A 72,089-nucleotide genomic window follows, 5' to 3' on the forward strand; every position below is an offset into this window, starting at 1 on the left:
AAGTGCAAGTAGATAAATAGGTAACGCTCTGACGGGAAGGTAAACGGCGTTTCCGTGTGCTGCTCTGGTTCGCCAGAAGCGGCTTTGTCATGCTGGCCACATGACCTGGAAGCTGTACACCGGCTCCCTCGGCCAATAACGCGAGATGAGCGCCGCAACCCCAGAGTCAATCACGACTGGACCTAATGGTCAGGGGTCCCTTTACCTTTACCTGTAAGAGAGAGAGAGAGAGAGAGAGAGAGAGAGAGAGAGAGAGAGAGAGAGAGAGAGACCCATAAGAATACTAGAAGTGATTCTCCATTCATTTAATGATTGTAATGCAGAGCAATTAAAGTCATGCTGATTAATATAATGGAAAGTGCTACAATCCACTGGTAAGATACACATTCTATGAAGGGAGAAGAGTGTGATATCATTTGACCAGCATTACTATTTTTCCTTCATTAAGTGCTACTCCCTTACCTGCTCTTTGAAAGCATCATTTCTTCACACACAAACACCTTGGATGGTTGAGCTATATACATCATGGAAATGTTTGCCATGTTATTATCCAGAATAGCAGTGCTTCATTCACCTGCCCTGCTTCCAATGTAATATATGTCATCAGGTGCCGGTCATACCCTTCTGAATTCTACATTGGACAAACAGCCCAGTCTCTGCACAGAATAATAAATGGGCTTCAAAGGCTGAATATAACATGAAAACTCTGTACTACATTCCAGCAGGAGTTTTGGTGACTGAATTGAAACAGTGGATTTTTAACATCCTGCATGTCTTAAACAGATTATCATTTCAGGAGGTTTGTTTATTAGCAACTGTTCTGTGAATTGCCACCATTATAATATAAATTTCATTATCTGCACTTATTGCATTTCATATTCTATTAACCTCACTGTTTGCAATCCTTCCCCCCACAAAAAGATATGCCACAACAAATTTGTTAGTCTTTCAGGTGCCACAAGAATGGTGATTTTGCTTGAAAATGTGAAGATAAAATGTGCCTATTGAGTCTCTTATATACTATATGTTTGATTGTGCACTAACCACAAATATAAGCCACTACCATATTTAGATATGGCTATAAGCAAATGCTAGGAGGGGAAATAGGATAATAGGAATAAGAATGAGAAGAAAGGGGGATGAGAAAACATTTACTTACTCTTCCTCAAAAGTATCATCTACAGAAGATGCATTTTCTCTCCCAGCTGCTTTTTCATCAAAGAAATGTTTGCCTTTGTCTGCTCACTGTTCATTGTTTATTTGAAATGGCGTCTTATGTGTGTCTGTCAATGTGTCTCTAATGGGGTCTTCATTTTGGTTGTGGGATGGGATTTATGTTTTTGTTTGCGTTGCTTTCTTGGAGACATGTTCCCAGGAGTCTTGTACAGCTGATCTGAAAAGTATGCTGAGACTTTTTTCTTGACCTGATTTTGTTATTTGTTTCCCTAACAGATTTAGATAGATAATTAGCAGGAGTAACCTCATAAGACCACTCACTGGAGCAAGATCAATGTCAATCATTATTTTTAATTTATTTATTGGTGTCCAGGTTTAGGCTTGGAGTTCTGGCATGTGAACAGCTGCTATATCAGCTTGGAACTTTTCTGTATTAAGGAGGACATATTAAAGTTAAGTTATCCCAACAAAAAGAGGGATTTCTCAGAGGCCCATTGTGTGGAGAACCAAAGGGTGCAAATGTCCTGGAAGGCCTCTAAACACCATATTAGGAGTAAAGATAACCATAGGACTAACTAATTGAAGTTGTAAATTAGATCATATATGCTTATCTGGTTGCTTTGAATTCTTAGTTTTGGATGAGTTGGTTGGGAGAGTTTAGACTTTTCATGCTGGTTGCCTGGCAGTGACACCCTTATATAAGAGACTAGCTGACCCGGCCACGTGTTGCTGTGGTTCTTTCCTGTGATCCCCCCCCCTGTCCCGATCCATGACGTATCCTGCCCCTCCTCCCTCCACCCCGGCTCATCCCTGTGTTTCGGTAGGATACCCTTCCCTCTGTTGTCCCTGGGGAGTGTTGGCCCCTACCCCCGGTATCTTCCTACATTGGCCCCCAGCCTTGGAGAAGGAGCTGTCAGTTTCTGGGTTCCATTTCCCAGTATTTACTTTTGTCTGAGCCCTCTGTTGTCCCCTCCCCCCTGTATCTCCATACATTGGCCCCTGCGCATGCATCATGAACATTCCTATATATTTAGATTAAGGATCGGGGGGTGATGATGTGCCCTGGGACCCAGAGAACTACTTAAAGAATCCCAACCTGGGGGGGGGTCAAATAGTGAAGCCCCATAGCCCCGTAGCAACAGACAGGCCTAGACAGAAGGAGGGGGGTCATATGGGCCACTTGGGGGCCTCTGAATCTAAAGGGGGCCTCGGTCAGCATATTCACAATCATTAAAATGAAAAAAGTAACAAAAGGGTTAAAAACAGGGCCACATTATCTACCTGGCCCGGGCCCTGTAACGGGCCCTGTAACAGAAGGCGCGTTCTGAAGCACCCGAGTTGTTCAGTTCCATAAAAAACCCAGGAAGTGGCAAGGGGAAGGTAGGGAATTGTAAATGGGGTAGGGGGTGGCCACTGCAAATATCTGGGGAGAGAAAGTGCATGGTTTTTGTTTTGCTTTTTAAAGACACAGAGGCTTACAATCAGTTGTTTCTCCTAAAATAAGACATACCCATAAAATAAGCCATAGCAGGATTTCTAAGCATTTGCGCAACATAAGCCATACCCCGAAAACAAGACATAGTGATAGGCGCAGTTCTGGAGGGTCCCAAGGAAGAGGCAAGGCTGGACACGTAATAAAAAAATAAGACATCCTTTGAAAATAAGCCAATGTGGGGTTATTTTAGGACTAATAAATATAAGACGGTGTCTTATTTTTGGAGAAGCACGGTAAAGCCTAGGTTAAAAGGGGCACGACTGCCCTTACTTAAAATGGCCGCCGCAGCCTCGCATGTGACACAATGCCCACTAAATTATAAAGCGAAAACCCCTCACTGTACCCCCAAGTGCGTGTTAGGAGAAATGATGAATGACTGCCTAATGCTGCCAGGCGTTTATTAATGCAGCCGCCGGGAGAGGCTTTGGGCTTGGGGTGGAATAGCTGTTTTGGTGGTTGCAAGGCCTCCCGTTTTACAGGATCTCGTGGCGGAAGCGGGGTTTGTGGGTGTGGTGCGTTGTTGTGGCTAATCCCTGTGTCTGCCCCCACGTGTCCCGGTCCATGATCTATTCAGTTTGTGTGCCCCCCCCTCCATGACCAGCATATCTCATGAGGTTTTGAAGGATGGTATTTATTTTTGTCTTGTGGATTTTTTTTGGGGGGGGGGAGTGGTGCTAAATTGTAAAGTAAAAACCCCTTGCCGTGCAGGGGCCTACATAAATCAAAGGCCGTGCTGCGCACTGTGCCACCCCCACCCCCCAGGCAGGCCCCAACCTCCACTTGGCAATGTTGGTTTTTTGGTGGGGTTTTTTGGGGGGGTAGTGGTGCTAAATGGTAAAGTAAAAACCCCTTGCCATGCCCCCAAGTGCGTTGCTGTTGGTTATCCCCCCCCCCGGGGGGCTGTCAGGGGCCTACATAAAACAGAGGCCATGCTGGGGCCTGTGATAATGGCCGACTTGGTGGTTTCTGTTGCTTGGTTGATGATGTCATTTGTTTTGTGGGTGTGGCTTAGATTTCACAGGAATGGAGGGGGTGGAGGAGGGTATAATGCCACTTGAGGGCGCTGTTTAACTTGGTGGAAATCCAGGTCTGTACCTGCCCAGGTGTGTGATTTGAGGGATTTTTGCCCCCAACAACGCTCGGGGAGTGGCCTGGATCATTGTGTCAAAATTTCAGGACGATCGGTCAAGCGGTTACAGAGAAAAGTGTAGAATGCAGTTTCACGATTTTTACATTTATATATATATATATATATATATATATATATATATATATATATATGAATGGGAATGTGGAACAGTCCTTTAAGTGAAGGGTGGTTGATTGGACTCTTGTCGCCAGCTTCCATTGCTGTCTTTTCGTATACACTAGTGGCCAAAATTTTGACCACTAGTGTAAGTAGTTGTAGAGGAAATGTGGAAGAATCACAATTGAAGAGGCATAGGTGGCCTTGTGCTTTCCGGTTTTGACACAACAACATTTATTTTATAAAGTAAAGAAACAACAATTGATTGAAAATAAATAAAAATGTAAAAGGATTTGAGCCCAGTTTTGACGGGAGGGTGGGGTATAAATAAAAATTTATTATTATTATTATTATTATTATTATTATTATTATTATTATTATTACACCAAAGTTTGCTTATGTGATTGCTTCTCAGCAGAAGGCCAAAAATGTCCTGGGCTGTTTTTGCATCAGAGCATTGGTTTGATGTTGCAGGTATGAAAATGTTATTGCCCCAGCTCTGCCATCACCAACCTGGTATCTTCCAGATGTTTTGAGCTATAACTCCTCTACATACGGAAAAACATATGATACAGTACCTTTCCATTTGGTTTACCCAATAACAACAAAGGGGGGAAATAAATGCTGTTCCTTTAATGCCATGCATTGCTTTTAGATGACAACAGAAAACCAAGCAATTTAAGTAGCGATCCAGTACTCTTGTGAGTGGGGAACCAATGCCATTTGCTATTTTGTTGGACTCCATCTCCCTTCAACCCAAAACAGGATGATGAGTGGTCCTAGCTGATAGTAGTTGGATGCCAACAAGATATGAAAATGTCCAGGGTAGGGTTTGCTGCAATAGCAAAATTACCATGTCCACAGTGTATCTGGGTGACATAATTATGAACTGTAATAATGGTTTAATTTTTCAAAACTCAACAAAATAATATCTATGGGGTACAGAGCAACAACACATGTGTCTACCAAATGATTCTGCTGCATACTTTTCATGCCTGTTTCTTGAATATTGGATTGCCCCCTAAGAAGGGCAACCTCAGCAGATCTCAGCTCCTAGGAAGGGCTATAAAAGGAAATCCCAAACATTTCAGAATAAATCTGGGAATAGTGTCAGGAAACTGCTTAAGATTCAATTGTTTCCTCAATGCAGTCTGGATCTCTTTGTTTCTCATGCTATAGATGAATGGGTTCAGCATAGGTGGAAGAATAATATACATCACAGCAAAGACAAGATCAAGGCCAGATGAGCTGTTACTAGGTGGTCTGATGTGGGCAAAGAGTCCAGTGGACACAAGTACAGAGACAACCAGGAGGTGGGGAAGGCAAGTGGAAAGGGCCTTATTCCGTCCCTGTTCAGAAGGCATTTTGAGGACTGTTCTCAAGATCCATGCATAAGTTACAATGATGAAGACAAAGCATCCAAAAACAGAAATACAGCTAAATACAAGAAGTCCAACTTCAACTAGGTATAAGTCAGAGCAAGACAATTTTAGTAGTTTTGGGATTTCACAGAAGAATTGATCGACATGATTGGAGCAGAAGGTAATTGAAAATGTGCCTGCAGTGTGTAGCACACCATAGAGAATGCTGGTGATCCATCCAATGGTTATTATCTGAATGCAGGCCCCTTTGTTCATAATTACTTCATATTGCAGTGGATTACAGATGGCCACATACCTGTCATGTGCCATTATTGTTAACAGAGTAATATCAGAGCATCCAAAAAGGGAATAGAAGAAAACCTGAGTGACACATGTAGCATAAGAAATATGGCTGTTGTTCATGATTGAATTAACCATGGATGTGGGTTGAATGATAGAAATTGAGCCAATATCAGAAACGGCCAAGTTCATGAGGAAGAAGTACATTGGTGTATGCAGGTGATGGCCAAGGGCTATTACAAAGATGATCAAAAGATTCCCGATTACCGTTATCAAGTATAGTCCTAGGAACACAAAGAAGTGTAGTATCTGTAGTTCTCGGATCTGAGAAAATTCTAGAAGTAGAAATCCAGATGTGAGAGTCAGATTATGCATTTTGTATGTCACATAAGATTGTGTGCTACCTGCGAGAGAGAGAAAATCCCAGCAAATATCAGAACTGATTCCCCATTTCATTCAATGCTTGTATAGTGCAGTGTTTCTCAACCTTTTTTGGGCAAAGGCACACTTGTTTCATGAAAAAAAATCACGAGGCACACCACCATTAGAAAATGTTAAAAAAATTAACTCTGTTCCTATATTGACTATATATAAAGTAATTCTCCCATGGCACACCAGGCAACATCTCGCGGCACACTAGTGTGCCACGGAACAGTGGTTGAGAAACACTGGTATAGTGGTACCTCTGGTTACAGATGCTTCAGGTTACAGACTCCACTAACCTGGAGGTAAGAACTTTGCTTCAGCATGAGAACAGAAATCATGCAGTGGTGCAGCGGTAGCGGGAGGCCCCATTAACTAAAGTGGTACCTCAGGTTAAGAACAGTTTCAGGTTAAGAACGGACCTCCACAACGAATTAAGTTTTTAACCTGAGGTACCACTGTAGGCAGATAATTAAAATTCATATTTATTAATGTTATGGGCAGTGCTGCAATCCACCATGAAATGTGTGCTTCGTGTAGGAAGAACTGTGATAACCCTGTTGCCCCTTCAATATTTTCCTCATAGTACAACAAAGTGGATTTTATAAATACATCTTGAATGGATGGGAAGCTTTGGGGTACAGGAAGAAATTTGCACAATTACTTTTAGAAATTCCAGCTGCTTCAAAATGCAAGAGTCTTCTTAATGACCTGGGTTCAATTTTGAACTCACAAAACACCTGCAATGGTTTACAAATTAGTTTCCATTCACAATTAAACTACTCATATTACTATTTAGAATGCTAAGTGAATTGCTCTCCTAATATCTGAGATTGCCTACTTCCCTACAGATTGGCAAAGGTCATTACAGCATGCTCAACAAAGTTCAAGGACCGGACTCAGAGAGAGTATTTTTGGTCCTTAATATGGTTGCACTTGAAAATAGAAACTGCAAAAGGTGATTGCACCATGAAACTTCTAAAGTGCAATTTATCAAGAGGTATATTGTTATCACTCCTGGATTGAATTGTTACAATTGATTGTTTAAGAACAAAAGATGTTTATTTTAGTAATATATGTTGCAAAACTGTGAACACTTGGCTGGGAGTAAGTCCCACTAAATTTAATGAGACATACTCTGAGCATAGAATTTTACTATTAAATGGTTGAAAATGGATGTACTCACTTACATTATTGAAATAACCATCACTGCTTCCAGTCAGAAATATCCTATCAGCTCAAATGCAGTAGTTTTCATAGGAGAGACTCCAGTCGTTTAGAAAGAAGACTTTGAAGTATTATGTTGCATGTCTGTGTAGACTGAACTTTATCTTGTCGGCTTCAATAGGCAGACAAAGGATGTAGTTCACCCAGTTCTTTGATTTTTCTTAATTCTTTCTTTGAAGCTTAGCACTCTGTATGTATCTACCAACACTGAGGTTTTTTCTGCTGTGGGAAGGAATTAGTAGTTCTGTTTTCCTTAGCTTCTTTGAGACATGCTCCCAGGACCCCAGTGCACCTGATCAGAAAAGTGTGTTGCTTCCCGCCCCCCTCACCTTCTCTTTGTTTGTTTGTTTCCCAACTAACCTAAATAGATGATTACCACAAATAAGGCAATAGGAATGCTCATGTGTATAATTAATTCTATTTTTCCCCAGGTTAAATAATAAGAAGAATTTATGGACAGAAGTATTGAATATTGCACAAAAAGTATGGGCTATGATATTCCAAGAAACCCTAAAATAACTCTCCTTATTCGTACTTAAGACGTGTAAAAAGGATACTTAGCAAGCGGGCTAGGGCCATTACCTTAACAAAGAGATTGGTCTGACCATTTCAGCAGTTCCATCTCCTACAAACTCCAATCTTAGAGATACAAAATCAGGTGTGTTATCACTGTGGTGGTAATCATTAATCTGAAGCCATTCTTATACATGTTGCCTCTCAAAAAGGAAATTTGGCATTGTGTTTTCTAGTGCTTTGTGGGAGAACAGCATGAATCTTCAGCCTAACCTTCCAATTCAAAATTTTAAAGAAACACAAAATAGAAAAGGGTTGCTAATCCTCCTCTTCATCATCATCATCATCATCATTACGGTATTATTCAAGCACTTGAAAGACTTCACTAACACAAGGTGACACTTTTGATGGCAGTTCCTTGAGTGTTGACTGATGTTATTCCTTTTTTAGGAGCATAACAAAAATATCTACAAGGTGGCTTCTGTGACAGAGCACTGGTTTTCTCTTGCAGAGAAAATCATTGTACCACCTTAGCCCTTTGCATTTGGTTTACTAATTAATATACTGCAACATAATATGAGAAAAACATATAGCATTGCTGTATTCAGGTTTGTTTGTTTGTTTTAAATAAAAATAGGAGCCGGTATGCTCTATGCTTCCACAACCCCTCCCCTCAACAGCTGCCGCTTGTCACCCTCCTGGTCCCTCCCTCTCCCCTTGTACCTTTGCAACTTCACCACTGCTTCCCATGGCTGCAGGCACAGCCACCTGGAGGTGATTTAGCACAATCCTTATGATCGCCAAAGCACCTTTCAGGAACTGAAAGGACTGAAATAAATAAAAGAGGAGAGAGTGGAAACCCTTGCCTGGTTCCTTTTTCTATTCTTATTTCCTCTGATACCACGTTATTTACAATAAGCTTAGCTTTTTGTTCCAAATAAATTGCATTAATACCATTAAAATAATTCTGACCAACTTCAATATTTTGCAAATTCAACTTCATAAAACTCCAAGAAACATTATCGAAGGCTTTCTCTGCATCAGTAAACATCATAATAGCTTTGCTAGCCCTTTTTTATTCTACCAAGGGTATTCTGTTAAAGGAATCCAGGACCTGGATCCTGTCTGAAGTCCGCTTGTGGGGCTAGGGCCATGCCAGGCCTCTGGGAACACTGAGGAGAGCTACAGGCGGGTTCCCCCAATGTGGCTTCCTCTTTGGGTGGTTTACCCTTACTGACTTCCTGCAAAGGGGGCAGGAGTCCGGTAAAGTCCTTTGCCTAAGCCAATATTGCTCACATTTCTGTAATCAATAAAGTTGTGGACTAAAACTTTATTAGGGGGGGGGGGCGGAGGAGATGCTGCTGGTTGTTCCCCACTAACCCCGTGCATGAAAGCAGGCAGGTTTTTGCAAATGGGGTTGGCGGTGTTATAAGAATTTTGAGGTCATATCTATATATATATAATAATGGTTCATAAAACATGTACATGAATGTACAGAAACATGTCTGAAGCAGCACAGGAAGACAGGCCTTTCTGACACCATTTTGACTCTCTCTGACCAGGTGTTCCTCTGCAAGGAAGAAGGGGGGTGGGGGGAACCTTCTCATTGTCTCAGGAATTAAAGTGATAATCCCTGGCATCCTGATACCTGACTGCCAGACAAAAGGGTGTGATTAACTTGGCTGGGAAACAGGGAAATGTAAATATCTCTCAATTTTGTTGATTAGGTTTTGGGGGCAGGGGGCAGGGTCCAGGATGCTCAGATTACTGCCACCAGACCTCCCCTTTCATGATGTACCTATGATGAATCTAGGGAGAGGGGTCTTGGGCTACACCCCTTCTGTGACATATGGATGATGCTTCTGGGGGGTGGGCTGAAACGAATTTCAAATTTCTTTTTAAGGGCAAGACATCTTTGTTTGGGGTTCCTTCCTTGTTCTCCTGTGTGAGAGGAAGGACCCTGTTGCAACAGCAAAAATAAAAGTGCCTTGCTTCGTACGTCCTGGTTTGGTCTCTGTCATTTGGTGGGCAGGAGACGCTTAAATTCGTCTGCTTGCCTGGATCCTTGAGCTCTCCCTGGGTCAAGATCCATTTCTCTGGGTTCATAGGAACCAGCTTAAATTTTACAACAATTTGGCGACCACTTCGGGGACCCAGTTTTGCCTTGAGCTCCGGGTTCACTGAGGAAGGGGAGCCCAGCGCGCCCTTGCCTCTTTTGCAGGGGGGTAAACCAACCTCAGGACCCGAGGCACTTGGTAGTAATTGAGAGTCCAAGCGGGACCCCCAGGACGAAGCAACGTTTAAAGGGACAAGGCTGTTTTTCTTCAGGAACCAGTTGGAAGCTGGAGACAACGGGATTCGACTGAAAGGATCGGTCGTGAGTATTAAAAGGGGACACTTTGGGTGAGCTAAGAACCACAGCAACTAAAAATCTATTTCTCCGCTTGAACTATCCTTTTCTACTCTCCTCTTTGGACCTCAGTTGCAGCAAGGCTGCCAAGGCACGGGTATAAAGTAGAACTGAGGTGCAGGGCAACAGTCTTTACGTTAAACGCAGTGCTTAGAAAGACTGTCCCAGCTCCCTTCTGCCAAACTGAGCAGAAGTCTGAGCAAACTGTCGCCTTTTCTACCAATCTGGGAATCTGGCTATCCCAGCTCTGTTTCCTATTCCTCTGCTCTTAATCTTCGGGTGAAGACGCCCCCCTGCCATGGCGACCCATTGTTGGGTATGACCCATGACCAGGGAACGCAAGTGCACCCGTTCTTTTCCAACCTTTTATTCCTCAGTTCCGACCTGGCATTGCATAGGCAAGCGTTCAGTAGGATCTGAGTTTAGTGTGTAAGAGGCAGGGAAGTTGCTGTGGAACCCTCAGGCAATTGATGACCAGTGGGAGGGTTCCAATAGGGTTTTAGCTGCACCAGGCCGCCTAGTAGTTAGTGCACGCGAACGGCAGGCAGGAACACCACTAGAACGTGGGGGTGAGTCATGGACTCGGGAAGTTAAGAGTGTCCAAGGAATAGGGTCGGGGACCCGAACTGCAGTATAAAAAGGCTTAAGTAAAATGGGTGCAACCCACTCTAAGGAATTCCTTTCCCAGACTCCCAACCGAGGCAAAGCACAGCTGAGGCTTGGCTCCGGTAAGGACTTTGAGGATGAAAGTCCACTCCAATTCGCTCTCTTAAATTGGCATAAAATCCCCGGGGCGGACAAGCTTGAAGGGAACCAATTGCAAAAACTTTGTAAGAAAAAAACATTGGGTCCGATTTACTATGGACCACCCAGATGAGGGGAAATGGCTACCAGGAGGTTCCTTTAACATACAGTGAATCTCCGCTTTAAAATTAACCCTGGTGAACTCTGAATGAGAAAAGTTTTGTGAGGAATCCTACAAAGTATGTTATGGTATAAAATTATATATGTTTGCATGTTACATGTTTGTGTTGTCTGTTAAGTGTATGTGCGTCTGTTCCTTGTGTCTGCTATAGTTCATTGTTCCCCTTAAAGTAAATGAGAGATGTAATCCAGGTTTAGGAAATTAGGGGTTTGTGTTTAGAATTTGGCCATGACACCCACAGACTGCCTTTTTTAAGCATGCATAGTTTAAAATAATATAATAATAATGCAAGCTTGCTTAAATAATCTTATGTAAGGGCTTGATCAACCCAAAACCATGGCAAATCTTTAAAAGAGTGGAGGTAGTGTGTAAAGGTTTGTTTTAAAGAGGCTGTAGAAGGCCATTTTTTCCTCTCCAAAAGTAAAAAAGAGGGAGCAGGATGAAGGAAAATAAAGAGTTGTAAGTTTGAAAATGCTTGCTCAATGCTTTGAAAATATTTTGAAACTTGAAAATGTTCACTTCATGAGGTGTGCAAATGTTTGTTATTGAGAGAGGCTCTAAAAGGGAGTCTTCCTCCAAGTGACTAGAGGAATATTGACTAAAGGAAAATTGAACAGCTATTCCTATAAAGGTGAATTGTTTGTCAAAAGTAGAGCTTCCATAGCCAGGAATTGTCTATCTGAGTCTAGTTTTAACTTCAATTGTGTTGGACAGAAGGGTTATTGTTGGGCTCCTAATATCAGTCTCTTAAGGAAAAAACTCATCTGCTAAAGGGTTCTGTATAAAGTTGGTATTTTCATTCAAATCTTGTGAATCCTGTATCTTAGAGGGTTAGACTAAATGACCTCAGGGTCCCTTCTAACCCCCATTTTAGAGCTATGTGAAAGGCAATGTGTCTGATGTGGTGATGGGTTGAAATTCAGCCCAGCTCTGCTTTCTGGCAAGGAAAGATTATTGGTTTTCAGAGTTGGAACAAGAGTGTAATTGTTGTTTTTATGGAGTGATTATATAAGTTTTTATCACTTTCTCTATTAAGGTTTAAAGTCTAAGCACATATGAAAGTCTTGAACATTTCCCAATCTTTCTCTAGAGAGTAAAAGAGGGGTGTATGTGCATACCTACCCCTTTCTGTACAGAAAGGGGGAGCGGGAAGGGAAAAGGGAGATTGTAACCTTGAAAATGTTTGTTTGTGAACTCACAATATTTAAGGTCTGTGTCACAAGGGAGCCATGTGCTCTGTATGTAATGTTTCACCATGTGACTATGGAATATAGTGTTCCTTCTAGGGAAATGTTATTAAAAGTAGAGGCTCCATAGCCAGCAAATGTCTATCTGAGTCACTTTAACCTTGATTCAAATGGACAGAATGGTTTTAGTAAGGAAGTAAATTCCCTCTTAAACTGTTTATCCAATCTTAAGGTTTGCTAAAGGCTTCTATATAACGTTGGTACTTTTAATCTTCCCCTTCCTTATTTTTCCCTTAGTACACACATGTGCTTCCGTGATAGGGCATAGCCTGTGTTTCCTTCCCAGTCAGGCGTCTGTACTCAAATGTATGTGTATCCTAAGGGCAGTGATAGTGTTGAGATCCCCATATTTCAGAAGGGGTGGACTAGATTACTCAAGATCCCTTCCAACCCTTTCCAAACTTGCAAAAAGGAGGGAGAGAAAATGTGTTTGTAAGCACTGAAAAGTGAGTTTAAACCCTGGTGGTATAGTGAAATGGCCTGAATTCAGTCAAGCATTACTCTTTGGTGGAGAAGGATGGAAAGATAGATTTTTAAAGTTTGGCATGAAGAGTTTGAGGTGCCATTCAGAAAGAGGTAGAGATGGTATATCATGCATTGAAAATGAATGTCTGGTGTTATTTTTTCCACCATATTGTCAGCTATTTTTTTTAACTGCAAAACTCCAGCCAACAGTTCAAGCACATACAAATTCATAATCAAGCAGAATGAGCCTTGACCATCCCTGTAAATAAAGGGCCAGAAAATTTTGTCTGGAATTGGTAAGGCTGAAAATCAATGAGAATGCAAAGGATTTTATGAATTCTGGCTCTATGACCATATTACCCATAGATAAGGGGGCAGAGAATTTAGTCTGCCATGGCTGTAATAAATTAATTAAAAACAAACAAACGAAAACATTTGCAATTACGAATTCACCCCGAACCCTGTAGATAAAGGGGGCAAATCAAGATTTATTTTGCCTGGGGTATGAGATGTTTATTTGGTGACTTCATTAGGACTTTAATCTGACCCAACTTTTATTGCAGCTTCCAAGTTAGTTTAATATTTTTAAGCCTGCTTCTTAAGCAGCAAGAAACAAGAAACAATGTATCAAATTGTATTCAGACTCCAAACTAGGAAAACGAATTTAAACTGGCTCTGGAAAAAAAAAAAAAAAACAAAAAACACTGCTATGTTTCTATCTTTTGTTTGAAATCTAACCCTACTTTAAAATCTACTCTTTCCCCTTCCCCTCCTTTATTCAGATGGTAATTTTGTCAAGAGGTGCAGCACTTTAAAAAATGGTACAATAGATTTCTGAATCATGAACTTTGTACATGCACAGAGGCTATGCCAGCTTGAAGAGAAAAATAGAGAGAAAAAGGAGGTTAAAAACAAAACAAAACAAAAACAGCAACCAAATGCTGAAGGGCCTGTGCCATGCAGGGGAAAATTTGTTTAAATTTCCTTATGTGTCTTTGACTCCAGGGGGTCACTTGAGAAAACAAAAGGGTCAAGTGTTGGACCATCATTCCAAATCTAATATGCAAAATTCTTTCCAGAGGTAAATATCTCAGCGCTCCCACTTTGAGTTCATCGCTTGAGTACTTTCATCGCTTGAGTACTTTTTGTTGTTGTTTGTTTCCCCTTTCAACAGGATACTGATTGTGATTTTAGTCAAGGGCTTAGAAAAAACTCCAGACTATGCAAACCAAGGGTCTGCTCCCCCTTTCCAATGGGTATTCAGGAAGCACCTTCAGATACTTATCTCGCATTTGCATTTCACCCCAAGCATTAACTCCTGCATAACCTCCCCCCTTGCAAAGTTCCAACCTAACATGCAAAAATTATTCTCACAGCTTTCCCAGGAAGAACATTTCTAAAGGATATGTGAACCTTTAAGAAGACTAAACCCCAGTAACAAGTGTTATTTTTTCCTTTCTCCCACAGCAAAAAAAAAAAAAAAAAGGGGGGGGGGTAGTGAAGAGATACAAACAGTAATTTCTTTCCTTACAGTCTGCAAAACGAGCTTAAATCCCTGCTGTATTAGTTTACTTCCCGCTATAGTTTTATATATTTCCTTTACTTTGATGCTTCTCTTTAGGTTGCAAATAATCTGCTTTCATTTATTAAATCAGTTTTTCCATTATGTCTATGAAATTAATCTAACCATACTTGTACAACTTTAGATTGCTACTCTTTATTTTCATTTGAGATGCTCATTATTAGAAATTGTGTGTTTTAGCATTTATTTATTTATTTTGGTTCCTCATATGTCAGTGTTTTGTTTTGTTATATTTTGGGGCATGTCCATCACGTGGAATGAGGTCTTTCATTCACTGCGTCTCCAAAACTTATTACTGATGTTTATTCAGGTACCATCTGTGTTTTTCCCCATAGAGTTCTCTTTTATCAGATAGCACATGATGACTTTTAAGGTTTTTCCCATTATTTTACCATTCACCTTCAAATCTTTAGGTTACAGTCCAATATTAACCTGTATGGTCTTTATAATGTCTTCATATTATTTGATAATAATTCTTTTTTTTAATCTGAGATTTTTGTGTCAAGTCCTTCTAAAAATTTTTTTTGTTGTTTGAGTGGTAATCTAAATATCATTTTGTTTTTATTTATGCATTTTTTTCTATTTCTACTTTTTCTTCCTGTACATACGAATGTAGCATCTAAGTCATTCTTTCCTGTAAATAATAATGGTAATAATAATCCCTTTCAAACAGGATACGCGAACCTCAAAGAGAATTCGGAACCACACATGGAAAATGTTAATAACTTATCAATTGTGTCCTAATTAACAAAATTGTTGTCCTCCACAGCCAAACTTGGTGAAGTAAATTAAACAGACTGAGTAGACAATAACAGCAGTAATTAAATATGAATGATAATAATAATATTTAAATGAATAAAATGCCTAACTATGATCTTATATTATTTGCAGCTTCCCAAGAAGAAATTTCTAGAATATTCTCCCCTTTCTTGACTATTTATTATTATTATTTTTTAACTAATTATATCTTCAGGCCCCAACCCCCTGCAGGCCTATTTTCAAAAGGATGTTTTACAGGAAACCAAATTGACATTTTATCTCTTTGATCACAACCTAAGAAGGAGGACCTGGAAAGCTATAACGTTTCAGCAAGGTTTAGAAGTGCTGTTATAGAAGTACTGTTAACTTCCTCCCAGTGACTCGAAGGCAGACAAGAAAACCCCCTTGTTGGAGATACATGCAAAAGCAGCAAGAATTATCTCAAGTTCACCTGATTGCCTCAAGATATACAAATGGCGTATAATTAATAATTTGAAGGTTTTGTGCATTGTGTGTTATATAGGAATACTGAAATGTGTCAAATGACTTTGGGACAAAGGGGGAAAGTGAATTGCAAGGACATTCTCTCTCCTTGACCTCAAGACTCTGTGCCCTAGGATTTAAAAGCAGCCGGAATTGTCTCAAGATCATGATGGCCTCAAGACATACAACTGAAATATGATTATGTTCTATGTTGTGTGATATTCGACAGAAACATTGAACTATGTCTGACAGTATGTTATTTCCACAAGGAGGGGGGGGTGTCAACCAATTTTGTGTTTAATTGTTTTTTATGTTTAATGTATAGTGTCCCAATGTTTGTTTGTTTATTGGATTATTGCCATGCATTGTATGCCTTTTAGGATCAGGATATTGCATAGTCCAGTATTTAGATTAAGATCAATTTATGACCACATTTTCTTGTCCCACCTGGCACTCTGCAGTGTGCCAGCCTTCTTACACAATTTTAGATTGTTTTAAATCATTTTACCAAGAATAAGCCCCAAGATCCATGAAACACCAGATAAATGAAGGTATTTATGTCTTGATTTAACAGGAATGATCCCTTTTAGAGTTAAAATTGACTAATTTGGACATGTTTTGGGGGCTGTATAAATTTTAATTTGGCTTCAGTTCTAATTGGGCAAGTGTATCCAAGGTGCAAGTAGCTTTCTTCCTTTAAGAGCAACTGGGCAACTCCCTACAGTGCAAGGCCAGAGCCTATAATAAAGGCCCATAGAAAGCCCAAGGCAAAGGCATCTCTCTCATGACATGTCCAAACCTGTGGCAGCTATGGTGAGTGCCAGGCGACATGGTCAATATGAAAGCCCTAAGGGGATTCACCAGGGATTGTTGCTGTTGTGCCACGATGGAGGTGTGCAACCAGAGGAGAGCTAGCTTTTTGACACCTGAGAACACACAAAAGGGTAAACAAGCAAACTGCACTTTCCAGGCAATATTGGTGGACCATCCTGTTAAGTGTAATACATAGACCATTTTTGAGAAATGCTTCTCCCAAAGTACTAAAACAACACATCTGGTTATTCTTTTGTGGGGCAACAATTTTTAAGAAAAATTATAGCCCCAAATGGGGGATTGTTATAAGAATTTTGAGGTCATATCTATATATATATAATAATGGTTCATAAAACATGTACATGAATGTACAGAAACATGTCTGAAGCAGCACAGGAAGACAGGCCTTTCTGACACCATTTTGACTCTCTCTGACCAGGTGTTCCTCTGCAAGGAAGAAGGGGGGTGGGGGGAACCTTCTCATTGTCTCAGGAATTAAAGTGATAATCCCTGGCATCCTGATACCTGACTGCCAGACAAAAGGGTGTGATTAACTTGGCTGGGAAACAGGGAAATGTAAATATCTCTCAATTTTGTTGATTAGGTTTTGGGGGCAGGGGGCAGGGTCCAGGATGCTCAGATTACTGCCACCAGACCTCCCCTTTCATGATGTACCTATGATGAATCTAGGGAGAGGGGTCTTGGGCTACACCCCTTCTGTGACATATGGATGATGCTTCTGGGGGGTGGGCTGAAACGAATTTCAAATTTCTTTTTAAGGGCAAGACATCTTTGTTTGGGGTTCCTTCCTTGTTCTCCTGTGTGAGAGGAAGGACCCTGTTGCAACAGCAAAAATAAAAGTGCCTTGCTTCGTACGTCCTGGTTTGGTCTCTGTCATTTGGTGGGCAGGAGACGCTTAAATTCGTCTGCTTGCCTGGATCCTTGAGCTCTCCCTGGGTCAAGATCCATTTCTCTGGGTTCATAGGAACCAGCTTAAATTTTACAACAGCGGGGAAGAACAAGCAGCATCCCTCTGCAGCTCCCCGCTTCTCGCTGAATGCGGCGGAGGCAGGGGAGGTGGAGGAGATGCTGCTGGTTGCTCCCCCCCAACCCCGTTTGCAAAAACAAGCCTGCTTTCACGAATGGGGTTGGCAGGGAAGAACGAGCAGCATCCCTCCACTGCCCACCGCTTCTCACTGAACGTGGCGGAAGCTGCCACCCGCCCCTCCTCCCCTGCTCCCTGTCTAACATCTCCCCCGGGCTGTCTTCCTCTTCCCCTCCCACTACCGCCGAAGCCGCCTCCAGCGTGCTCCGCTTTTGTGAGCGGAGCACACTGACAGTGGGGGAGGGGGGGTAAGAGGAAGAGCAGCCTGGGCTGCTCTCCCCCCCGCCGCCGCCAAAGCCGCTGCCAGTGCGCTGCCCAAGGCCTGAAACCGCCAAAGGTGTGACGTATTGCTACGGGAAAGACAAAATCTGCCAATGCAAGAAAATTCCTTTCTGGCCTTTCAACAGCAACCCTGACGTAGCAGCGCTTGCGTATCTGTGGGAAAGAGAGTTTAACCTGCAAAATAAGACTTAAATGAGGGTGTGGAGGGTGGGAGAAGCTCTGGAGCCGACTGGAGCGCGCTGGCCACGGGGGCGGGGGAGGGGGAGAGGAAGAGGAAGAGCAGCCCAGGCTGCACTTCCTCTCCCCCCTACCCCGCCGCCGCCGAAGTTGCCACCAGCGGGCTCCGCTTTTGCGAGCAGAGCGGGGGGGGGAGCCTTCGCTCCATAGTACGCACAGACGTTCCCCCTTCCTTTTTGGGAGGGAACAGTGCGTCCTATGGAGCGAAAAATATGGTAAATGTTTTGAATCTGTTTGCAGGCAGAGTCAGTGGAGCCATGAGACTCTGTGGAGTCTCTCTGTGTGTGGAGCCTGACTCAGGAATGGAGCCCGTGCCCAGTGAAGCCTGCACTCTGTTTCATGCTCTGAAGGTAGTTTAATTTTCTGTTACACTATGCTGTTATTTGCAAACAAGTTTATTTTAACTCAGTAAAGCTTTTATTCTTTTACTGAAGAAGACTCTATCTTATTAATTTATGCTGCGCGTCATAAACCCCTTTGCTGAAGCTTGGCCTTTGTACTGGCTCAGCTCCACAACAGTTGTGTCAAACAGGTTAACATTTGGGAACTAAAACTTACAACAACCACCAACTGCATCTGCAAAATGCTTTGTTGAGCCAGCAACTCAACAATGTTCTATTTTCTCTGGAGGCAACAGCTGTAAAAGGCAATATAGAACAACTCTTTGCAGGTACAGTATAATACTTGCACATTAAGCCATAACCAGAACATCAAGGGAAGAAAATATAATTAATTATAGACATTAACATTCCTATTGCCTTATTGGTGCCAATTATCTATTTAGGTTAGTGTGGAAACACAAAGAGAAGGCAAAGGGGGGGGGGGATTCAACACATTTTTTTGATCAGGTGCATTGGGCTCCCTGGAGCATATCTCCAAGATGTCAAAGAAAATAGAACTACAAATTCCTCCCCACAGCTGCTGATAAACCTCAGTGTTGGTAGATACAAACAGAGGGCTAGGTTTCAAAGAAAAATTGAGAAAGATCAAAGAACTGGGTGAACTACATGCCTTGTCTGCCCATTGCAGACATTGTTGAGACAAGATAAAGTTCAACTTACACATATAGGAAACATAATACTTCAAAGTCTTCCTGCTAAACAACTGGATTCTCTCTTTTGAAAACTGCTGCATTTGAACTGATAAGAGATTTCTACCTGAAACCAGTGAGGCTTATTTCAGTAATGCAAGTGAGTATATCCATTATCAACCATTTAATAGTAAAATTCTATGCACCAAGTATGTCTCAAATTTAGTGGGACTTAATCCCAGCTAGGTGTTCACAGGATTGCAACCTCCATTCCTAAAATATACATGTTTTGTTATTAAAATATCAATTGTAACAGTTCAATCCAGAAGTGATAACACTATCATCTTCTTGGGAGATCACTCACAGCCAGGTAAGATTGTCTTCCATAAAAACAGTTTTTACAATGAGGTAAGTTTAGTATTTTCGTGGTGCAATCTCCTTTTGCAGTTTCTTTTTTCAAGTGCAACCATATTAAGCTCAAAAAAAACTCTCTTTGAGTTCAGAGGGATGCTTTTCCAATCTGAACACAAGAGAGAGCCTGCAGGGAAAGAGGCAATCTCGGATATTAGGAGAAAAATTCACTTAGCATTCTAATATGTAATATGAGTAGTTTAATTGTGCCCAGAAACTAATTTGTAAACCATTGCGGGTGTTTTGTGAGTTCAAAATTGAACCCTGGTCAGTAATAAGACTGCTGCATTGTGAAGCAGCTGGAATTTCTGAGATATCTACATATTCTTCTTGAGACTAAAGTAGTTATACAGAATTTTCTCATGTACAGCAAAGCTTCTCATCCATTCAAGAGGAATTTATGACATCCACCTTGTTGTACAATGAGGAAAATATTGAAGGGGCAACAGTGTTATCACAGTCCTCCCTAAATGAAGCACACATTTCATGGTGAATTGTAGCACTGTCCATAACATTAATAAATATGAATTAAAATTATCTGCATATAAGCATTAAATGAAATGGAGAATCAGTTCTGATATTTGACGGGATTTTCTATCCCTCACAGATAGCAGGCGAACTTGTGTGACATACAAAATGCACAATCTGACATCCACATCTGGATTTCTACTTCTAGAATTTTCTCAGATCCGACAACTACAGATACTACACTTCTTTGTGTTCCTGGGACTATACTTGATAACGGTAATTGGGAATCTTTTGATCATCTTTGTAATATCCCTTGACCATCACCTGCATACACCAATGTACTTCTTCCTCATGAACTTGGCCGTTTCTGATATTGGCTCAGTTTCTGTCATTCAACCCAAATCCATGGTTAATTCAATCATGAACAACAGTCACATTTCTTATGCTGCATGTGTCACTCAAGTTTTCTTCATTTTCCTCTTTGGATGCTCTAATTTTACTGTGTTAACCATAATGGCACATGACAGGTATGTTGCCATCTGCAATCCACTGCAATATGAAGTAATTATGAACAAAGGGGCCTGCATTCAGATAATAACCATTGGATGGATCACCAGTATTCTCTATGGTGTGCTACACACTGCAGGCACATTTTCAATTTCCTTCTGTTCCAATCATGTTGATCAATTCTTCTGTGAAATCCCAAAACTACTAAAATTGTCTTGCTCTGACTTATACCTAGTTGAAGTTGGACTTCTTGTATTTAGCTGTATTTCTGTTTTTGGATGCTTTGTCTTCATCATTGTAACTTACGTGTGGATCTTGACTACAGTCCTCAAAATGCCTTCTGAACAGGGACGGCATAAGGCCCTCTCCACCTGCCTTCCCCACCTCCTTGTTGTCTCTGTGTTCATTTTCACTGCAGTCTTTGCCTATATCAGACCACCTAGGAATAGCTCATCTGGCCTGGATCTAGTCTTTTCTGTGATATATACTAGTCTTCCCCCTATGCTCAACCCATTCATCTATAGCATGAGAAACAAAGAGATCCAGACTGCATTGTGGAAACAATTAAACCGTAAGCAATTTCCTGACACTCTTCCCAGATATATCCAGAAATGCTTGGGATTTCCTTGAATAGTCCTGCCCAGGTGCTGAAAGTGTTGAGATCTGCTAAAGAATTCCCATCATGAATAGGATGGTTTTATAGACAGATAAAAGGTGGGGACACAAGGGTGGTCTTCCATGTCTGCTAGTAGTTATCATGGCTGCTACATATTTTTAATTTATATTTAAAAATATATCTTATCTATTTGCTCTGTTTAACTCTGTTTTTATGCTAGGGTGGGTTTGTTCATTATTGATGATGTATGCTTGTTTTTACTGATGCTGATGGTGTTCTTCAGCTTCATGCCATTGCCACATCATACTAGTTGTAGGAAAACCATAGGCCAGAATAGGCTCTGGCCCAACCTTTTTATGATTGGCAGGCACCTTCCTGAAATGTGCTTTGGTGATCGTATGGGTGACACCAAATCACCTCCAGGAGGCTGCCTGCAGCCATTGGAAGCAGTGGTGGAGGAAATTGCAAAGGTGCAAGGAGGGGGGAGGGAGGGAGCAAGAGGATGACAAGGGGCACTGGTGGTTGTGGTGGCATGGTGCATACCGGTTCCTATTTTTGTTTAAACAAAAACAAAAAAAACCACTGAATACAGCAATGGCATATGTTTTATCTCATGTTATGTTGCAGTATATTAATAAGGAAACAAAATGCAATGGGCTAAGGTGGTGCAATAACTTTCCACTGCAAGAGATTATCAATGGTCTGTCACAAAAGCCGCCCTGTTGACATAACTTTCCGGAACTAAAATTTCCTGTGATGGTGCCCTGGCTTTGGACCTCCCTCCCCTTTGAAATTCCGTAGGATAGGAGCAGAAGTGAGGGTGCTGCTGCTACCTAGAAATACATGATTGTTGACTTGGTGGGTAGGGTTTAATATCTCTTTTGTGTTTGTGGATTTGGGGTCTGCTAGTAGTTATCATGGCCACTACATGTTATCTCTTTTAGTTTATATTGATGTTTTAAGAATATCTTTTCTGTATTTGCTCTATTTAGCTTTGTATACTGAGGTAGTTTCTTTATTATTGATGATGCATGCTGATGGTGTTCTATTTTAGGCTTATTGGTGTACAGCCTGAGATCTGCATCAAGCACAGGATATAAACATTTGTACTGGACTATTTATTTTAAATGTTTGTAAATGATGCCAATAAAGGTTTTGATTGATTGATTGATTGATTGGATATAAACATTTTACAGAAGAATAAATAGCAAAGTTCTTCAGCTGCATCAGAATGCACCTCCCACCTTTAACCATATTTGCTTGCACCATTTCAGCTTTTAGACATATCCCCTCATCATCAGCACATGCATGTGTAATCTCCCTGCATTTCATCCACGTTTTTCTGGAGTTTTTAAGAAAGATGGATTGCAGGATTGTCCTCTCGTTTTTCTGCTAACATGTGATGTTAATGCCTGGTGTTGATGGTGTATTTTTCTCAAGAGTCCCAGTTAGAACAGGTGAGCTAATGCCATTACTTTTCAAAACTACAACAGCAAGTCAATCAACCCTACCAGCTATATTGAACCAATTCCTCTGTGAAATCCAAAACTACTAAATTTGTCTTGCTCTGCCTTGCACATATCTGAAGTTGAATTTGTTGTATTTAGCACTATTATAACATTAGGGTGTTTTATCCTCAGAGTTATAACTTCTGTGTGGATCTTTACTGCTGTCCTCAAAATCCATTCTGAATAGTGGCATACTATTACTACTACTACTACTACTACTACTACTACTAATGGCATAAGGCCCTCTTCACTTTCCTGTAAGATTCAACACTTAAACAGGAGCTTCACAAATATAACATCAAAAGAGAGAGAGAGAGAAAGAATTTTTATAGATATTGTGAGGAATGAGGATGTTGCTTTTTCACATAAACCACAAATGCAACAAGTTACACACACACACACAAACAAAAACAAAAACAAAACTGGCAACAAGAGCCCAATTAACCACCCAGCTTAGAGGCCTGATCCCCATCCCCGTCTATCTCTTAAATAATGGAATCATTGCCAGGCAACCAGTGTGAGAAACGTGATGGAAAAGGCAATTTTCAATTGTCAAACACTAGCAGGATTTTCTGGGATCTGGGGTGGGGGGTGGGGAGATCTTACAAAACTCCCCATTGTGCTTGCAGCAAAATGAGGTCCTTTTTTAAGCCCATTATGTTGTATCTCTATGAATGGACTCCTTAAGAGAAGACACTGCAGTCCATTCAGTTGCTATAAATAGATAGTGATTCATGCTTGCAGAAGGAGGCAGGAGGCTCCCCCTCTTCTGCGGGATGCCACATCATCCTAGTAGCAGGAAAATCATAGGCCAGAATAGGCTCTGGCCCAACCTTTTTATGAATAACAGGCATCTTCTTGAAAGGTGCTTTGGTGATCATAAGGTTCACGCCAAATCACCTCCAGGAGGCTGTGCCTGCAGTCATGGGAAGCATTGGTGGAGGAAGTTGCAAAGGTATAGGGGGGTGGAGGGAGCAGGAGGGTGACAAGCGGCAGTGGTCGGGGGGGGGTGTTGTGGGAGCATAGGGCATAGCAGCTCCTATTTTTTTCTTTAAAACCAAACCAAAAAAACCACTGAATAGAGCAATGGCATAGATTTTTCTCATCTTATGTTACAGTATATTGATTAGTAAACTAAACACAAAAGGCTACGGTGGTTCAATGATTATTCTCTGCAAGAGAAGACCAGTGCTCAGTCACAAAAGTCAATGTGTAGATATTTTTGGCATGCTCCTGAAAGGGAATAATTCATCAGTCAACACTCAAGGAACTACCGTCAAAACCTTGTGCTTATTGAAGTATTTCAAATGCTTGAATAAAATAAAAAGATTAGTGACCCTTTTCCATTTGGTGTTTCTTTTCTAGTTGGAACTGGAAGATTAGATTGAAGATTCAGTCTCCCACAAAGCACTGTAGAAATTGTAATAAACAAAATGTGCCCTTATTCCCTTAAGGGGTATACAAGAGTCATTGTAGTGTCCTTTGGAGGTTCTCCATCGGTAGGAGAAAATAACAGAGGTACACAGATTTCTGCTGTAGACTACCCTTTTCTGTGAGGCAGGTATGACGTGTCTGGGGTGGTGGTCTTGGGCTACACCCCTTCTGTGATGTATGTATGATGCTTCTGGGGGTGGCCTTGGACTGGAGGGTGGGCAATTATAAATGTCTCTATCAGGGCAGGCACACTTTTGTTCTGGGATCTTCTCTTTTCTCCTGTCTGAGAGAGAACACCCTGTTGCAACAGTCAATAAAGATCAAGCTTCTCAATATTCTCTGGTTGGCCTCTGTTATTTTCTCCTACCGATGAAGAACCTCCAAAGGACACTACAATGACTCTTGTATACCCCTTAAGGGAATAAGGGCACTTTTTGTTTATTACAATTTATACAATGTTTTGTGGGAGAACTTGTTTGTCTAATGTCTAATATTCAGTACTTCTGTCCAGAAATTCTTAATTTTCTTTATTAATGGTCTCTGAAGGCATTCCCAGCAAAAAGGTTTTACAGGTGGAAATGACTAATAATAATAATAATAATAATAATAATAAACTTTATTCATATTAGCCAAAGGCCATAGCAACAATAAAACGATAAACTGTGTACAATAAAAGATTTGTTAAAAGAATCCTGAATTATCAATCAGTTGGTGGCCCTTATTCTAATTGCCCCAGCAATGAATCTAGCAACCTTAGCTGTTGTCTGGTCATTTAGGTCTGATAGAAGGAAATGCATTATGGCCATGGTTGAGGGCCCTGGGATGGTTAGAAGGAGTGGAGTAATGATCTCGTCCTCAAGTCTTTATAAAGGGAACAGGACAGGAGGACATGTGCCACTGATTCTATACTACCTTCTCCACAGGGGCAAAGTCATTTCTCAAATAAGATCTTTTGGAATTGACCCTCGAGAACTGCAGGTGGCAGAATGTCCAGTCTTGCAAGTGTAAAGGCACGTCTGTATTTTGGGATAATAAGTTTGTGCAAATATGGAGCCATAGAATCAAAGTTGGAGGTTGGAAAATGAGCATACCAGGGGCAAAATTTCTTTATAGTAGCCAGGTTGTTCTGATGCTCAATGTCTTTTAAATGTTGACAGATTAGACTGTTTGCTTTGTTAGTGCCCATCATAAGTACCGTAGGTGTTGTGGGGATAGGCCACAGGAGAGTAGTTTTTGATGGACAGTTTTGGTCCAGGCGCTTTCATGAGGGTCTTGAAGTACTAGAGGCAATAAGCCAGGGGATTTGAGCTTAGATGGAGCCAGAAGCTAAAAGTTCTTTGCTAGGCCCATACTTCCACTGAGGGGATACTTGCCTCCAGTCGCAGTGATGCGTTAGGGACGCATGGTCGGACAGAAAAAATCTGCCTTGAGAACTTTGATTGTACAGATTCCATGGTGCTAAGGTGGGTACCGGTCCAAATTTGGGCCCCGTATAATAGCTGCGCTAGGGGTTTAGCCTGAAAGACTTCTATGGCTGATGGTATGTGTTTAACCCCCTTTGTCTGGAAGAAACGGGTCAGTGTTTTGGCACTTTGGGAAGCTTTTTCTTTTGCACATTTTTGGGGTACATCCCATGACCCCTAGACTGAAAAATAAGTCCCAAATATTTAAAGGCTTTAACCTGTTCGATTGGCTGGTTATCCATGGGCCAACTGTGGGGCCTGTATTTTCTTGAAAAGACCATAACTTTGGTTTTCTGATAATTGATGACCAACTGTTCTGTTCGACAATACATTGAGAATTCTCTTATCAGTCTTTTCAAGCCTATTTTTTGTTTGAGATAAGAGAACTGCATTATCTGCCATATAGGAGCACAGAAGTTGGCATTGTGACCAATTTAGGGGCATGGAACTCTGGAGAGGTTAGACATTGAACCATGTGGAAATGACATAAAGCAAACATATAACAGCAGTAAATTCATTCATTTGTTCATTTTGCATGAATGATAAAATTTACATGAGTATCACAAAATACGTTTCCAAGCACACCTCAAAGTGTTGGTGCTGACCTTTAAAGTCCTAAACGGCCTCAGTCTAGTATACCTGAAGGAGTGTCTCCACCCCCATCGTTCTGCGTCGAGGGCCTTCTGGCGGTTTCCTCACTGCGAGAAGCAAAGCTACAGGGAACCAGGCAGAGGGCATTCTCGGTAGTGCCGTCCACCCTGTCGAATGCCCTCCCATCAGATGTCAAATAGATAAACAACTACCTGACATTTAGAAAACATCTGAAGGCAGCCCTGTTTAGGGAAGTTTTTAATGTGCAATATTTTAATATATTTTAATCTTTGTTGGAAGCCGCCCAGAGTGGCTGGGAAAACCCAGCCTGATGTGCGGGGTAAAAATAAATAAGTAAATAAATAATACAGTGGTACCTCAGTTTAAGTACACAATAGGTTCCGGAAGTCTGTACTTTACCTGAAGCGTACTTAACCTGAAGCGAACTTTCCCATTGAGTACTTAAACTGAAAGAACTAAAACGAAGCGTACTTAAACCGAGGTATGACTGTAATAATAATAATAATAATAATAATAATAATAATAATAATAATATAAATAAAAAGTGTACTGTCATCCTGAGGTTCTGAAACTTGGTCTTGATGCTTGCTCAGCTCCACAACAGTTCTGTCAAGCAAATGAACATTCAGGAAATAAAAATTACAACCCTTTGTACATAGAAACATCATTTACAACAACCAACTGCATCTGCAAAATGCTTTGTTGAGGCAGCCTCTCAACAATGTTCTATTTTCTCTGGAGGGAACAGCTGTAAAAGGCAATATAGAACATCTCTTTGCAGGTATAGTATAGTACTTGCACTTTAAGCCTTAACCAGATCATCACGGAAACAAGATATAATTAATTACAGACATTAACATTTCTATTGCCTTATTGGTGCCAATCATCTATTTAGGTTAGTGTGGAAACAAACAAAGAAAAAGCGAAGGGAAAACTTTCAACACACTTTTCTAATCAGGTGCACTGGGCTCTTGGGAGCATGTCTCCAGGAAATAAATAAAAAAACACAGAAGAATAAATTGCTTCAAACAGCAGAAGAACCTCAGTATTGGTTGATACACACAGAGGGCCAAGTTTCAAAGAAATAATTAAGAAAGATCAAAGAATGGTGAACTATGCTGTGATTTGTCTGCCCATTGCAAACTTGTTGAGACAAGATAAATTCGCTCTACATATATATGCAACATAATACTTCAAAGTCTTCCTCCTAAACAACTGGAGCCTCTGCTTTGAAAACTGCTGCATTTGAGCTGATAGGAGATTTCTGCCTGGAACCGGTGATTGTTACTTCAATAATGTAAGTGAGTACATCCATTTTCAATCGTTTAATAGTAAAATTCTATGCTCAGAGTATGTCTCATTAAATTTAGTGGGACTTACTCCCAGCTAAGTGTACACAGGATTGCAGCCTACATTACTAAAATTTACGTTATTAGAAATCAATTGTACCTGTTCAATACAGACGTGATAATAGGAGACCAATTCACTTAGCATTCTAAATAGTAATGAGTAGTTAAATTGTGCCAAAAAACTAATTTGTAAGCCAGTGCAGGTGTTTTGTGAGTTCAAAATTGAACCTTGATCAGTAATAAGACTGTTGCATTGTTAAACAGCTGGAATTTCGTCTCACGACTAAGGTAGTTTTACAGAATTTTCTCCTGTGCCCCAAAACCTCTCATCCATTCAGGATGCATTTATGACATCCACTTTGTTGTACTATGAGGAAAATGTTGCAGGGGCAACAGGGTTATCACAATCCTCCCTACATGAAGCACACATTTCAATCGGCAGCAGCACTGCCTATTTTATTAATAAATATGAATTTAAATTGTCTGCATACAAGCATGACATAAAATGGAGAATCAGTTCTGATATTTGATGGGATTTTCTCTCCCTCACAGGTAGCACCCAATTCTGAGGGACATACAAAATGCGTAATCTGACTCTCACATCTGGATTTCTACTTCTAGAATTTTCTCAGATCCGAGAACTACAGATACTACACTTCTTTGTGTTCCTAGGACTATACTTGATAACGGTAATTGGGAATCTTTTGATCATCTTTGTAATAGCCCTTGACCACCACTTGCATAGACCAATGTACTTCTTCCTCATGAACTTGGCCGTTTCTGATATTGGCTCAGTTTCTTTCATTCAACCCAAATCTGTGGTTAATTCAATCATGAACAACAACCACATTTCTTATGCTGCATGTGTCACTCAAGTTTTCTTCATTTTCCTCTTTGGATGCTCTAATTTTACTGTGTTAACCATAATGGCACATGACAGGTATGTTGCCATCTGTAATCCACTGCAATATGAAGTAATTATGAATAAAGGGGCCTGCATTCAGATAATAACCATTGCATGGATCACCAGTATTCTCTATGCTGTGCTGCACACTGCAGGCACATTTTCAATTTCCTTCTGTTCCAATCGAGTTGATCAATTCTTCTGTGAAGTCCCAAAACTACTAAAATTGTCTTGCTCTGACTTGTACCTAGTTGAAGTTGGACTTCTTGCATTTAGCTGTATTTCTGTTTTTGGATGTTTTGTCTTCATCATTGTAACTTACGTGTGGATCTTGACTACAGTCCTCAAAATGCCTTCTGAACAGGGACGGCATAAAGCCCTCTCCACCTGCCTGCCCCACCTCCTCGTTGTCTCTGTATTTGTTTCCACTGGGCTCTTTGCCTACATCAGACCACCTAATAGTAATAGCCCATCTGGCCTGGATCTAGTCTTTGCTGTGATGTATACTTTACTTCCTCCTATGATGAATCCCTTCATCTATAGCATGAGAAATAAAGAGATCCAAACAGCACTGAGGAAGCTATTGAGCCTTAAACACTTTTGTGACACTTTCCCCAGATATATCCAGAAATGCTTGGGATTACCTATAATATTCCTGCCCAGGAGCTGAAAGTGTTGAGATCTGCTAAAGAATTCCCATCACTGGAGACAGATAAAATGTGGAGACACAGGAGTTGTCCTTCCCTGTCTGCTAGTAGTTATCATGACCGCTACATATTATCTCTTTTAGTTTATACTGTCATTTGAAGAATATATCTTATCTATTTATTATTTGTTACTGATGATGTATGCTTGTTTTTACTGATACAGTGGAACCTCAGTTTATGAACACCTCGGTTTATGAATTTTCGGTTTATGAACGATGCAGACCCATCTGGAACGGATTAATTCATTTTCCATTACTTTCAATGGGAAAGTTTGCTTCAGTTTATGAACACTTCAGTTTATGAACAGACTTCCGGAACCAATTACACCCATGCTTCAGTTTATGAACGCTTCAGTTTAAGTACTCCGCGGACCCGTCTGGAACGGATTAATCCACTTTCCATTACTTTCAATGGGAAAGTTTGCTTCAGTTTTTGAACGCTTACTCTGCAGACCGTCTGGAACGGATTAATTCACTTTCCATTACTTTCAATGGGAAAGTTCGCTTCAGTTTATGAACGCTTCAGTTTATGAACAGACTTTCGGAACCAATTGTGTTCATAAACCGAGGTACCACTGTACTGATGGTGTTGTTGGGTAGGGCTTGTGTTTGTGGATTTGGGGTGTGCTAGTACGGTAGTTATAATGGCCACTACGTTATCTCTTTTAGTTTATATTGATGTTTTAATAATATATCTTATATCTAATTTATTTGCTCTGTTTAGCTTTGTTTTTGTACTGAGGTGGTTTCATTATTATTGATGATGCATGCTAATGGTTTTCTATTTTAGGCTTATTGATGTAAAGCCTGAGATTTGCATTAAACATAGGATATAAACATTTTACAGAAGAATAAATAGCAAAGTTCTTCCTTCATCAGAATGCACCTCCCATGTTTAACCTTATTTGCTTGCACCATTTTAGCTTTTCCACAGATTCCCCTCATGATCAGCACATGCATGTGTAATCTCCCTGCATTTCATCCATGTTTTGCATCTGGAGACCTTTTAACCACCCCCAAGAAATAAATTCAGTCATGACTCAATTTTTTGGTTTGGTTTTTGGCAGAATTTAGGCCACAACTTTATTGGTTACAATCAACTGAGTGGTTGCACAGGCTCTAGTAAGGCTAGATATCTGCAGCCCTGCAGGCAGCGCTGACCCTGGGCACCAACTATAGGTCAGCCTTGGGTGAACACCTGGTACAGACGGCAAGCAGGAGCCCTGCTAGGTGTCCACCCCAGATGTCCCCTGGGGTTGCGTTGCTCCTCTAGCTTTATTGGCCGAGGAAGCTGGCGTACAGCTTCCAGGTCATGTGGCCAGCATGACAGAGCCGATTCTGGCGAACCAGAGCAGCACACGGAAACGCCATTTACCTTCCTGCCAGAACGGTACTATTTATCTACTTGCACTTTGACGTGCTTTCGAACTGCTAGGTTGGCAGGAGCTGGGACCGAGCAATGGGAGCTCCCCCCGTCACAGGGATTCGAACCGCCAGCCTTGTGATCGGCAAGCCCTAGGCTCTGTGGTTTAACCCACAGTGCCACCCACGTCCCAACGAAATGGTGGTTCGAGCTAAATGCCAGAAAACAAAATGGCATTTCCGCCTAAATTAGCAGGAAAAACAAATGGCTGCAACCAAAACAATGCACCTCCACTCCTTGCTACTGTGGGTGATAAGAGGCAGCAGCAACCCCAACTGCCCTGGTTAAACCCCAAAGCCAAACTCCCAGAAAAAAATTGCCTTACCCATAAACGACGACTCAAGCTGACCCTATTACTACAAAACCAGACCCATACCTCGAACCCCACCCAGCCCCCTTTCACACGCTTGCCTCCCCCTCCTTCCCCCACTAGCAAAACACAGAAATTGTCTAGCAAGCTCATAGCACAAGCAATCATAAATACCAAGAAAAGTACTCAATAACCCATTTGGGGGGAGGCAGGCAGGGAGGAGAACATTAAAAGGAACCCCGGGTGAAGGGGGAGGGGGGGAGGAAGCAAAAAAAGGTGGGGGCCAAGTCAAATTGAACTGATCAGAGACAGAGAGGCAGACAGGAAGCCAAGAGTGAATGGAGGAAGGCGTGGGGTGGAGTGAGGGGTTTAGAACATGGAAACAAGTAGCAAATGGGATGAAGTAAAATGAGGTAAGCAGAAACAGCAAAAGGATGCAGGTGGTGGATCCCCCCCCAAAAAAAAATATAGTCCGGCCCCCCACAAGGTCTGAGGGACTGTGGACCGGCCCCCTGCTGAAAATGTTTGCTGACCCCTGAGCTACAGCCTCGAACGATGAGGAAGATCCCCAGCTCTGTTTGACAGCGCGAAGCAGGTGCCTGACATAGAATCATAGAGTTGGAAGAGACCACAAGGGCCATCCAGTCCAACCCCCTGCCAAGCAGGAAACACCATCAAAGCATTCCTGACAGGTGGCTGTCAAGCCTCTGCTTAAAGACCTCCAAGGAAGGAGACTCCACCACACTCCTTGGCAGCAAGTTCCACTGTCGAACAGCTCTTACTGTCAGGAAGTTCTTCCTAATGTTTAAGTGGAATCTTCTTTCTTGTAGCTTGAATCCGTTGCTCTGTGTCCACTTCTCTGGAGCAGCAGAAAACAACCTTTCTCCCTCCTCTATATGACTTTTATATATTTGAACATGGCTATCATATCACCCCTTAACCTTCTCTTCTCCAGGCTAAACATACCCAGCTCCCTAAGCCGTTCCTCATAAGGCATCATTTCCAGGCCTTTGACCATTTTGGTTGCCCTCCTCTGGACATGTTCCAGCTTGTCAGTATCCTTCAGTAAGAGCTGTTCGGCAGTGGAATTTGCTGCCAAGGAGTGTGGTGGAGTCTTCTTCTTTGGAGGTCTTTAAGCAGAGGCTTGACAGCCATCTGTCAGGAATGCTTTGATGGTGTTTCCTGCTTGGCAGGGGGTTGGACTGGATGGCCCTTGTGGTCTCTTCCAACTCTATGATTCTATGATTCTTGAACTGTCGTGCCCAGGTGAGGTCTGACCGGAGCGAAATACAGTGGTACTATTACTTCCCTTGATCTAGATGCTATACTCCATACTCCTATTGATGCAGCCCAGAATTGCATTGGGATTTTTTAGCTGCTGCATCACACTGTTGACTCATGTCAAGTTTGTGGTCTACCAAGACTCCTAGAGTCACGCTTCCGCTTTTATATCCCCCCACGATCACCCAACACAAAAGTGTTTGGCCAAGAAGCCGGGGTGATCGTGGTGCCACCCTGGCATGACAACATTACTCCGCCCATACCGGGGGGGGGGGACCAGCCTGGGGGGCTGCCCGCAACCAGGACCATCCTTAAAGATGATCCAACTTATCACTGTGGCATTAATCATGAATCTGAAGCCATTCCTATCGATATTAAATCTCAAAAAGGAAGTAGGCATTGTGTTTTCTAGTGCTTTGTGGGAAAACAGCATGAATCTTCAGTCTAATCTTCCAATTCAAAATTTAAAAGAAACACAAAATGGAAAAGGGTGGTGAATCTGTATTATTATTATTATTATTATTATTATTATTATTTATTATTATTATTACTATTATTCAAGCACTTGAAAGATTTCAATAAGCACAAGGAGACACTCTTTTGATGGTAGTTCCTTGAGTGTTGACTGTTAATCCTTTTCAGGAGCCTGACAAAAATATCTACAAGGTGGCTTTTGTGACAGAGCACTGGTTTTCTCTTGCAGAGAAAAATCATTGCACCACCTTAGCCTTTTGCATTTGGTTTAATATACTGCAACAAAACAGGAGAAGAACATATAGCATTGTTGTATTAAGGAACAGAATGTAATTGAAAACAGAACAGACAAAACATTGTTGTATTAAGGAACAGAATGTAATTAAAAACGTGCCTGTAGTGTGCAAGACAGCATAGAGAATACTGGTGATCCATGCAACGGTTATCATCTGAATGGAGGCCCCTTTGTTCATAATTACTTCATATTGCAGTGGATTACAGATGGCCACGTACCTGTCATGTTCCATTATGGTTAACAGGGTTAAGTCAGAGCATAAAAAGAGGAAATAGAAAAAACTTGAGAGACACATTCACCATAAGAAATGTGCCTGTTATTCATGATTGAATTAACCATGGATTTTGGTTCAATGAAAGAAACTGTTCCAATATCAGAAATGGCCATGATCTCAGGAATTCCAGCTGCTTCACAAGGCAACAGTCTTATTACTGACTAGGGTTCAATTTTGAACTCACCAATCACCTACATTGGCTTACAAATTAGTTTCTGGGCACAATTTAACTACTCATATTACTATTTAGAATGCTAAGTGAATTGGTGTCCCATTATGCGAGATTGTCTCCTTCCCTACAGACTCTGCCTTGTGTTCAGATTGGCAGAGGGGCCCCTCTTGGTTATTTCCAGCATCCTTAGAAGTTCATGGGACTGTTCTTGGAGAGTTTTCTTTCTTTCTTATTTTGTAGAAACGACTTTCGAAAAATTTGGATTTTGCACTTTCATTGTAGAATGTACACCATATAATGAAGGCACATATCTTTACCCTAGTTCTTGACACTACAAATACACACACATAAACACACACGTATCTTGGGTTGCACCTTTTTTTCCAAACTGAAATTGTTTTAAGTGATTTTTATAGTGTTCTATACTGCCCTGGGACCTTATATGATGATGATGATGATGATGATGATGATGATAATGATGATGATGATGCAGCACTTTCATGCAGTAGGTTAGCATCCTCATGAGTGGCTCAGAACAGCACTTTCTCAGCTTCTGCCCATCATAGTCTCTCCTCTGCTTTGATGAGACCTTTGACATCTGGGTTATGTAGGCTACTCCAACACCAATTACACGTCACCAACAACCCAAGCCTAGACCAATCCATGGAAGACATTCACATTTTGGAAAATATAGTTCAACAACATACTGGAGATAGTATAAGGGACCCTCCCCTTATATAGGAAACCTATTGACTTATACAGGTGCTTTATCTTGATTTCACTTGTACTTCGCAGCTGATAGTACTCACACATTTCGCTGAGGGTAGACCTGTGCTTTCACCAACATTTCTCTGATGAAACTTGGGACACCCCACTCCATAATGATAATTTTAATATTCATATTTATCCTACTGGGTGGCCCCAGAACTCTGGGCAGTTTTCCACATATTGGACTCATGGTTGGTCTTCCCTGTGAGCGGTTGTCCCCAGAGCCTGAGTCCAGGGGACATCTGGGTGGAGGTCTAGCAGGGCTCCTGCTTGCCACTGTCCCAGGTGTTCACCTGAGGCTGACTTATGGTTGGTGCCCAGGGTCAGCGCTACCTGCAAGGGTGCAGGGAGCTAGTCGAACCAGAGCCTATGCAACCATTCACTTGATTGTAATCAATAAAGTTGTGGCCTAAATTCTGCAAAAACCAAACCAAAAATTTGAGTCTTGTCTGAATTTATTTCGGGGGGTGGTGGTTAAAAGGTCTACACTCTCAAACATTTCACAAATGAAAAAGGGACATCCTACCATACCCTCCAACACTTCTCCAATGAAAATAGGGACACCATAAGGACAAGTGAGACATTCCAGGATCAAATCAGAGACTGGGACGGCTTCTCTAAATCAGGGGCATCCCTGGAAAATAGGGACACTTGGAGGGTCTGCTTTCCAAGACCAGCACCCCAACCTAAAACCAACAACAACAGGCCACAGTACAGTGATATAGACACAGGATATAGGCCCTGTGGTCAATCCGGATGCCAACTCTCCCCATGGCTATTCGGGCAATGTTTTTACATGCTCTAAACATGTTATCCACAGTTTGTGCTGTGTCAAAGCCTGCTTTCTCCCCTCTCTACCCCCCCCCCTTAAAAAAAAACACCACTCCCTGCAACATGCATAATTTGTTTTCTACCTCTTTTGCTAGGAATGTAAGACCTTCATATAAATGCTATGTGTGTGTGTGTTTTGCAGTGACTTCCTCATAAAAACATGTTTCGAATGACCTGGGCTCGCACACAGTGACATTGGGCTATTTCAGAGCTGGCTTCTAGCCTGGCACGCTTTCCTGAAATGGTGATGTGACAGGGTCATTCCAGGAAGTGCTGCTGAGACACAACCTTGTCTTCAAAGACCCCCACACTGTTACATGTGCAAATGGGGTCTTTTGCATAGTTAGAAAACAATTTAATTTATTTTAATTACTCATTCCAGGAAAGTTTGCTACTCTAAAAGCATGTCATCAAAGAGTCTCACAAACACAGCAAGTGAGCACATTTGGTTTCAAGCAAGTTGGGCTTTCTATTCTATTCTAGTTTTTTTCTTGTTCCCTCTCTCCATATATATCTCAGCTACCTCATTATGTTCATTATGTTTCTTCAGTCTGTCCTGAGCATCTGAGGGAAAAGTAAAAGATGGAGAAATTCTGTTTGGAAGATGAGTGGTCAAAGACACAAGAGAATGGGGAAGGGGATGATGAGAAGAAAGGGACTGGGAATAAGAAAGTATTTACTTTTCCACATGTATATTATCAGTGCTTTTTTAAAGAAAAAATGGTACTGGTACACACCCTGAAGTTGATACAGTAAGTGCCACACTTTAAACATTGGGGGGGGGGGGTGTTCAGGACTGCATTTCCTTGAGTACCCCGAGAAAAAAAGCATGGTGTATTATCAACAGGAGATGCAATTTGTTCTCGAAGCTACCAACATGAGTTTGACCAAACTGCAGGCGGCAGTGGAAGACAGGAGTGCCTGACTTGCTCTGGTCCATGGGGTTACAAAGAGTCAGGCACGACTAAAAGACTAAACAACAGGGTGCTCTCTCTCAACACAGGAGAGAAAAAGAAGGACCCAGAACAAAAGCGTGCCTGCCCTTAAAGGTAAAGGGCCCCCTGACCATCAGGTCCAGTTGTGTCCGACTCTGGGGTTGCGGTGCTCATCTCGCTCTATAGGCAGACAGCTTCCGGGTCATGTGGCCAGCATGACAAAGCTGCTTCTGGCGAACCAGAGCAGCACACGGAAACACCGTTTACCTTCCCGCCAGAGCGGTCCCTATTTATCTTAAATGTGCCCTTAAGGCAGGAGAGCACAGAGACAATGGAGAGGTTTTTCCATTTTCTCCCTCCTTTCATAGAAAGGCCCAGTCAGCCTGGGAGAGTGAAAAATGGTTTCGGGACTGTTTTCCTGTACGTGTTTGCTTGGTACATTTATGAACATTTATTATATATAAATAAGACCCTCATTTGGAAGTGTGCATGCACACGAAAGCTCATACCAAAATAAAAACTTAGTTGGTCTTTAAGCCCCTACTGAAGGATTTTTTTTTATTTTGTTCCTTTTTGAGATCTAATATCGATAGAAATGTTTTCAGATTCATGGTTACTGCCACAGTGATAACACATGAATATCTAAGATTGGCATTTGTAGCAGTAAGAACTGCTGAATTGATCAGACCAGTCTCTTTGTTAAGGTAATGGCCCTAGTCAGCTTGCAAAGTATCCTTTTTACATGTCTCAAGCATGAAAAATGAGATTTATTTTAGGGTTTCTGGGAATAACATAGCCTATACTTGTTTGTCTAATGTCTAATAGTCAGTACTTCTGTCCAGAAATTCTTAATTTTCTTTATTAAGGGTCTCTAAAGGCATTCCCAGCAAAAAGGTTTTACAGGTGTAAAGGACATAAGGCAACCCTAAAACAGCAGTAAATTCATTCATTTGTTCTTTTTGCATGAATGATAAAATTTACAGAAGCACATTCAAAGTGTTGGTGCTGACCTTTAAAGCCCTAAACGGCCTCAGCCCAGGATACCCGAAGGAGCGTCTCCACCCCACTGTTCTGCCTGGACACTGAGGCCCAGTGCCGAGGGCCTTCTGGCGATTCCCTCGCTGCGAGAAGCAAAGTTACAGGGAACCAGGCAGAGGGCCTTCTCGGTAGTGGCGCCCGCCCTGTGGAATGCCCTCCCATCAGAGGTGAAAGAGATAAACAACTACCTGACATTTAGAAAACATCTGAAGGCAGCCCTGTTAAGGGAAGTTTTTTATGTGTGATATTTCAATGTATTTTAATCTGTGTTGAAGGCCGCCCAGAGTGGCTGGGGATACCCAGCCGGATAGGCGGGGTACAAATAAAAAATTGTTTTTGTTGTTGTTAATGTTGTTGTTGTAATAAATAAATAAATAAATAAATAAATAAATAGCACTGTCATCCTGAGGTTCTGAGTCTCAGGTTGTGTCACCAAAAAACCGCTTTGCTGAAGCTTGGTCTTGATGCTGGTTCAGCTCCACAACAGTTCTGTCAAACAGATTAACATTCAGGAAATAAAAATTACAACCCTTTGTACATAGAAACATCATTTACAACAAATAGCTGCATCTGTAAATGCTTTGTTGAGCCAGCCTCTCAACAATGTTCTATTTTCTCTAGAGCAGTGGTTCCCAACAGGTGGTCCGGGGACCCCCAGGGGTCCGCGAGCTATGCCAGAGGGGTCTGCAAGATTCTATTAGAATAAAAAATATATTAAATATATTTCGTATGATAACAGATTTTTTGTTTTGGCCGCTTCCTGCATGAGCAGAGTCTAGCGCAAAACTAGAATTAGATAGAGGCAGTAGTTCTGCTGTATGCTGTTAGGTGGCGCTTTACAAACACTACTGTTTTGCAAAGAGGCAGCGCGCGCATTCTACTAATGCTCACCTCCCCAAGATGCTTTGCGCGCGTCGGCTTCATTTGTGCGCTACTGCGCAGGTACCCTGTCTTTTAGGATTAGGAATTAATGGGGGTCCTTGTCACAATAGCGGCTAGATGAGGGGTCCTCGAGAAAATTTTGTTGGGAACCCCTGCTCTAGAGGGAACAGATGTAAAAGGCAATATAGAACAACGCTTTGCAGGTACAGTATAGTACTTGCACGTTAAGCCAAAACCAGATCATCAAGGGAACAAAATAGAATAAATTACAGACATTAACATTTCTATTGCCTTTTTGGTGCCAATCATCTATTTAGGTTAGTGTGGAAACCAGCAAAGAAAAGGCAAAGGGAAAAAAATTTCTAATCAGATGCACTGGGCTCTTGGGAAATGCACTAGGCTCTCCAGGAAATAAAAATAAAAAAAAACACAGAATAATGAATTGCTTCGCACAGCAGAAGAACCTCAGTATTGGTTGATACACACAGAGGGCTAAGTTTCAAAGAAATAATGAAGAAAGTTCAAAGAAATGGGTGAACTATGCTGTGATTTGTCTGCCCATTGCAAACATTGTTGAGATGATAAATTTCACTCTACATATATATGCAACATAATACTTCAAAGTCTTCCTCCTAAACAACTGGAGCCTCTGCTTTGAAAACTGCTGCATTTGAGCTGATAGGAGATTTCTGCCTGGAACCGGTGATTGTTACTTCAATAATGTAAGTGAGTACATCCATTTTCAATCGTTTAATAGTAAAATTCTATGCTCAGAGTATGTCTCATTAAATTTAGTGGGACTTAAAGGTAAAGGTAAAGGGACCCCTGACCATTAGGTCCAGTCGTGACCGACTCTGGGGTTGCGACGCTCATCTCGCTTTATTGGTTGAGGAAGCCGGCGTACCGTTTCCAGCTCATGTGGCCAGCATGACAAAGCCGTTTCTGGCGAACCAGAGCAGCGCACGGAAACACCGTTCACCTTCCCGCCGGAGCGGTACCTATTTATCTACTTGCACTTTGTGCTTTTGAACTGCTAGGTTGGCAGGAGCTGGGACCGAACAACAGGAGCTCACCCCGTTGCGGGGATTCGAACTGTCGACCTTCTGAACGGCAAGCCCTAGGCTCTGTGGTTTAACCCACAGCGCCACTTACTCCCAGCTAACTGTTCACAGGATTGCAGCCTACATTACTAAAATGTACGTTTTGTTATTAAATGTACGTTTTGTTATTAAAAATCAATTGTAACTGTTCAGTACAGATGTGATAACACTCAACCTTTAGATGTATTGCAATTTAGTAGTTTCATGGTGCAATCTCCCTTTGCAGTTTCTTTTTTCAAGTGTAACCATATTAAGGACCATGAATACTCTCTCTGAGTCCAGTCCTTGAACTTTGGAGCGTGCTGGAACTACCAAGAGGCCCTTTTACCAATCTGAACACAAGGCACAGTCTATAGAGAAGGATACAATCTCAGATATAAGGAGATCAATTCACTTAGCATTCTAAATATGAGTAGTTAAATTGTGCCAAGAAGCTAATTTGTAAGCCACTGCAGGTGTTTCGTGAGTTCAAAATTGAACCTTGATCAGTAATAAGACTGTTGCATTGTTAAGCAGCTGGAATTTCTGAGAGATATACATATTCTTCTCACGACTAAAGTAGTTTTACAGAGTTTTCTCCTGTGCCCCAAAACTTCTCATCCATTCAGGATGCATCTATGACATCCACTTTGTTGTACTATGAGGAAAATGTTGCAGGGGCAACAGGGTTATCACAGTCCTCCCTATGTGAAGCAAACGTATAGTGGATTGCAGCACTGCCCATAACATTAATAAATATGGATTTAAATTCTCTGCATGCAAGCATTAAATGAAATGGAGAATCAGTTCTGATATTTGATGGGATTATCTCTCCCTCACAGGTAGCACACAATCTTGTGTGACATACAAAATGCATAATCTGACATCCACATCTGGATTTCTACTTCTAGAATTTTCTCAGATCCGAGAACTACAGATACTACACTTCTTTGTGTTCCTGGGACTATACTTGATAACGGTAATTGGGAATCTTTTGATCATCTTAGTAATAGCCCTTGACCATCACCTGCATACACCAATGTACTTCTTCCTCATGAACTTGGCCGTTTCTGATATTGGCTCAGTTTCTGTCACTCTACCCAAATCCATGGTTAACTCACTCATGAACAACAGTCACATTCAATATGCTGAATGTGTCCCTCAAGTTTTCTTCTTTTTCTGCTTTGAATGCTCTGACTTAATCCTGTCAACCATAATGGCACATGACAGGTATGTTGCCATTTGCAAACAAATGCAATATGAAGTAATTATGAACAAAGGGGCCTGCATTCAGATGATAACCACAGCATGGATCACCAGTATTCTCTATGCTGTGCTGCACACTGCAGGCACATTTTCAATTTCCTTCTGTTCCAATCGTGTTGATCAATTCTTTTGTGAAGTCCCAAAACTACTAAAATTGTCTTGCTCTGACTTATACCTAGTTGAAGTTGGATTTCTTGTATTTAGCTGTATTTCTGTTTTTGGATGCTTTGTCTTCATCATTGTAACTTATGCGTGGATCTTGACGGCAGTCCTCAAAATGCCTTCTGAACAGGGACGGCATAAAGCCCTCTCCACCTGCCTGCCCCACCTCCTCGTTGTCTCTGTATTTGTCTCCACTGGGATCTTTGCCTACACCAGACCACCTAATAGTAATAGCCCATCTGGCCTGGATCTAGTCTTTGCTGTGATATATACGTTACTTCCTCCTATGATGAATCCCTTCATCTATAGCATGAGAAATAAAGAGATCCAAACAGCACTGAGGAAGCTCTTGAGCCTTAAACACTTTTGTGACACTTTCCCCAGATATAACCAGAAATGCTTGGGATTACCTATAATATTCCTGCCCAGGAGCTGAAAGTGTTGAGATCTGCTAAAGAATTCCCATCACGGGAGACAGATAAAATGTGGGGACACAGGAGTTGTCCTTCCCTGTCTGCTAATAGTTATCATAACCGCTACATATTATCTCTTTTAGTTTACACTGTCATTTGAAGAATATATCTTATCTATTATCCAGTAGTGATGTATGGAAGTGAGAGCTGGACCATCAAGAAGGCTGATCGCCTAAGAATTGATGCTTTTGAATTATGGTGCTGGAGGAGACTCTTGAGAGTCCCATGGACTGCAAGAAGATCAAACCTATCCATTCTTAAGGAAATCAGCCCTGAGTGCTCCCTGGAAGGACAGATCATGAAGATGAGGCTCCAATACTTTGGCCACCTCATGAGAAGAGAAGAATCCTTGGAAAAGACCCTGATGTTGGGAAAGATTGAGGGCACTAGGAGAAGGGGACGACAGAGGACGAGATGGTTGGACAGTGTTCTTGAAGCTACGAACATGAGTTTGACCAAACTGCGGGAGGCAGTGGAAGACAGGAGTGCCTGGCGTGCTATGCTCCATGGGGTCACAAAGAGTCAGACACGACTAAACGACTAAACAACAACATCTTATCTATTTATTATTTATTACTGATGATGTATGCTTGTTTTTACTGATGCTGATAGTGTTGTTGGGTAGGGCTTGATGTCTCTTTTGTGTTTGTGAATTTGGGGTGTGCTAGTAGTTATAATGGCCACTACGTTATCTCGTTTAGTGTATATTGATGTTTTAATAATATATCTTATTTATTTGCTGTGTTTAGCTTTGTTTTTATACTGAGGTGGTTTCATTATTATTGATGATGCATGCTAATGGTATTCTATTTTAGGCTTATTGATGTAAAGCCTGAGATTTGCATTAAGCATAGGATATAAACATTTTACAGAAGAATAAATAGCAAAGTTCTTCCTTGATCAGAATCCGCCTCCCATGTTTAACCTTATTTGCTTGCACCATTTTAGCTTTTCCACAGATTCCCCTCATGATCAGCACATGCATGTGTAATCTCCAGCATTTCATCCATGATTTGCATGTGGATACCTTTTAACCACCCACAAGACATAAATTCAGACATGACTCAATTTTTTGGTTTGGTTTTTGTAGAATTTAGGCCACAACTTTATTGATTACAATCAAGGGAATGGTTGCACAGGCTCTAGTTTGGCTAGCTATCTGCAGCCCTGCAGGCAGCACTGACCCTGGGCACCAACTATAGGTCAGCCTTGGGTGAACACCTGGGACAGACGGCAAACAGGAGCCCTGCTAGACCTCCACCCAGATATCCCCTGGACTCAGGGCTGTCTCAAGCAGGTTGGCCGCCCTGGCGCTGAGGGGCGCAGATCCTTTTACTTCATCCCATTTGCTACTTGTTTCCATGTTTAGAAGTAAAAGGAGGTAAGCAGAAACAGCAAAAGGACACAGGCCGTGGAGCCTGTGGAGCGATCAGGGAGGGAGGATCAGGCACTGGAAGGAAAGGCTAGATAAAAGAAGGGAAAAAGAAGTGAGTAAATAAGGCAAATAAAATCATAAGCTTAGTCAGCTAAGGAGAGGTATAGCTATGGCAGGGACCCCAAACTAAGGCCCGGGGGCCGGATGTGGCCCAATCTAAATCTGGCCCGTTGACAGTCTGGGAATCAGCATGTTTTTATATGAGCAGAATGTGTCCTTTTATTTAACATGCATCTCTGGGTTATTTGTGGGGCATAGGAATTTGTTCATTCCCCCCCCCCAAAAAAAAATAGTCCGGCCCCCCACAAGGTCTGAGGGACAGTGGACCAGCCCCCTGCTGAAACGTTTGTTGACCGCTGAACTACAGCCTCGAACGATGAGGACGTTCCCCAGCTCTGTTTGACAGCGCGAAGCAGGTGCCTGCCATAGAATCATAGAGTTGGAGGAGACCACAAGGGCCATCCAATCCAACCCCCTGCCAAGCAGGAAACACCATCAAGGCATTCCTGACAGATGGCTGTCAAGCCTCTGCTTAAAGACCTCCAAAGAAGGAGACTCCACCACACTCCTTGGCAGCAAATTCCACTGTCGAACAGCTCTTACTGTCAGGAAGTTCTTCCTAATGTTTAAGTGGAATCTTCTTTCTTGTAGCTTGAATCCGTTGCTCCGTGTCCGCTTCTCTGGAGCAGCAGAAAACAACCTTTCTCCCTTCTCTATATGACATCCTTTTATATATTTATTTTTATATATTTGAACATGCCTATCATATCACCCCTTAATGGTCCAGCTTGTCAGTATCCTTCTTGAACTGTGGTGCCCTGAACTGGACACAGTACTCCAGGTGAGGTCTGACCAGAGCGGAATACAGTAGTACTATTACTTCCCTTGATCTAGATGCTATACTCCTATTGATGCAGCCCAGAATTGCATTGGCTTTTTTAGCTGTTGCATCACACTGTTGAAGATGATCCCACTTATCACTGTGCCATTAATCATGAATCTGAAGCCATTCCTATCGATATTAAATCTCAAAAAGGAAGTAGGCATTGTGTTTTCTAGTGCTTTGTGGGAAAACAGCATGAATCTTCAGTCTAATCTTCCAATTCAAAATTTAAAAGAAACACAAAATGGAAAAGGGTGATGAATCTATTATTATTATTATTATTATTATTATTATTATTATTATTATTCAAGCACTTGAAAGATTTCAATAAGCACAAGGGGACACTCTTTTGATGGTAGTTCCTTGAGTGTTGGCTGTTATTCCTTTTCAGGAGCATGACAAAAATATCTACAAGGTGGCTTTTGTGACAGAGCACTGGTTTTCTCTTGCAGAGAAAAATCATTGCACCACCTTAGCCTTTTGCATTTGGTTTACTTATTGATATACTGCAACAAAATATGAAAAGAACATATAGCATTGTTGTATTAAGTGGTTTTTTGGTTTGGTTTTAAAGACAAATAGGAGACGGTATGTATCATGCCGCCACAACCACCACCACCCCACCATTGCCCCTTGTCACCCTCTTGCTCCCTCCCTCCCCCCTCATTGCACCTTTTCAACTTCCTCCACCACTGCTTCCAATTGCTGCAGGCAGAGCCTCCTGGAGGTGATTTGGCATGACCCATACAATCACCAAAGCACCTTTCAGGAAGGTGCCTGCCAATCATTAAAAGGTCAGGCCAGAGCCTATTCTGGCCTATAGTTTTCCTACCACTTGGATGGTGTGGCATCCAGGGGGAGCCTCCTGCCTCCTTCTGCAAGCATGAATCACTATCACTTTATTGCAACTCAATGGACTGTAGTGCCTTCGCCTACGGAGTCCAATCATGGGGATACAACATAATGGGTTTAAAGGCGACCCAAATATTTAAAGCAAATCCTTTAATCCTATCACAATATTAGTCTGTATCAATACATCTATACACAAACAAACAATTTGACTTGGATAGGTGTGTAGCTTCTTACTTCTAATAACCATCCTGTGTATTTATTCATTTCTAGTTAGTATATATCACAGGAAAGACTAGATCCAGATCAGATGAGCTATTGCTAGAAGTTCTTGCATGAGCAAAGAGTCCAGTAAACAGGAGCACAGAGAAAACAAGGCGAAGGGGCAGGCAAGTGGAAAGGGCCATATGCCATTAATAATATTGATATTGATATTGATATTGATATTGATAATAATAGTATGCCACTGTTCAGAATGGATTTTGAGGACAGCAGTTAAGATCCACACTGAAGTTATAACACGGAAGATAAAGCAGCCTAATGTTATGATAGTGCTAAATACAAGAAATCCAACTTCAGATAGGAACAAGGCAGAGCAAGACAAATTTAGTATAGTGGTACCTCGCAAGACGAATGCCCTGCAAGATGAATTTTTCGCAAGACGAATGCGTCTTGCGATCTGATGGTGACTCGCAAGACGAATTCGTTTTGCGAAAAATTCGTCTTGTGAATCGCGGTTTCCCATAGGAATGCATTGGAATATAATTAATGCGTTCCTATGGGCAAAATAAATAAATAAATAAATTTCAATTTCAATGCATTCCTATGGGAAACCGCGATTTGCAAGACGAATTTATCGGAAAAGGAATTGACTCGCGGAACAAATTAAATTCGTCTTGCAAGGTACCACTGTAGTTTTGCATTTCACAGAAATATTGGTACAATATAGCTGGTATGGTTGATTGACTTGCTGTTGCAGTTTTGAAAAGTAATGGCGTTAGCTGAACTGTTCCTATGTAAGACTCTTGAGAAAAATACACCATTAATACCAGGCATTAATATCACATGTTAATAGAAAAACAGGAAGATAATCCTACAATCCTTCTTTCTTAAAAACTCCAGAAAACATGGTTGGAATGCAGGGAGATTACACATACATGTGCTGAAAGCTAAAATGGTGCAAGCAAACATGGTTAAACATGGGAGGCAAGATATTTACATCTATGCTTAATCCAGAGATCTCACTCTGTACATCAATAAGCCTAAAATACACCATCATCACCATACATAATCAAAAATAAAGAAACCACCTCAGTATAAAAACAAAGTGAAACAAAGCAAATAGATAAGATATATTCTTAAAAGATCAATATAAACTAAAATATATAATATGTAGTGGTCATGATTACTACCGGCATAGAGGGAAGGACCACCCCTATGTCCCCACATTTTATCTGTCTCCAGTGATGGGACTTCTTTATCAGATCTCATCTCAACACTTTCAGCTCCTGGGCAGGAATATTCTAGGAAATCCCAAGGATTTCTGGATGTACCCGGGAACAGTGTCACAAAAGTGTTTAAGGCTCAATAGCTTCCTCAATGCTGTTTGGATCTCTTTATTTCTCATGCTATAGATGAAGGGATTCATCATAGGAGGAAGTATTGCATATATCACACCAAAGACTAGATCCATCCCAGATGAGCTATTACTAGGTGATCTGATGTAGGCAAAGAGCCCAGTGAACATAAGCAGAGAGACAACCAGGAGATGGGGCAGGCAGGTGGACAGGGCCTTATGCCGTCCCTGTTCAGAAGGCATTTTGAGGACTCCAGTCAAGATCCACGCATAAGTTACAATGATGAAGACAAAGCACCCAAACGCAGAAATACAGCTAAATGCAAGAAGTCCAACTTCAACTATGTATAAGTCAGAGCAAGACAATTTTAGTAGTTGTGGGATTTCACAGAAGAATTGATCAACACGATTGGAGCAGAAGGTAATTGAAAATGTGCCTGCAGTGTGCAGCACAGCATAGAGAATACTGGTGATCCATGACATGGTTATCATTTCAATGTAGGCCCCTTTGTTCATAATTACTTCATATTGCAGTGGATTACAGATGGCCACATACCTGTCATGTGCCATTATGGTTAACAGGATTAAGTCAGAGCATCCAAAGAGGAAAAAGAAAAAAACTTGAGTGACACATTCACCATAAGAAATGTGACTGTTGTTCATGATTGAACTAACCATGGATTTCGGTCCAATGGCAGATACTGTCCCAATATCGGAAATGGCCAAGTTCATGAGGAAGAAGTACATTGGTATATGCAGGTGATGGTCAAGGGCTATTACAAAGATGATCAAAAGATTCCCGATTACCGTTATCAAGTATAGTCCTAGGAACACAAAGAAGTGTAGTATCTGTAGTTCTCGGATCTGAGAAAATTCTAGAAGTAGAAATCCAGATGTGAGAGTCAGATTACGCATTTTGTATGTCCCTCAGAATTGGGTGCTACCTGTGAGGGAGAGAAAATCCCATCAAATATCAGAACTGATTCTCCATTTTATGTCATGCTTGTATGCAGACAATTTAAATTCATATTTATTAATAAAATAGGCAGTGCTGCTGCCGATTGAAATGTGTGCTTCATGTAGGGAGGATTGTGATAATTCTGCTGCCCCAGCAACATTTTCCTCATAATACAACAAAGTGGATGTCATACAGTATATGCATTTCAATGGATGATAAGCTTTGGGGCATAGGAGAAAATTCTGTATAACTACTTTAGCCTTGAAAAGAATATGTAGATTTCTCAGAAATTCCAGCTGCTTCACAATGCAACAGTCTTATTACTGACTAGGGTTCAATTTTGAACTCACCAATCACCTACATTGGCTTACAAATTAGTTTCTCGGCACAATTTAACTACTCATATTACTATTTAGAATGCTAAGTGAATTGGTCTCCTAATATCTGAGATTGTCGCCTTCCCTATAGACTCTGCCTTGTGTTAAGATTGGCAGAGGGGCCCCTCTTTCAAAAAAGTTGAATTTTGCACTTTCATTGTAGAGTTTACACCATATAATGAAGGTGCATATCTTTACCCTAGTTCTTGACACTACACACACACACACACACACACACACACACACACACACACACCTTGGGTTGCACCTGTTTTTCCAAACTGAAATTGTTTTAAGTGATTTTAACATGGCATTTTTATAGTGTTGTATACTACCCTGGGACCTTTGATGATGATGATGATGATGATGGTGATGGTGATGATGATAATGATGATGCACTTTCATACAGTAGGTTAGCATCCTCATGAGTGGCTTAGAACAAGACTTTCTCAGCTTCTGCCCACCATAGTCTCTCCTCTGCTTTGATGAGACCTTTGACATCTGGGTCATGTGCTATTCCAACAGCAATTACACCCCAACAACAACCTGAGCCTAGACAAATCCCTGGAATACATTCACTTTTTGGAAAATATAGTTCAACAACATACTGGAGATAGTATAAGGGACCCTCCCCTTATATAGGAAACCTACTGACTTATATAGGTGCTTCATCTTGATTTCACTTGTACTTCACAGCTGATAGTACTCACACATTTCCCTGAGGAAACCTGTGCTTTCACCAACATTTCTCTGATGAAAATTGGGACACCCACTCCGTAATGATGATTTTAATATTCATATTTATCCTACTGGGTGGCCCCAACACTCTGGGCAGTTTCCCACTGCCCAGGTGTTCACCCGAGGCTGACTTATGGTTGGTGCCCAGGGTCAGCACTACCTGCAAGGGTGCAGGGAGCTAGTCGAACCAGAGCCTATGCAACCATTCACTTGATTGTAATCAATAAAGTTGTGGCCTAAATTCTGCAAAAACCAAACCAAAAAATTGAGTCTTGTCTGAATTTATTTAGGGGGTGTGTGTGGTTAAAAGGTCTGCACACTCAAACATTTCACAAATGAAAAGGGGACACCCTACCATACCCTCCAACACTTCTCCAATGAAAATAGGGACACCATAAGGACAAGTGAGACATTCCAGGATCAAATCAGAGACTGGGACGGCTTCTCTAAATCAGGGGCATCCCTGGAAAATAGGGACACTTGGAGGGTCTGCTTTCCAAGACCAGCACCCCAACCTAAAACCAACAACAACAGGCCACAGTACAGTGATATAGACACAGGATATAGGCCATGTGGTCAATCAAGATGCCAACTCTCCCCATGGCTATTCAGGCAATGTTTTTACATGCTCTAAACATGTTATCCACAATTTGTGCTGTGTCAAAGCCTGCTTTCTCCCCTCTCTACACCCCCCCCCCCAAGTTGGGCTATCTATTCTATTCTATTCTAGGTTTTTCCCCCCCTCTCTCTCCAGATATATCTCAGCTACCTCATTCTGTTCATTATGTGTCTTCAGCCTGTCCTGAGCATCTGAGGAAAAAGTAAAAGATGGGAGAAACTGTGCTTGCAAGATGAATGGGCAAAGAGACAAGAGAATGGAGATGGGGATGATGAGAAGAAAGGGGGTGGGAATAAGAAAGTATTTACTTTCCCTCATACATATTATCAGTGCTTTTTTAAAGGAAAAAATGGTACTGGTACTCACCCTGAAGTTGATAAAGTAAGTGCCCCACTTTAAACATGGGGGGGAAGCTTTCAGGACTGCATGTCCTTGAGTACCCCCATAAAAATGTGTGTGTATTATCAACAGGAGATGCAATTTGTCTTCCAGTGAAGTGGATCAGTGAAGTGTTTGCATTTGTCTCATCATTGCATCACTCCCATCCTTCATTTGAATCAAGACTCTGTGTCTTTCAGTGTAGCTTTTCAGTTTTTCAGTTGTGGAAAGGAATTTATATGTCTGTCATTGGTCTCTTGGAGATGTGTTTCCAGGAGCTCAGTGCAGCTAATCAGAAAAGTTTGTTGATACTTCTTCTTTTGCCTTTGTTATCATTTCCCTTACCTTTGATAATTGGCACTGATAAGCTAATGGGACTGTTCGACTCATGGAAGCTAGAGCAGTGTCTGTAATTCATTCTCATATCTTCAGGTCCAGGTTCAGACTCAAGAGTACAGGGATTCTATGCCAGCAAGGAGCTGCTCCATATTACGAAATGCCTTTGAGACAGTAGCTATCTCCTCAAGAGAATAGAGGATGGCACTGAGGCCCACTGACACGCGCTTGCAAAGGATTTTGCAGACAGCACTGCTAAGATCCATTCTGGTTGTATTCTGGGTTTTCAGTAACAATTCTGGAGGAGGCTAGGTTTTCTGGTTTATTTTGTTGCATATAGCTATACTACCTTTCTGCTGAGGCACCCAAGACCATTTACAATTTTAAAATGATAAAATGCTATAAAATACAACTGGTGGATTGGGGTGGTAGTAGAGGACAGTTCAACTGAAGCAGAACCTGGAATTGCTTGCCTGCGTATATCACTCTGTTCTCATTTCTCACAGGGCAGATGGTGTCCTTTAGCATTAAGAGGGGGTCATTCTGATAGAAAGATGCCCGGATGTTGTCTTTCCCTGCCCCCTCACTCTCTTCTTGAATACCTTCTACAGTCATGCCTCATGTTACGTCCGCTGCGGGTTATGCCTTTTCGGGTTGCGTTCCGCGCTGAACCCGGAAGTACTGGAACGGGTTACTTACAGGTTCGGTGCACACACCTTACCTTCCAAGTCCTAGACTGCAGAATCAGGGACCGGCAGCCGTGTGACACTGGAAGTTATGTCGACGTAACTTCTGGTGTCACTTTGCCCTTTTATGGGCACCCAAAATGGCCACCGCCGGCTTCGAAAGTCGCTTCCACACATGTCAGGAAGTGCGTCGACGCAACTTCTGTTGTCGCTCTGCCCATCTACGGGCAACAAAAATGGCCGCCGTCGACACCGGAAGTAGCGTCTATGCACTTCCGGGCATGCGTAGATGCGACTTTTGAAGCCGGCGGCGGCCATTTTTGGTGCCCATAGAAGGGCAAATCAGAAAGAAAAAAAATGGCTGCCGGCAGGAGAAAATAACGGAGAAAACGGGAGATGAAGTGATACGGGGGACCACCGGGAAAAGGTAAGTAAAAACGGGGGGTTTCCCGGGGAAAACGGGGTACTTGGCAGCTATGGCTCACACATGCGCAGAAGCGCTAAATCATGCTTTGCAGAAGCACCGAATCACAACCCGCAGATGCACAGATACAGGTTGCGAATGTCCACTGTACTGGAATTTGTTGACCTTGAAATGTGGATAGGCTCTTGGGAGAAGTGTAGCTAATTGCTTGTATTCTCATCCGGGTCATTGAAATCAGGGTGTTTAGACTTCTACACTTGGGCTAGCAAAGTCATAAACCAGGTATCCCCAAATTTTGGCCCTCCAGATGTTTTGGACTACAATTCCCATCATCCCTGACCACTGGTCCTGTTAGCTAGGGATCATGGGAGTTGTAGGCCAAAACATCTGGAGGGCCGCAGTTGGGGGATGCCTGTCATAAACACTTATCTCAGGGGAAGTACTAAATGAGGTGATAATATGGCCTCTTTTGAAAACAAAAACAGAATTGGACTCCTACAATTTGAAGAACTGTCATTTTGTGTCCAACATCCCCTTTTTGTACAAGTTGTGTGAACAAGTGGTTTGTTTGGGATTGTTTTTTTTTTACACAGTTCCAAGTGTTTCTGTATGAAACTGATAATTGAGATCTTTTCCATTCTGGTTTCTGGCCAGGCTTCAGCATGGAAACTGCTTTGGGCCAGGAGCTGGAAGGGGAAATGTAGTCCCATTGGTTTTCCTGGATTGTCAGCCATGGATCATCCTGAGGGAATGGAAGTTAGGGGGTCACTTCATTGAGATGGCTCCCATCATTTCTGACAGATAGGATTCAGAAGTACATGGAGGTAGGTAAACGGTGGTCAAAGGTTCTAGCCCCACCCCCTTTCTTTAAAAGTCCCATCCGAGCAGCAGTGAACCACTTCCCAACGTGCAAATTAAATGCCAAATTGTTAGCAGCTTTTGTCAACATCAGGCCAGCTGGGGTGCCTTTTACTTTAACCCAATTATCCAAAATAAAAGGGGATCCCACAGTGAACTAGATAGCTGATCAAGTCTTTATTCAAAATGGAGTCATGGCATAACACAGCACCCTGTCCCTCCATTCTTGGTGAAGTCTTCCAACTGACAGCAACTGTGGGTTCACGGCACCCCCTCAAATTCATTGGGGGGATTAAGAGGGAAACTAGCCTCTGCTATCATCCATTATCTTTAATTTGAGCCCCCAACCTTCAGCACCTGGGGGAGCAATTATTCAGGTTCATGGCCAAAAACAGCAACCTGTTTTTAATTCTCTTTATTGTTTATGTTCTTGTGAAATTAACTTTGAGATATTTATGGAAAGTGATTCATAAATGTAATTAAATAAATGAACAAATGCATACGAACACATATGGTGTTTCTGAATGGCAATAGAAAATGTAAACCAACCTTGTTTACAAATAAACAAGCCTTTTCAGTGGTGCTGAAACAATATAAGTATGGTGAAAGATTAGCTTTTCTGGGGAAAGTATTTAAACCAAGAAGTGTGACAAGCATGGAAGCTTCCTCACACCAAACACCACATAACTGTTGTCTGACGGAAGAGCACTTCATTTGAAGGCATGTGTAATAGGAAGTGGTATTTCAGTTAGTCAGATCCAGACATGGGCGTACCCAGGATCAAAACTAGGGGGGGGGGCAAGGGGAGGGGCCAAGGCACGGAAGGGGAGGGGCCACAAAGTGGGCGGGAACGGCGAACTCGCGCTCCGCTGGGCTGTGCCCCTCCCTAGCAGCAGGGCTGGTGGGCGGAGGCGGAGCCCAGCCCAGCGGAGCGCGAGTTCGGCGTTCCCGCCCACTGCGCCGCGCTCCCTGGTTCCCCGCCGCGCTTGGCCTTGCCTGAGGGCGCGCCGGGGAGCTGGAGGGAGGGTGCGGCGCGGCGCGGCGGGAATGGTGAACTCGCGCTCCGCCGGGCTGTGCTCCGCCTCTGCCCACCAGCCCTGCTTCTAGAGTAGGGCAGCTGCCCTAACTTGCCCCATGGTGGGTACGCCCTTGGATCCAGACACACTGGGTATCGGGTGCAGAGGGGGCTTCAGCTCCCCCAATATTTTTCAGCAGGGGGCAGTGCCCCACAATATTGGGGGGCTGCCACCAACCTCTTTCGCCACCGCAAACCTCCTCTCGGCAGCCTGGGAGCCCAGGAGCTGGGCAGCAGCTGGGACAAAAAAACACAAAGATCGCCCTCCGTGCATCCTGCCGCCCCCAGGGTATGCTGGGTGGAGTCACGACATGTGATGCATCATGTGACCTACCCCCCCCCCCATGGGGAGCAAGTCTGCACCCTGGTCAGATTCCTAGCTCTTTTGGGCCTTATTTTAAGAATTGTAGGAATTTAAATCCTAGGACTTCTGCCCTGAAACACAAAGGACTCTTTCTTTCTTTCTTTCTTTCTTTCTTTCTTTCTTTCTTTCTTTCTTTCTTTCTTTCTTTCTTTCTATTATGAAATAATTATAAGTCCATACCTTTTTTAAAACAAAAACAAATCCAGCATTGCTACTACAGAACATATACTATTAAGAAGATATCTACTTGCTGTAAATGGAACAGAATATTTCTACTCCATGTCAATTTTGCATATACACAATCATTTATTCATCAAACCACTCACTTTTAATTTCTTTCTTTTTTATACTAAAATCCTATTAAAATGTATGTTCATTCACCTGAGGTATGCATTTTCCCCAAAAATATGTATTTTGTTTATATAAATTGTCTCTCATGCTATTCACATTTTCATTAAAACAAATATATTATTGAAAAATTATTTGACCTGCCACTACATTGCAAAAACTGGATAAATGCACAATCTCACTGAGAGTCGTGTTCCAATCAATTAAAAAGTCAGGGACCGACAAATTATGGTGGTTGACGTTAAAATGCAAACCAAAATAATTTATTCTCCATCCTTAATGCCCATATCAAAATACACTAGATTGCAAAATGATTTTCATTTGATGCTTGGAACATAGTTTCCATCCAAAATGTTTTGACAGTGCAGATCTGATCTCTTGATTTCTCATGCTATAAATCACTGGATTCATCATGGGTGGCAACATAGAATATAGCACAGAAATCATCATGACCAGATCTTTGGGGGCATTTTGAGTTGGGCACAAATAGCCAAGGGTGCCAGTGCAGATAAATAAGGAGACAACAATGAGGTGGGGCAAGCAGGTAGATAGGGCTTTCTTCTTCCCTTGCACTGAGGGGATTCTTAGCACGTTGGTGAAAATCTGAACATAAGAAAAGATTATGAAGATAAAGCAACCGAAAGCTTCACAGGCTGCAAATACATTGATCCCAACTTCTGCCATATAATTGTCATTACAGGAGAGCTTCAGCAATTGTGGGATTTCACAAAAAAACTGGTTGACAACATTGGAGCAGAAAGTAATGGAAAATGTGCCACCAGTGTGTAACATAGCATTGAAAAGGCCAGTCATCCATGCACTTGCTGCCATTTGGATGCAAGCTCTCATGTTCATCACTGTCTCATATCGTAGTGGATTGCAGATGGCAATGTATCGATCATAAGCCATGACTGTGAGGAGGCCCAGGTCAGTCACTGCAAAGAAGATGAGGAAAAAGACTTGGGAAACACATTCTGGATATGAAATCAACCTGGTGTTCATGAGGGAGTTGCTCATGGCTTTGGGGACATTGATGGAGATGTTGCCAATGTCTGCGATGGATAAATTCATCAAGAAAAAGTACATAGGCGTGTGAAGTTGACGGTTGAGGGTTATGAGTATGATTATGAGTAGATTTCCCACGACAGTAGCCAAATAAATCAAAAGAAACATCACAAAGTGTAAAATTTGGAGCTCTCGGAAATCAGAGAATCCCAGAAGAAGAAAACTGGTCTCATTTGACATTATCTACCCTGTGGGAAGAAGGAGAGATATAATTTGGAGGTGCCTAATCCTTGATATAAGATCTCTGCTGGATGAAACCAAAATCTTATGCAGTCCAACTCATTTTTTTCTTTAGTAGCCCACCAGATGTCTCTCTGAAGTCCATAAGCAGTAAACAAGGGCAAAAGCCTTCTTCCACATTTGCTGCTCCCCAAACTGGGATCATATGCAGCTAGGAATATAGAAAGCTGAGTAACACCCCCGATCTATCTCAATCAATATTGTTTACATTGGCTGACATGATTCAGAGCAGAATCTTCTCTAGCCCTACCTAAATTATTGTTATCCATTCATCATTGGCCCATGAAATAAGGACATTCATGGGCAGTTGGCCCATGAAAAGTCATATTTTGGTATCACAGTGAATCAAATTAACCATTAGGGTGATGACTTTTTCATTTTTTCCTCAAAAATTATTTCCTGTAGCACAAATGGATGAAATTTTGCCTATTAATGACTAAAATGAGGTATATTCCATTAAAATATTAAAAAAGGTTACACACAAACCGGTTTTAATTTTTTGTATGCTGTTTTACCATTTCATAAAATTGTATTAACAATTCAATACATATTTCGTATCAAATTTGGACACAACACCACATTCCACAATGGGGAGTGTTCTTAGCAACATAGGGTATACAAACGTCACACCTGCACAAGGTAAAAGCCCCTTTTTGGGTCCTTAAAACTCAGCCAGCAGACCCTGCCGGACATGCTGGGAAAAGAACCTACAGGAGAGGTAGCAAAACATCATCCTCTAGTGGCGTCTATACTGTTACTGTAGATAAAAAAACCTTCCTTGTGTGTTTGATGACCCTATATAATGTTGTATATATGTAACTCTAAAGCTTGGGTTCAATTTTATATCTGCTTACAGTGACTTCAAAAATGGTCAAAAAACTGATAAATAATTTTTTTAATCATTTTGTGCGCGAGGTTTTTTTTTTAATCAAATCTCTTTGAAAGTAAGATTTCATCTAATCTTTAATGAAAGCTCATCAAATTATGATACAGGGAAATGAGGTTATAAAAAAGTCATCACCCTATTAACCATCTTCTCAATATATTTTCAAATGCTCTTAGGTAATGGTCAGTTCAGACCCTTTGTCACAATTGATCTGTTCCTCCCCAGTACCATTCTGTGCAAGAAGGGTGGGGGGAGGGGAGAAAAGGGGCTGCAGAAGGAAAGAGTGGGTGGCCCCATGTAATTTTGGCTCTCACTCTGTCCTCCACTGGCATAGTCTCCAACCATTGCTAGCATCCAGCATCTTCTTTATGTTACCCCAAGGGAACATAAAAATAAGGGGAAAATGTTTTTCACTCTCCTGCCATAAAGCAAAAGGAAAGACATGTAGAAATTCCTTAATTCTTAGATCAGGACAGTAGCTCCATGTTGTACAAGAACCATGAAGTCATAAAAAGAATTGAAAATTATTATTTTTTTAAATCAAGAGTATGTATCTGCTTCTAATTGTCAATGTGGGAAATGTGTCATTAATCACCAGTAGGTTTACCAATGCCCTGCATATTCATCACCCCTTAGTACTGAACAGGTTGCTCTCCATCACCCAGAATGAAAAAACAAAACAGTGAATGGTTTGAAGTAATTCCTGCCAGTTTAGTACTTTTAATGTCTTAACTGCAGCATCATAGAGTTCAAAGGGGTTTTGTAGGCAATCTAGTCCACCCATTTAGAGGAGGAAATTCACAGCTAGTGCATTCCTAATACGTACCGCTATGAGCTTCAGATTTGAAATATACACCTACTTGACTCTTCTTCCCCTGATTCTAGTTTTCAAGTCTGCCAAGGAGGTGTATATGTGTGCATGTGATTTGAAGCTGTTTTGATTGTTGCAACATTTCTTTCTTTCTTTTTTCCGTTTCTGAGCACTTGAGAAACTTGTTGCCTTGGGACCACTATGTCTCAGCGTGCAAGATCAGCTGGGAAATTATCTTTTATATGTTGAGAAAATAAGTGCTTTTAATTTATTATAATTCTGTTAATTCTATTCCTGTTAAGTGGTTCAAATCTGTAGGAAAGACAAATTAACCATTTAAAATACTCTGAAGAGCAGCTCAATTGGTTTGCAGCAATGTTGAGAGGTTATGCCATTGTCCATTTCCCACCCACCCTCTTCCTTTCTGCATTGAGGTTTTCTAGCATTCTCTCCCTGCCACCTGTCTTTGACTCTCTCCTCCTCCTCCCATTTTGGGGCAAGCCCACTTCCAGGCAGGCAAAGAGCTTCCACCACAGCCTAGACTTGTAGCAGTTACCCCACTGCCTGTATATGAGAGCATGCAGTGGGAAAGGGTACAGCATCTTTTTTTTAAAAAAAAAAGTATTGATATTCCAGGGCCACAAAAGCTGCATTTGCTCAATTTTTGCAATTGGGGATAGGGCAGGGGAGGATGAGATGGCAACCCTGCTCATGTGCACGATACTGTAGGGCAAATGATCCAAATTTTATTTCGAAAAAATTATACACTATTTGTTTGTTTTAAAAAATCAAATCAGTTTACAAAAGAATAAATACTGTAAAATTATTGGCAAAAACAGTTAAAAACAATTGTTTAAACGTTCAAAAAGAATAGAATCAGCAATAAACTAAAAACAGATTGAAATACACATTAACATTCTAGATATCTGGGAAGGTTTGCTTAAACAAAAATGCTTACAGCAGGTGCCAAATTGAGTGCAGTGAAGGCACATAATCCACAGCATGTCTTTCGGATTGTGCATAGCGCAGCTGAATGTTGTACATTTCCTGTTGTTGTTGTTGTTTAGTCGTTTAGTCGTGTCCGACTCGTCGTGACCCCATGGACCATAGCACGCCAGGCACTCCTGTCTTGCACCGCCTCCCGCAGTTTGGTCAGACTCGTGTTGGTAGCTTTGAGAACACTGTCCAACCATCTCGTCCTCTGTCGTCCCCTTCTCCTTGTGCCCCTGCTACATTTCCTAGCAATACACAAATAATCTGTTTGGTATGCATGGTGTCAAAGAAACATGCCTTTTTCTGTAGTTCTTCTTCAGAAGTGGCGATCTTTGCTCCCTGGGCTGCTTCTGTCACACTGCCTAATGTTATCTGACTCACACACACACACACACACACACACACACACACACACACACACACACACACAATGATGAGCAAAGAAGCAGAAATAATATATGATTGCACGAGGCTGGATAGACAAGTAGTCTGTCCCAGTTTAAGGCAACTTTAGGTATAGGTTATATAGATACAGTATGGGTATATTTCTCTTAGGAACTTAAGTTATGAAGCACTGTAGCACTAGATCATAAAATGATGGTTGTCATCTGATGCTTGGAACATAGTTTTCATCCAAAAAGTTTTGACAGTGCGGATCTGATCTCTTGATTTCTCATGCTATAAATCACTGGATTCATCATGGGTGGCAATATAGAATATAACACAGAAATCATCATGACCAGGTGTTTTGGGGCTTTTTGAGTTGGACACAAATAGGCAAAGGAGCCAGTGCAGATAAATAAGGAGACAACAATGAGGTGCGGCAAGCAAGTAGACAATGCTTTCTTCCTTCCCCGCACAGAAGGTATTCTGAGTACATTGGTGAAGATCTGTACATATGAGTAAATTATAAAAATAAAGCAAGCTAAAGCTACACATTCAACAAATACAAGGACACCAACTTCTGTCATATAATTGTCATCACAGGAGAGTTTTAGCAATTGTGGGATTTCACAAAAAAACTGGTTGAGAACGTTGGAGCAGAAAGTAATGGAAAATGTGCCCCCAGTGTGTAACACTGCAAAGAAAAAACCAGTCACCCATGCACTTGCTGCCATTTGGATGCAAGCTCTCATGTTCATCACTGTCTCATATCGTAGTGGATTGCAGATGGCAACGTATCGATCATAAGCCATGACTGTGAGGAGGCCCAGGTCAGTCACTGCAAAGAAGATGAGGAAAAAGACTTGGGAAACACATTCTGGATATGAAATCAACCTGGTGTTCATGAGGGAGTTGCTCATGGCTTTGGGGACATTGACGGAGATGTTGCCAATGTCTGCGATGGATAAATTCATCAAGAAAAAGTACATAGGCGTGTGAAGTTGACGGTTGAGGGTTATGAGTATGATTATGAGTAGATTTCCCACGACAGTAGCCAAATAAATCAAAAGAAACATCACAAAGTGTAAAATTTGGAGCTCCCGAATATCAGAGAATCCCAGAAGAACAAAATTGGTGTCATTTGACATTATCTACCCTGTGGGAAGAAGGAGAAAGAGAACTGATAGAATTTAGAGGGCATGAGCCTGAACATAAGAAATCTGCTGGATAAGACCAAAGACTTATGTAATCTGGACTCTTTTGCCCATACTGACCAATAAGATGACTCAGGAATATCACTGAGCATAAGACATGAAGTAAAAAGAGGAACTGAACACTGTACCAAAAAATGTTTTAAAGCACATAGCTGAATGTAACCCTGAACTGGGAATATGGGAACTGTTCCATAAACATTTCTGTAGTTTCATCTCTCCTTCAAATTCATCAGCTGTTTTGACTGAAAGAACTAGATTTCATGCCCCAAGAATAAAGATACAAGACAGTTAATGTAAATAAAATATAAACAGAACTTTATGTCTGATTTGAATGATTCTTTTTTTTCCATAATCATTTTTATTGTTTTATCTTTGCATACATCATCAGAAATCGGAAAGTAACATTTTAGTACAAAAAAAAAGTTAAATAAAAAGTATACAAATTCCAAAATAAGTCTTATCGTGTTTTTTAGCTAAACTGAGAATTGCTACAATTTATCAACTTCTTCTTATGACTTATTTGTTTCTGTTCCCTTTCTTGTTTCTATAAATGTTTTCCTTCTGCTCCTCTGGTGATCGACTTCCTCCTCTCTCTCTTTCAGACTTATTCTTTCATTTAATCAGTTTTGCGCTCCCTAAAATTGTACCTGTCACAAATTATCTTACAAATTAAACATAAAATTTTTGACTTAGGTTACTTTACAACTGTTACATTTTGTAATGATTTGAATGATTCTTAATTAGAAGCACACACATTGTCTAGTTCAATCACCTTTTTTGTGAAGGAAATTTGGAGCTAGTGTATCCCCAATGGATGGCTTTTCAATCTTTGCTGGAAGATTTCTGGAAGATCTTAGCCTCCATATATTTAGTCCCTGCATGTAGATAAGGAAACTCCACTTTCCCTCTCAAATAACACCTTAACTTAAACTGCACTTACATCTTAAAAAGTCAATTTATGGAGTAGAGAGTTGGTGAACAAAGGGTCAGAAAGGGAAAAGAGGGAAAATATAATATGTTCACACAAAAAATGTCATTCAGATGATTTTTTTTTATTGAGATGGTGAGGGCAAAAGGTGGATTATTACCTTGCTGTTCATTATTTCTTCTGAATTGCTGTGGTGATCACCCATCAAGCTATGCATTTCTATATGAATCTATGAACATATCAATAGGACATTCAGATTCTAAATGGAGAGTAAAGTGTTTCCTCCCACCGATTCTGGTATTTAAGGCTGCTAATGAGGTGTATATGTGCATGTGACTTGAAGGTTTATTTTGGTAGTTTCTCTCCCTCTTTCTCTTTTGGGTCCAAGCATTTGAGAAACTTGCTACCTGGGGACTACAACAGCTGCATGAGGAAACTTAGCTGGGAAATTATCTTTCATTTATTGTGACCATAAAGGATGCAAGGCACAGAAGGTTGGGTGAACCTTTTACTTATTTAAATATTTAAACCCAAAACCTATATGTATAGGGAAAACAACATTAAAGATTTATTTTATATATATATTTGTAAACTGCTTAGAGTTTTCTTACACTCAAGTGGTGTATAAATCTGGTGTAGTGCAGTGGTTAGAGTGTTGAACTAAGATTCGGAAGACCAGGGTTCAAATCGCCACTCAGCCATGAAGCTCACCTTGGGTGACCTTAGGCTGCTCTCAAGCTTTTAGCCTAACTGCTGTGACAATAACAAGGGGAAGGAGGATAGGAAGAAAGGAAAGAAAGAAAGAAAGAAAGAAAGAAAGAAAGAAAGAAAGAAAGAAAGAAAGAAAGAAAGGCAAATTACACACATTTTATACAAGGCCATATTCAAACTGTAGATAACATCACCATCTTCACTAAAGCATTCCCACTCTTCATCTTTAAAAGATGGAAAAGAATCTTCTAGGATGTGACTGCTGTAACATACATATTCAGCCATCATGGGGAACTCTCCATTCTGCCTGTTATGAGAGTTGGGCTCCAGCAACATATGGAAGCCCACAGGTTGCGTGCTGAGGTTCCAAGACATCCCCCCAATAACTCACACTTCACACAATATTTTAAGTTTAAGGTTTGGGGCATTAATTTGGCCACAACTTTATTTAACTACAACTGAATGTGAGTGGTTGCTTAGGCATTGGTTCTTGCCGTCTGTCCCCTGCCTGGGATAGATCTGACTCCCACTAACCTAGTAGGGGAGCCAGTAGGTAAGCACCCTCTGGAAGAGATCGGGGCAGGTGCCCACGCCCTTGACCTCATCCCTCAGATGCTCCCCGGGGCTCATGCGTGGGGATAAACAGACAAACATGTAGAGCCCAAGGATTCCTTTAAAGGAATACCCCTAAAGGCAGCAGCAACCATGACAGGCAGGCCCAACCAAATCCGTACCCCTCCACCATCCAATTTGAACCAATGCCTAACCGCCAACTTTACAAGTTGTGACTTGTTGCAGCGTAGTAGGCAAAAACCACCTGGCACCAGCCAATCAGCCAAGTGGCAAAATTCCTACCAAGCCCCTGATCCAAAACGGGCAACCCCATGAGAGGCACAGCAAGGTCAATGCAAGAACACCTAAAATTAGAGAAGGGCGGGCGGCAGATTCGTTGCAAACAGCAAAAGTGGAACTGAAAGCTGCTCGCTAAGCATATATAGGGTAAGGCTGTCATTCAATCATTTGCTACATGCAAATTTCCCCAGCAACAGCACACCCACCAATCACACATGTGGCCATCCAAACTGACCCGCCTCTCCAACCCTGGGATGTCTTGTTAACCCTTCCGCAACCCATGTTCTCCTCTATGGGGAGAACCTGCTTTCCCAATTTTTATCATACATCATCTATCTATGTATCATCTATCTATCTATCTATCTATCTATCTATCTATCTATCTATCATCTAGACTGTTTTCTTCAGAACCTTTTGTAAAATGCCAGTTTAGACCCATTTGACGTTTTCTCTCCCCCAAACAGTTTTTAATCTGGGCTTCCACTGAAATGAGGCTGCATTTTAAATTGTATTTTAATCCTGTTTTTAAGTTGTATTTTTAAGTTGCATTTTAAGTTGCATTTTAATCCATTGTTTTTATACCTGATGTTAGCTGCCCTGAGCCCAGTCTTGGCTGGGGAGGGTGTGGTATACTTAGAATTTATATTGTTGTTGTTGTTGTTGTTGTTGTTGTTGTTGCTATTATTATTATTATTATTATTATTATTATTATTATTATTTACACATTAAATTGATAAATTGAATAAATGAGCAACATTGCATGTATTAATTGGTTTAATAGCATGTATTAATTGGTATCATTATTAAACCAATTAAATACAAGTATTGTGTTCAGTTATTCAATTTATCATTTTAATGTTTAAATGTGTATAAATTGGCATTTTACAAAAGGTTCTGAAGAAAAATATGTGAATTTAATGAACATGCATTAGAGAAATCATTGTTACGTAGGCTGAGACCCTACCTGCCCGCGTACTGTCTCGGCAGAGTGGTGCATGCTCTAGTTATCTCTCGCTTGAACTACGGTACTGCAATGTGCTCTATGTGGGGCTACCTCTGAAGGTGACCTGGAAACTGCAATTAATCCAGAATGCAGCAGCTAGACTGGTGACTGGGAGCGGCCGCCGAGACCACATAACACCAGTCTTGAAAGATCTACACTGGCTCCCAGTACGTTTCCGAGCACAATTCAAAGTGTTGGTGCTGACCTTTGAAGCCCTAGTTACAGGTAGGTAGCCGTGTTGGTCGGAGTCGAAGCAAAATAAAAAAATTCCTTCAGTAGCACCTTAAAGACCAACTAAGTTTATATTTTGGTATGAGCTTTTGTGTGCATGCACACTTCTTCAGATACACTAGAAACAGAAGTGTCAGACCCTATATATATACAGAGGGTGGTGGGGGTGGGTGGGAATGGGAGATGGGCTGATGGGAGTGGTAAACCTGTAGATGGGTGTTAATGGCTGCTGATGGCTGCAATTAGTCCTGGGCTGAGGTGCTAAAGAAAGCTTGATCATGCATAATGAGATAAGAATCTGATATCTCTATTCATCCCAGGTGCTTCCATGGTTTTAAGCTTGGTAATGATTTCCAATTCAGCAACTTCCCTTTCCAGTCTGTTCCTGAAATTTCTCTGTAATAAAACAGCTGCTTTGAGATCTTGTATAGAATGTCCTGGGAGATTGAAGTGTTCTCCTACTGGTTTTTCAGTCTTATGGTTCCTGATGTCAGATTTATGTCCATTTATCCTTTGGCGTAGGGTTTGGCCTGTTTGTCCAATATAGAGAGCTGAAGGGCACCGTTGGCATTTGATGGCATACACAATGTTAGAAGATGAGCAATTAAATAGTCCTGAGATGGTATGTTGGATGTTGTTGGGGCCAGTAATGATGTTGTCCGGGTGTATACCAAAATATAAACTTAGTTGGTCTTTAAGGTGCTACTGAAGGATTTTTTTTATTTTGCTTTGAAGCCCTAAAGAGCCTCGGTTCAGTATACCTGAAGGAGCGTCTCCACCCCCATCATTCAACTCACACACTGAGGTCCAGTGCCGAGGGCCTTCTGGCAGTTCTCTCGCTGAGAGAAGCCAAGTTACCCGGAAGCAGGCAGAGGGCCTTCTCAGTAGTGGCACCTGCCCTGTGGAACGCCCTCCAGCCAGATGTCAAACAGAGAAACAACTACCAGACTTTTAGAAGACATCTGAAGGCAGTCCTATTTAGGGAAGCTTTTAATGTTTGATGGACTATTATATTTTAATATTTTGTTGGAAGCCACCCAGAGTTGCTGGGGAGGCCCAGCCTGATGGGCAGAGTATAAATAATAAATTATTATCATATTATTATTATTATTATTATTATTATTATTATTATTATTATGGAGAATGTGAGAGTGATTTCTCATATTTTTTGGAAGTTACAGCACTCTTATTCATGACTACTAAGAAGTAAGCCCAGCGATTTTTATGGGACTTACTTCCATGTAAGTACTATAGGATTGCACCTGACCTACTCACATCTGAAAGTGTAGGCTTTATTCCCATGTAATGGGGCATTGGATTTTTTTTTAAGTGTTTGAATATAAGCTTTTTAAGTGTTTAAATATAAGCTTTATTTCCTTTTTCTCTGTAGAAAAACTGTGAAATATCCACCTCAGTAAGATTTTGACAATAACCCCCCCCCCCACTCCGATGGCAGGAATAATGAAACACAAATAATGAATCATTAGCATCTACAAACTGTTTTAATTAGTCTCCTAGGGAAGGAGGACACTCAACACACATTCTATACAACTCATTTAATGTGAAACTTTTCAGGGTCAATGCTAGGTGAACATGATTTGCTAAAGTTCTCATCTGCTGAGGATTCCAATTCTGAAATAACTATTGCAACTATTTTTAAATGGTACACTTATTTTATTTCTCCAAAGAGAAATCAAAGAAAAAAGAAGGGAAATAGATTAACATTATTAAGATAATGCTTTCCAATCGATATAATGATGTATAATTGGTGAGGCAGTTTTTCAGGTGTTTGTGGTCTCAACTGAAGAATTTATCTTAACTGTTCCTCAAGGGACAGTCTTATGCCTTTGAACTAATTTAGTTGAGCACAATGGATTTTAAAATAATGATGAAAAAATGCACTTTTTCTCTTAGAAGTGATGTAATGCTTAAAACAAACAGCTACTGAAGTATTTGAAGTGTCAATTCAAACTAAATAATTTTATTTGTTGTTGTTGTTTAGTCGTTTAGTCGTGTCCGACTCTTCGTGACCCCATTATTTATCCCTTCATAATTACAGCCATAGATTAATCTCTTCACAAACTTTTCCAGCTTCTGCCTTCGACTGATATTTGAGTACATCAGCAATAAATCTAAATGTATCATGAGTGAAATTTCAGAATGATATAATCCTGAAGGGAGGGGGTTTAGAGATGGATAACAGATGGCAAACATAAAGGAATATAAGAAAGTGAGAAAAAATGTTGGATTGGTGCCACAAAACAGGTATTATTGAGTAAGCCCTTTTGATTTCATAGAATCATAGAATCATAGAGTTGGAAGAGACCACAAGGGCCATCCAGTCCAACCCCCTGCCGAGCAGGAAACATCATCAAAGAATTCTTGACATATGCTTGTCAAGCCTCTGCTTAAAGACCTCCAAAGAAGGAGACTCCACCACACTCCTTGGTAGCAAATTCCACTGCCGAACAGCTCTTACTGTCAGGAAGTTCTTCCTAATGTTTAGGTGGGTCACTATGCCACCCACAGGCAGCTGAGGTCAGCTAGAAACAAGGAGTTGAGTTGGGCATCAAAGGCAAGGACAACACAGAAACATGCCAGAAGCAGGAAGATCTTATTGTCTGAGGAAAGCTCCATCCCCCCCCTCGTGTATTAGACTTAAACTTTTAAGTTATTTAAGCTGGTTGTCATAATAATAATAATAATAATAATAATAATAATAATAATAATAATAATAATAATAATAGTTGGGCCGCCTCCTTGCTATCTTACTGTTTCGTGACTGCTTCAGCAAAAGCAACATTTCTTTGCAATCTTATTTATTTGATTAGAACCACATGGACACATCGGGTTGTTTCTATCCTTGGTTGCTGATTAACCCACTCCCTTCCTGTTAATTGCCAGAGTACATTCTGTGCATTTGTGGATCACATTGATATCAGTAGAAGCAGTGCTTTAGATAAGAAATGAGAAGTGCACCATTAATAATAATAATATAATATTTATCCGTATTAATAATACAGTGGTACCTCTAATTACGAATTAATGCGTTCTGAACGCACATTCGTAAGTCAATAATAATAATAATAATAATAATAATAATAATAATAATAATAATATACAAGTCGAATCCCATAGGTATGCATTGGGAGAAAAAATTCGTTAAGTCGAAGCAACCCTATCTAAAAATTCGTAAGTAAAAAAAATCCTATCTAAACCACATCCAATATGGCGGACAGAGCTCCGCTCGTAAGGAGAAACATTTGTAAGTAAAGTTACTCGTGGGTAGAGGCACCAATGTAATAATAACAGCAATGAGCTCCGTGCAGATCTTTACAATCACAAATATCTTCTGTTGTATTGGTTATAATTGGATTAAGGTTACGATAGCAGTAATACATATGTAATAATAGTACTAATTAAAACAAAAACAAAGCTTATTACAACTCGTGCTTTCTATCGCCTCGTCCTGGACTCCTTAGGTTATTTTGAGAATGATTTTGCCGGGGTGCTTAGCCTCAGTCTAAGGGTGGCATGGTTTGTGTACCACTAACAGCCTTACTTAAGTATAAAATGAGAGGTCTTGGGGACTGAGATCCCGGTTCAGAGTTCATACACTTTTGGAACCTCTTACAGGGTTATTCTCTTTCCCTGGCATGCACATAATGGTTTCAGTCTCTGGGGACACTTGAACTTCACAAGCCAGGCCGGCCATTCAGTGCACATCTGGCTAGGTTAACCGCTGGACTTCATTCCTCTTCATATGGGTGTACTCTCTACAACGGGGTATCTCTCTGGCAGGACAATTTGTAATTCTTTCCATATGATCAGGTTCAATCAGGGCTCCTCCACAGACACCAGTGTGCACATGAAGTTGGCGGTTACATACAATTTAACCTTTCCAAGTTTCTTCTCATAGTAGTGGCACTTCACCTTGGTATGAAGGACTTCAGAGATCTCTGCGTTTGTCTTTGGATTGATAGTCGAGCTGTCGACGGTGTCCCTGCAGAGCAAGCGTCGAGTTCCAAGAGGATGTCGCTCCCGTTCTGTGCATTTGTGCAGCTTTGCCTTAAGTTTATCATCAACTTCTCAGAATTTATTCCCATGGTTACTAATGGCATCACGATGACATACTTCAACGGGCTGAGGGAGTAGTGGCATCTTATAAGAGGGCCTGGGCGGATGTGATGGGCTTAGGTCCAAAATCATTTGGGTCAGACTTTGTGGCCTTTTGGCTAGCCTGGTTACTATTGCATGCTATTTAACCTTTGGAAGTTTCTTTCATAATAGTTCCAGTTCACCCTGGATGGAGGACTTCAGAGATCACCACATTTGCTTTGGGAGGGATAATCGAGCTGCCATCAGTGCCCTTGCAAAGCAGTCCAAGATGATGTCACTCCCACTCTGCACAATTGTGCAGCTTCACCTTAAGTTTCTCTTCAACTTCTCAGCACATTTATTCCTGGGGTTACTAATGGCATCACGATACCTAGCCTCGATGGGCTGTGGGAGTAGCGACATATTGGCTCTGTCCACTCTTATGGCTGATTTCATTGACTTTCGGTTCAAAGCCTTTGGTTTTCAGATTTTATGGCCTATGGGGATATCAGGGACAGTCAGCCATCCCACCACATATTAGGTGCTTTAATACCTTGCCTGACTGTGTTACCTGGGCGTGTGGTTAAAACTTTTACTAGTCTGACAGCCGCTATTCCTCTCTTAGCTTATAAATTGAATGAGAATAGGTGAAGGACACCAGGCGATTCCTGGCCCCTTCCTCATCCATCAGGATGGGTTTGTGAGTCCCCCGCCCCCGACCAGTCCGCTAAGGGCACTTTGTTATCTGACCTAATGCTATCCATACATAATTATTGCTTTACATTCGTCAATATAAAACCAGAGGGGGAAGGGTGCCCGCGTGTTACCGCACATTCCTTCCGAATGGAGCAGTGGTACACACGGGCCTCTCATCGGAGAGAATAAAAGATTTGGGTCGATGGACGTTCAAAGCTTATGAGGGCTACCTCTGCTGCACAATGTGACTAAGCAATTGAGTTTGGCAAATCACTTACATTCTTTTGCTTTGTTCTCAGGAGATAATACGCTGAATATCTGGATAGTTGATCACAGTACCATGCACTGGGCTCAGGTGTGCGCTTTTGATTGGAGATTGGGTCCCAATTTGGGGATACCTCCACGAGTCAAAGTTTCCTGGTTTGCAAGGAGATGGATGTGCTGGGATGGACTCCTGCCAGCTGTGTAGGCCAGGGCCGCCTCGCAAAATCCCCCTGTTTTCTTGGAGGTGCAGCCTGGTGGAAATGATTTGGCTTAATGTAAAGGCTCTGAGTTGCATTGTAGATTTTAAAGACTTGGTTGAACTGGTGGCTGCCTTTCTAAATCTTGACTATCTTTGGTCTTCCCTGCTGGAGAGACGCATTTTTGCGCGACTTTCACACCCCCCCCCCCCGCTGCTATTGATAAATCAAGGAAGTTCTTGGTTCTGGCAGTGGCCAGAAAGGTTTCAGCTTTGAATGGACAAACTATCTTGCACCCAGCCATAAGATTCTGAGATGACCCAGGGTGAGTCCTAGTCAATGTACATCACAGGACTCACCCAATGGTGGTTAACCCTTCACAGACTGCCAGCACAGCGGGCTGGAGTCATATGATGGCATGCATCAAGGAAGTTCTTGGATCTGGCAGTGGCCAGAAAGGTGTCAGCCTGGAATGGACAAACTATATGGCACCCAGCCATAAGATTCTGTGAGGCCCCAGGGTGAATCCTAGTTGATGTACCCTGTTTCTCATATTTTAAGACATACCCATAAAATAAGCCATAGCAGGATTTTTAAGCATTCAAGGAATATAAGCCATACCCCGAAAATAAGACATAGTGATAGGCGCAGCAGCAATGCCGGCCGCGGCAGGAGGAGGAGGAAAAAAATAAGACATCCCTTGAAAACAAGCCATAGTCTGTATTTTTGAGAAAAAAATAAATATAAGACATGTCTTATAATGTGAGAAACACGGTACATCACAGGACTCACCCAATGGTAGTTAACCCTTCACAGACTGCCAGCTGCATGTTGAGCACGGCCTCCTTGCAGCAGCCCCTATCCTAGCCGCAGCATCCAGGTTTGCCGTGCTGCTCCTCATCATCTGCACTATAATCACACTGACCTACAGGCTCCTCTAACTCCCCCCCCCCCCCGTACGTTCTCCCTTATAGCTTCCACACCTGACAGCCTTGCCTAAGAAAAGGAGTCCAGCCTGGAGAGCCTCCTTGCAGCTCCGCAACTCCTTCTGCCCTTTCACGTAACTTGCTTTAGAGGGATAAGACATTGGTTGTGGGTGTGAGGGTATTGGCGGCGAGCCTCAGGAGGCTCAAGTGGCAGTTACGCATTGGAAATTAGCATAAATTACGTCATCATCTGCCCAGAGAGTAGTGAAATATTCCGATAAAGGTGTTGGGGGCGGAGCTTGTCCTGAGCCTGCGGAGGTCAGGGCCGTAATGCACGCCCCAACGGCAGCCACAGAAGGCGGTTCTGGTAGATGTACATCACTGGGCACCTTGCTGGTGGTTAACTTCTCACAGACTGCAACACACGGGTTGCAGTCAGATTTGGTGGTTAGGTTCCAATGCCTAAGCCAATACCGCTCAACATCCGTAACCAATAAAGTTGTGGCCTTTTCACCCAATTAAAATCTATACAGTGTGTCTTGTGTCTTATTTCATGGGAAGGAGGGTCATCGCCACACAAAAACAACTACCAGACTTTTAGAAGACATCTGAAGGCAGTCCTATTTAGGGAAGCTTTTAATGTTTGATGGACTATTATATTTTAATATTTTGTTGGAAGCCGCCCAGAGTGGCTGGGGAGGCCCAGCCTGATGGGCGGAGTATAAATCATGAATTATTATCATATTATTATTATTACTACTACTACTACTACTTTGGAGAATGTGAGAGTGATTTCTCATATTTTTTGGAAGTTACAGCACTCTTATTCATGACTACTAAGAAGTAAGCCCAGCGATTTTTATGGGACTTACTTCCATGTAAGTACTATAGGATTGCACCTGACCTACTCACATCTAAAAGTGTAGGCTTTATTCCCATGTAATGGGGCATTGGATTTTTTTTTAAAGTGTTTGAATATAAGCTTTTTAAGTGTTTGAATATAAGCTTTATTTCCTTTTTCTCTGTAGAAAAACTGTGAAATATCCACCTCAGTAAGATTTTGACAATACCCCCCCCCCCACTCCGATGGCAGGAATAATGAAACACAAATAATGAATCATTAGCATCTACAAACTGTTTTAATTAGTCTCCCAGGGAAGGAGGACACTCAACACACATTCTATACAACTCATTTAATGTGAAACTTTTCAGGGTCAATGCTAGGTGAACATGATTTGCTAAAGTTCTCATCTGCTGAGGATTCTAATTCTGAAATAACTATTGCAACTATTTTTAAATGGTACACTTATTTTATTTCTCCAAAGAGAAATCAAAGAAAAAAGAAGGGAAATAGATTAACATTATTAAGATAATGCTTTCCAATCGATATAATGATGTATAATTGGTGAGGCAGTTTTTCAGGTGTTTGTGGTCTCAACTGAAGAATTTATCTTAACTGTTCCTCAAGGGACAGTCTTATGCCTTTGAACTAATTTAGTTGAGCACAATGGATTTTAAAATAATGATGAAAAAATGCACTTTTTCTCTTAGAAGTGATGTAATGCTTAAAACAAACAGCTACTGAAGTATTTGAAGTGTCAATTCAAACTAAATAATTTTATTTGTTGTTGTTGTTTAGTCGTTTAGTCGTGTCCGACTCTTCGTGACCCCATTATTTATCCCTTCATAATTACAGCCATAGATTAATCTCTTCACAAACTTTTCCAGCTTCTGCCTTCGACTGATATTTGAGTACATCAGCAATAAATCTAAATGTATCATGAGTGAAATTTCAGAATGATATAATCCTGAAGGGAGGGGGTTTAGAGATGGATAACAGATGGCAAACATAAAGGAATATAAGAAAGTGAGAAAAAATGTTGGATTGGTGCCACAAAACAGGTATTATTGAGTAAGCCCTTTTGATTTCATAGAATCATAGAATCATAGAGTTGGAAGAGACCACAAGGGCCATCCAGTCCAACCCCCTGCCGAGCAGGAAACATCATCAAAGAATTCTTGACATATGCTTGTCAAGCCTCTGCTTAAAGACCTCCAAAGAAGGAGACTCCACCACACTCCTTGGTAGCAAATTCCACTGCCGAACAGCTCTTACTGTCAGGAAGTTCTTCCTAATGTTTAGGTGGGTCACTATGCCACCCACAGGCAGCTGAGGTCAGCTAGAAACAAGGAGTTGAGTTGGGCATCAAAGGCAAGGACAACACAGAAACATGCCAGAAGCAGGAAGATCTTATTGTCTGAGGAAAGCTCCATCCCCCCCCTCGTGTATTAGACTTAAACTTTTAAGTTATTTAAGCTGGTTGTCATAATAATAATAATAATAATAATAATAATAATAATAATAATAATAATAATAGTTGGGCCGCCTCCTTGCTATCTTACTGTTTCGTGACTGCTTCAGCAAAAGCAACATTTCTTTGCAATCTTATTTATTTGATTAGAACCACATGGACACATCGGGTTGTTTCTATCCTTGGTTGCTGATTAACCCACTCCCTTCCTGTTAATTGCCAGAGTACATTCTGTGCATTTGTGGATCACATTGATATCAGTAGAAGCAGTGCTTTAGATAAGAAATGAGAAGTGCACCATTAATAATAATAATATAATATTTATCCGTATTAATAATACAGTGGTACCTCTAATTACGAATTAATGCGTTCTGAACGCACATTCGTAAGTCAATAATAATAATAATAATAATAATAATAATAATAATAATAATAATATACAAGTCGAATCCCATAGGTATGCATTGGGAGAAAAAATTCGTTAAGTCGAAGCAACCCTATCTAAAAATTCGTAAGTAAAAAAAATCCTATCTAAACCACATCCAATATGGCGGACAGAGCTCCGCTCGTAAGGAGAAACATTTGTAAGTAAAGTTACTCGTGGGTAGAGGCACCAATGTAATAATAACAGCAATGAGCTCCGTGCAGATCTTTACAATCACAAATATCTTCTGTTGTATTGGTTATAATTGGATTAAGGTTACGATAGCAGTAATACATATGTAATAATAGTACTAATTAAAACAAAAACAAAGCTTATTACAACTCGTGCTTTCTATCGCCTCGTCCTGGACTCCTTAGGTTATTTTGAGAATGATTTTGCCGGGGTGCTTAGCCTCAGTCTAAGGGTGGCATGGTTTGTGTACCACTAACAGCCTTACTTAAGTATAAAATGAGAGGTCTTGGGGACTGAGATCCCGGTTCAGAGTTCATACACTTTTGGAACCTCTTACAGGGTTATTCTCTTTCCCTGGCATGCACATAATGGTTTCAGTCTCTGGGGACACTTGAACTTCACAAGCCAGGCCGGCCATTCAGTGCACATCTGGCTAGGTTAACCGCTGGACTTCATTCCTCTTCATATGGGTGTACTCTCTACAACGGGGTATCTCTCTGGCAGGACAATTTGTAATTCTTTCCATATGATCAGGTTCAATCAGGGCTCCTCCACAGACACCAGTGTGCACATGAAGTTGGCGGTTACATACAATTTAACCTTTCCAAGTTTCTTCTCATAGTAGTGGCACTTCACCTTGGTATGAAGGACTTCAGAGATCTCTGCGTTTGTCTTTGGATTGATAGTCGAGCTGTCGACGGTGTCCCTGCAGAGCAAGCGTCGAGTTCCAAGAGGATGTCGCTCCCGTTCTGTGCATTTGTGCAGCTTTGCCTTAAGTTTATCATCAACTTCTCAGAATTTATTCCCATGGTTACTAATGGCATCACGATGACATACTTCAACGGGCTGAGGGAGTAGTGGCATCTTATAAGAGGGCCTGGGCGGATGTGATGGGCTTAGGTCCAAAATCATTTGGGTCAGACTTTGTGGCCTTTTGGCTAGCCTGGTTACTATTGCATGCTATTTAACCTTTGGAAGTTTCTTTCATAATAGTTCCAGTTCACCCTGGATGGAGGACTTCAGAGATCACCACATTTG

General features: G+C 41.4%; 7 protein-coding genes across 7 annotated transcripts; 3 read left to right on the forward strand and 4 right to left on the reverse strand.

Annotated features, from left to right (window-relative positions):
• Positions 1-4,963: 4,963 nt before the first annotated feature.
• LOC132592936 (olfactory receptor 14A16-like) lies at positions 4,964-5,953 on the reverse strand. The gene has a single exon (XM_060281181.1). It carries the CDS (start codon positions 5,951-5,953, stop codon positions 4,964-4,966), a length of 990 nt encoding a protein of 329 aa, XP_060137164.1.
• Positions 5,954-20,126: 14,173 nt separating this feature from the next.
• On the forward strand, positions 20,127-21,095 carry LOC118097210 (olfactory receptor 14A16-like). Its single transcript, XM_035139938.2, has one exon. It carries the CDS (start codon positions 20,127-20,129, stop codon positions 21,093-21,095), a length of 969 nt encoding a protein of 322 aa, XP_034995829.2.
• A 6,933-nt stretch (positions 21,096-28,028) lies between these two features.
• On the forward strand, positions 28,029-29,021 carry LOC132592937 (olfactory receptor 14A16-like). Its single transcript, XM_060281182.1, has one exon. The coding sequence runs from the start codon at positions 28,029-28,031 to the stop codon at positions 29,019-29,021; it is 993 nt and encodes a 330-aa protein (XP_060137165.1).
• Positions 29,022-39,690: 10,669 nt separating this feature from the next.
• Positions 39,691-40,683, forward strand: LOC118079099 (olfactory receptor 14A16-like). Its single transcript, XM_035103135.2, has one exon. The coding sequence runs from the start codon at positions 39,691-39,693 to the stop codon at positions 40,681-40,683; it is 993 nt and encodes a 330-aa protein (XP_034959026.2).
• A 4,705-nt stretch (positions 40,684-45,388) lies between these two features.
• On the reverse strand, positions 45,389-46,378 carry LOC118079096 (olfactory receptor 14A16-like). Its single transcript, XM_035103131.2, has one exon. It carries the CDS (start codon positions 46,376-46,378, stop codon positions 45,389-45,391), a length of 990 nt encoding a protein of 329 aa, XP_034959022.2.
• Positions 46,379-52,912: 6,534 nt separating this feature from the next.
• LOC118079095 (olfactory receptor 14A16-like) lies at positions 52,913-53,869 on the reverse strand. The gene has a single exon (XM_035103130.2). The coding sequence runs from the start codon at positions 53,867-53,869 to the stop codon at positions 52,913-52,915; it is 957 nt and encodes a 318-aa protein (XP_034959021.2).
• Positions 53,870-57,248: 3,379 nt separating this feature from the next.
• LOC132592938 (olfactory receptor 14A16-like) lies at positions 57,249-58,151 on the reverse strand. The gene has a single exon (XM_060281183.1). It carries the CDS (start codon positions 58,149-58,151, stop codon positions 57,249-57,251), a length of 903 nt encoding a protein of 300 aa, XP_060137166.1.
• Positions 58,152-72,089: the final 13,938 nt, after the last annotated feature.

Source organism: Zootoca vivipara, chromosome 13 (genome assembly GCF_963506605.1).
Source record: "Zootoca vivipara chromosome 13, rZooViv1.1, whole genome shotgun sequence".
Lineage (NCBI taxonomy): Eukaryota > Metazoa > Chordata > Lepidosauria > Squamata > Lacertidae > Zootoca > Zootoca vivipara.

What these genes read in the sequence shown, in the direction of transcription:
- LOC118079096 (XM_035103131.2), bottom strand. Translation starts at nt 46,378, where the DNA reads ATGCGTAATCTGACTCTCACATCTGGATTTCTACTTCTAGAATTTTCT.
- LOC118097210 (XM_035139938.2), top strand. Translation starts at nt 20,127, where the DNA reads ATGCACAATCTGACATCCACATCTGGATTTCTACTTCTAGAATTTTCT.
- LOC132592938 (XM_060281183.1), bottom strand. Translation starts at nt 58,151, where the DNA reads ATGTCAAATGACACCAATTTTGTTCTTCTGGGATTCTCTGATATTCGG.
- LOC118079099 (XM_035103135.2), top strand. Translation starts at nt 39,691, where the DNA reads ATGCATAATCTGACATCCACATCTGGATTTCTACTTCTAGAATTTTCT.
- LOC132592936 (XM_060281181.1), bottom strand. Translation starts at nt 5,953, where the DNA reads ATGCATAATCTGACTCTCACATCTGGATTTCTACTTCTAGAATTTTCT.
- LOC132592937 (XM_060281182.1), top strand. Translation starts at nt 28,029, where the DNA reads ATGCGTAATCTGACTCTCACATCTGGATTTCTACTTCTAGAATTTTCT.
- LOC118079095 (XM_035103130.2), bottom strand. Translation starts at nt 53,869, where the DNA reads ATGTCAAATGAGACCAGTTTTCTTCTTCTGGGATTCTCTGATTTCCGA.